The 58,802-nt window shown below is 40.3% G+C and overlaps 1 protein-coding gene across 2 annotated transcripts; it reads right to left on the reverse strand.

Annotated features, from left to right (window-relative positions):
• Window positions 1–5,614: 5,614 nt before the first annotated feature.
• IL31RA (interleukin 31 receptor A) lies at window positions 5,615–51,446 on the reverse strand. Of its 2 annotated transcripts, XM_075138357.1 has the most exons (17): window positions 51,373–51,446; window positions 50,902–50,937; window positions 33,165–33,246; window positions 30,819–31,115; window positions 29,339–29,459; window positions 27,070–27,251; window positions 25,519–25,670; window positions 22,362–22,527; window positions 21,674–21,756; window positions 20,909–21,125; window positions 19,266–19,448; window positions 16,812–16,913; window positions 15,274–15,420; window positions 12,568–12,708; window positions 11,128–11,221; window positions 9,487–9,565; window positions 5,615–8,693 (listed from the first exon to the last, which is right to left on the reverse strand). In XM_075138357.1, exons 3-17 carry the CDS (start codon window positions 33,214–33,216, stop codon window positions 8,097–8,099), a joined length of 2,613 nt encoding a protein of 870 aa, XP_074994458.1. In that variant the 5' UTR covers window positions 33,217–33,246; window positions 50,902–50,937; window positions 51,373–51,446; the 3' UTR covers window positions 5,615–8,096. The 2 variants fall into 2 exon arrangements, with proteins under 2 accessions (XP_074994458.1, XP_074994457.1); XM_075138356.1 differs by lacking the exons at window positions 29,339–29,459; window positions 30,819–31,115; window positions 33,165–33,246; window positions 50,902–50,937; window positions 51,373–51,446 and adding an exon at window positions 28,403–29,338.
• Between the last annotated feature and the right edge of the window lie 7,356 nt (window positions 51,447–58,802).

A 58,802-nucleotide genomic window follows, 5' to 3' on the forward strand; every position in this document is an offset into this window, starting at 1 on the left:
CACCTTGGCCTTCCTGACCCCATCCCTAGACAACCAGGCAGCATCCCTATAGTCTTGCCAGGACACCTGTCCCTGCTTCCACTGCCTGTGCATTTCCTTCTTGCCCTTTAGTTTTACCAGAAGGTCTCGACTCATTCATGCCAGTCTCTTGCTTTCCTTTCCTGATTTCTTACACCTGGGGCTCGAGAGCTCTTGCGCTCTGTGGAAAGGGTCCTTAAAGATCTGCCAGCTCTGTTCTGCTCCCTTGTCCTTGAGGGCAGTGTCCCCAGGGGTCCTATTGACTAACTCCTTGAACAGCTGGAATTTCCTTTCCTAAAATTCAGGATCCTGGCTTTACTCTTCACCTGATCCATATCCCTCAGGACTGCGAACTCCACCAGTGCATGATCACTGCAGGCCAGGCTGCCTCCGATCTTGACATCACCGATTAGCTCACTTGTGTTGGTGACCAACAGGTCCAGTAACGCATCCCCTCTGCTAGGGCTGTCTATTACGAGGATAATGAGAAGTTATCCTCGATGCACTCCAGGAGTCTCCTGGATTGCCTACAGCTCACCGTGCTACTTTTCCAGCAGAAGTCGGAGTGGTTGAAGTCTCCCAGCAGGACGAGAGCCTGCGAGCACAATGCCTCCTGTAGCTGGAGTAAGAAAGCTTTGTCAATAGGCTCGCCTTGATCCGGTGGCCTGTAGTAGACACCAACCACAAGGTTCCCTTTGTGGCCTCGGTCTCTAATTCTTACCCATAAGCTTTCAACCTGCTCGTGGCTATTCTTCAGAGACAGCTCTTCACACTCTATCCATTTCTTGAAGTAGAGGGCAACCCCGCCACCCCTCCTTCCTCGCCTGTCCCTTCTGAACAGACTGTAGCCATCCATAGCTGCGCTCCAGTCATGGAGTTTGTCCCACCAAGTTTCAGTAATGGCAACTAGGTCATAGCTTTCTAGCAGCATGGTGGCTTCCAATTCCTCCTGTTTGTTGCCCATGCTGCGTGCATTGGTGTAGAGGCACTTCAGCTGGGCTGTCGGCCGTGTCACCTTCTTAGAGGAACACCCCTTAATTCCTTTGAGGTATTTCACTCGTGTTTCCCTGTTGGCTGCTATTACCTCAGGAGCCCCTGGCTCATCTCCATAAGACTTCAAGTGTGCTCCAGTGTACCCAGCACATCTCAGAGCAACAGGCAGAGGGCCCTCGCTAGCACCCCATCCCTCTAACCATGACACAGTGTGTCATGGGCAAGCCTGATATTATCCCCCTCCCCTTCAAGTCTAGTTTAAAGCTTTATGGTATATAAGCTCTATGTGTTTAATTTCCGAGTAACCTTTAGCAGAGTATCTTACCTGAATATTTCAGAATAGCTGCTAGTAAAACATAAAGCTATTGAATAAATATTCACAAATTACCTCTTATAATCCTAAGGAGCATGGCATTTACTATTAAAAACACTGTTTTGTGTGACCACTGAGATTTAGAATTGCATTGCTTATTACATAAACAACTTCCCAAACATTGTGCTGTTGAATCTTCAATGTTTTGTATTTTGACATCTAGGTGAGCAAAGTTGAAACATTACAGCTAAGTTCCTGAAACCCCTGTTATAACAAAGCCCTCTGACTCAAAATGATCAAGGGAGATTTCAAAGTTAAAATATGAGATTTCTTTGAAATAGAGCTTCAGAGTCGATTCATTATCCTTTCTTGTGATATTTCTAATCTCTGACAACATAAGGCAAAAGGATTTGGTACCATTCAACTGCAAAAACTACTGGCTGAAACCTCACTTTCATGACCACATATTACATTGCGTGCACCACAGTTTGTCTGAGTCTGCAGACAGCATGATCTCCACCATTTGTTCCATCCAGATTTTCAGTGTCATTTTGAAATGTAAGTAACATAGCCTAACATCACTGCCCTAAGATCTTCGTGTCAGCAGAGATCTGCTCGATTTATCCATGACAGTTGCCTTGCCTAGCACAGCTGCAATCGCTAGGCATTTAAAGTTATTATCTTACTATCGATCATAGTAATTATCTGTACCACGGGAGCACTGAAGATATACCTACACTGTCACTGTAGTTCTGGACTTGAGCCTGCCTGTGTCTCAAGCTTCTCGATCATCCACACTGCTTAAGTGCTGGTTTGCACTGAACTGCGAATGGAAGGAGCCAGCCACCTCCTCACATGGGAAATTCAGACGTGAAGGCAATGCATACACTGAAACAAAATGCAGAGTAACAAATACATTAAAAACACAGATTAGGATTTCTGGTCAAGGGCCAGGATCTTGCGGGCTCTTATGTTAGAGTCCATGCATAACATAAAACAGAAGAACCCAGCAACAAGTGGCTTGCAATCTCATTTATGCTGATGAATGAGACTAAGCAGCAATAGAAATTACATAAAAAACTTCCTTCGCTGCAGGTACTGCTGCACAAACATTAGATTAATTATGATACCTCACTGGGCTCAGGCACACGCATACACAAACATACTTAGATGTACACAAACACTTCAACAGGCAGTTTCTCAGAGGAAGCAATGTAGTTGCATACATCTGCTGAGGCTACACCAACTTGCAGCAGCAACAGGGCTACCTCTTCTTCAAAGTCTACAGCCAAAGATACTCTGCTTGCACAAACTCCAAAGGAAGCAAACAGTGAATGTAAAATTTGAACTTTCCTTACCTGTGAATGTCCAACATACTGGAACAGCATACAGAAACAGCACAATACGCTTTCCATTGCGTATGTAATTTTGTTGTTCTCATTTCACTTGTGTTTCCCTGTTGGCTCCTATTACCTCAGGAGCCCAAGGTAACTTAAGCAACAGGGATGCTTAAGTTTTCTCACACAGGCCAATTTGTTGAAGACAGGCATATACGCATAATGCGTGGTAACTCTGAACACATCTTCATATAAAGTCTAACAGTCATTAGGGAGACAACAAGGGGGGGGCGGAAATCAAAATGCCCATACAAGTAATTTAAGACTAAGCTGGCAAGAAGCTCAGAACAAGCAAGACAGGAGTGTGTCGAGAAGGTTAAAAAGCATTAAGATAATTCTAAAGTTATTTTTGTGTTTAGGAGTGGTATGCATGCGTGTACCTACAAAAAGTCTATAACAGGATCTCAGAACTCATTAAGTTCTCAGCTCCTGTCTGCCCTGGGAAATAATTAACATCAACAGAGTGGACTATATCTAGAATGCACCTTATAGAATCATAGAATCATTTAGATTAGACCCTTAAGATCATTGAGTCCAACCATAAACCTAACACTGCCAAGTTCACCAGTAAACCATGTCCTTAAGCGCAACATCTACACGTCTTTTAAATACTTCCAGGGATGGTGACTCAACCACTTCCCTGGGCAGCCTGTTCCAAGGCTTGACAACCCTTTCAGCGAAGAACGTTATCCTAATACCCAATCTAAACCTCCCCTGGTTAACTTGAGGCCATTTCCTCTCATCCTATCCCTTGTTTCTTGGGAGAAGAGACCAACACCCACCTCACTACGACCTCCTTTCAGGTAGTTGTAGAGCGCGATGAGGTCTCCCCTCAGCCTCTTTTCTCCAGACTAAACAACCCCAGTTCCCTCAGCCGCTCCTCATAAGACTTGTGCTCCAGGCCCTTCACCAGCTTCGTTGCCCTTCTCTGGACGCGCTCCAGCACCTCCATGTCCTTCTTGGAGTGAGGGGCCCAAAACTGAACACAGGATTCGAGGTGCGGCCTCATCAGTGCCGAGTACAGGGGCACGATCACCTCCCTGCTCCTGCTGGCCACACTATTTCTGATACAGGCCAGGATGCCATTGGCCTTCTTGGCCACCTGGGCACACTGCCGGCTCATGTTCAGCCGGCTGTCAACCAGCACCCCCAGGTCCTTTTCCTCTGGGCAGCTTTCCAGCCACTCTTCCCCAAGCCTGTAGCGTTGCCTGGGGTTGTTGTGGCCCAAGTGCAGGACCCGGCACTTGGCCTTGTTGAACCTCATACAGTTGGCCTCAGCCCATCGATCCAGCCTGTCCAGGTCCTTCTGCAGAGCCTTCCTACCCTCCAGCAGATCAGCACTCCCACCCAACTTGGTGTCGTCTGCAAACTTACTGAGGGAGCACTCGATCCCCTCATCCAGATCATTGATGAAGATATTAAACAGAAATGGCCCCAATACCAAGCCCTGGAGAACACCACTTGTGACCGGCTGCCAACTCTTTGGGCCCGGCCGTCCAGCCAGTCTTTCACCCAGCGAAGAGCACGCCCGTCCAAGCCATGAGCAGCCAGTTTCTCCAGGAGAATGCTGTGGGAGACAGTGTCAAAGGCTTTACTGAAGTCCAGGTAGACCACATCCACAGCCTTTCCCTCATCCTCTAAGCGGGTCACCTGGTCATAGAAGGAGATCAGGTTGGTCAAGCATCCTAAACCCATGGTAACTGGGCCTGATCACCTGGTTGTCCTGTACGTGCTGCAGGATGGCACTCAAAACAAACCGCTCCATAACCTTCCCTGGCACCGAGGTCAGGCTGACCGGCCTGTAGTTCCCCAGATCCTCCTTCTGGCCCTTCTTGTACATGGGCGTCACATTTGCTAACCTCCTGTCAACTGGGACCTGCCCGGTTAGCCAGGACTGCTGATAAAGGACTGAAAGTGGCTTGGTGAGCACTTCCCCCAGCTCCCTCAGTGGGATCCCATCCGGCCCCATAGACTTGTGTGTGTCCAAGTGGCGTGGCAGGTCGGTAACCATTTCCCCTTGGATTATGGGGGCTTTGTTCTGCTCCCTGTTCCTGTCTTCCAGCTCAAGGGGCTGGGTACCCCAAGAACAACTGGTCTTCCTATTGAAGACTGAGGCAAAGAAGGCATTAAGTACCTCAGCCTTTTCCTCATCCTTTGCCACTATGTTTCCCCGCACATCCAATAAAGGATGGGGATTCTCCTTAGCCCTCCTTTTGTTGTTAATGTATTTATAGAAACTTTTTTTTATTGTCTTTTACTGCAGTAGCTCATTTCTAACTGAGCTTTGGCCCTTCTAATTTTCTCCCTGCATAACCTCACGACATCCTTGTAGTCCTCTTGAGTTGCCTGCCCCTTTTTCCAAAGGTCACAAACTCTCCCTTTTTTCCAGAATTCCAGCCAAAGCTCTCTGTTCAGCCAGGCTGGTCTTCTTCCCTGGGCATAAGGGAAGAAGGCATTTCTGACCTTAAGGTCAGAAAGAAATTATTTGTATGATGCACAGAAGAATGACAACTCTGAAGATGCATCACTATCTTCTTGAAATTATGCCACAAGCTGATCTCTATTAACCTTGCAAAAACCCACACACCTGAGAGATTAATTTTCTGCATTTTAAGGAGGGGTAGAAACGGGCATTTTTCAGATCAGTGATGGTGAAATGAAATGAAATCTAGGAAAAGCACTCTCTAGGAATAATGAAACCAGGTGTTCTGTAAAAAAATGTACCAAAAATGTTAAAGTATTGTAGTGTCCTACCATTGCCACTTGACATTATAAAAGTGGAATAACTGCCCAAATACCCAATCTGGATCCCTCTCAAAATAGGATCACATTTCTAAATGAATATGAAAATCTAAAATGTCTAAATGGTGTATTTAGTATAAATTGGAAAAACTTTTCCATGTGCTCTCAGTTTTATTTTTTTCATGGTTCACAACATTAGTTTGAAAGACAAATTGTAAAATGTCAGAAACAGTAAAACTCTGAATGCAAAACAAACCAAGTCCAAGACGCTGGCATTCCAAAGCACGGACGAAAGGCAGCCTTGATTTCTGAGATGTACTGAGCCCACTTACTGCATTACTCTTGTTCAGAGAAAATAATGGGCAAGGAAATCAGAAGTGAGGAGAGAAAAGCAGAATAGCAAGAGAGAAGGAAAAGCAGGTTGTTACTTACACTCCAGAAGCTAAGAGATGTCATAGGGTGATCCTATCTAAACCACCCAGCAAGAACCTCCGCCTTCTAATGATCCTTTAAAGATTGCATTATTTTTATTTTTTACCTGACTCAATCATGCAACTCAGAGTATGCAGCTTTCATATGGCTGCTAAACAATTCCTAGACAGGCCCCAAAATATCTCTGTATGTGTTCATTTTTAAATCTTGTGATAATAAAACAAAATACTGAGATTTAAGGGGAAAAAAACTGCTCTGACTGAGTCAGTGACTTCTGAGCCCTAGGAAACGGCAGTGTAGCTGTGGGTGAGAAGTCCGGAAGCAAGTGAAGCAGCAGGAGCATTGACCCAACCAAAGCTGTGTCCCATGCTCATTTCAGAGCATAACTTACCTAAGTAAGCAAGGGCTTTTAAGAACAAACATACACACGTTTTGGCTTATAGCACCGTGGTTGGGAAAGTGATCCAACAAACTTGGGGGGGTGGAAATCAGTGTTGCTGTACAAGGAACATTTGCAGAAATTGTTTTCTTATCCTTTCTTGGAAACTAAACAAACATTGCTATAAGTAAAAGCAGCTTCCAAACTATAGATGAAAATACAAACTTTACCCTGACTTCCCCAATACAACGCAATGCAAACCGTCTTCCCCAACACAATGCAAGTAATAGCCAATACATCCAGGGTAAGGCTCAGCCTCCTCATTCATGCTGGACAATATATCTTCCATTCTCCCACTCCTCGTCCTGCGGAGAAAGGAAAGGCTTTCTATTCCTATTCACATTTGTCTCTCCTTTTTCTATCCCCATGACTCCTGTATCTTTTTCACCCCTAAAGAAGTCTGTAGTTACGCGCAAACAAGACTGATGATGTCAAGCCTTTAAATACTGTGAAAATGGTTTAAAGTCTTAAAATAACTATATGCTACACATATCATACTGAACACCCCCTTTTAACACATTTTACTTAGAGTTGATGCCCCATCTCTTTTTTTTTAAACTGTCATTTAACAGAGTAAATACTTCAGTACGAATTTTACAGCAATAGCCTCTTCCCTGCCGAAAAAAAATTAGTGTGATGGAGTTTCCTGCTTAACTGCTGCTGTATAAAATGGAAACTACAAGTCATTTTATGACTTATCAAAATCATAAAACAAATTACAAAAGTTATAGCCTTCATGCAGAAATCTCTAATCCTAAATCAGTTACCAGAAGATATCTGAGGATATTTTATAGACTTAGTGTTTTTTCAATACTTCCCAGAAAAGTAATTTCCTAAATATAAACTCAGTGCTTATTCCAACACAAGATGCTGTATTTAGTTGAATTTTTTTTTTGTTCAAAGTATCAAAACCTCAACTGGGAAACACAGTTTTAAACTGGGAGAAATTAGAGGCAAAGGAACAAGACAAGAAGATAGCCTGCAGTAAACAGACTTTTAAAAAGCAGCAAACAACCAAGAGACAAAGGCAGCACAAAATGCAGAGTATGATTAAAAACACAAGAGAAAGGGAAGGAAGCAACAAAGCTAGCATAACCCCACCTTTTCCAAAATACAGGTAAGTCAATAGCATATACATAAGAAATACCCTCTCATTAAAGACAGAGAAAACTACGAGCCAAACCACTGATTCAAGAGTCAAGACGCAAAAAGACAATTACTGAAATCTACCAAGTATTTGCGAAACAGGAGGAACACTATACATAAAACCAGATATAAAACAATCAAGGGAAATAAGAACAGGAAAGTAGTCCTACTCCATGTAACTTAGGAAGGATTCGGCAGATCCTGGCTCTGTTCAAGTCAGTCCATGATCCCCCAGCAGAGCTCAGCCATGGGAACTGGTTGCCCGGGGGGAAATCAGTGAGATGCTTGCACTGCTGGATGCTCTCGCAGTTTGTTTTAGCAGACTGATACAAGAAAACTAAGAGGAAATAAGAAAAGCTACTTCCTTTGCCTCACTACTGACACATCTATCTGGTAAAAAAACAGAAACAGACAAAAAAAACCCCATCCCACATTGAAAGTGAACCCTGACGGGTACAAACACCGTGCAAAAAATTACTTCACAGCTGTTCAAAGGAAGGGGGTGTTTTCATCCAAATTAACTGAGATCAGCCAGGTTAGAACATACGAATACATATGAGCAGCAGTGCCAAGATGTATCTCACAAGGGGACTTCACAAAGGAAAGGTCTCTCTAGCTAATGAGATGTGGCCAGCGCAAACACGTCCAGTGTTATATAGGATTGTCCTGCAACATTTTGTTGAAAAGGAGGTAAGACAGTTGACTGGCTTTTGGGTTCATTCTTACTGTGTTCTGGCAAGTTCTCAGAAATGAGAAATTCCCTTGTTTTAACAGAATTTTTAAGGTATGGATTGAACAGTGCTTCCTCACTGAAATCTTCCAGCTTTAAAACTTCATTACCATTTTCTTCATTTTTAATTGAAGACCGTTGGGATTTACATAAATCATCTTCTAGCATTTCTATGGGTTGGATTTCCTTCGCTGGTTTCAGAACTGAAGGGATTTGACTTCTGACCTCTTGATCAGTAATTATATAAGGCATGGATGGTGAAAAACATTTAGCAACCTCATTTTCTTCATTATACAGTATCTTTTTATCTCCATTAATCATGCCTTTTGTATTAATATCAGTACATTCAGAAACATGGTTTTCACAATTCATTAGGAGTGATCCTTCCTGGATTTCTTCAGGAAAACAATGTTCCAAAACGCTTATGTCTTCAAAGTTTATGGTTTTAGCCTCAGATGTCACTCCCTTCAAAAACGAATTATTCTGTCAGTACAAAGAGAGAAGTTGAAAAGTTATAAAGGGATAGATAATAGTAGTAGGGATATAATAATAGTCTGTTTGACTCTTTAATTTTAAAAGTGCATTAATAAAGAGTTCATCTGCATTTCAGCTGGGACGCAGTTATATGAGTACTAAAAATGACAATGTTATTCTGTCATTTGGTAAACACTTTCATATTAGGTTTTCTGTGCTTAATAAAATATGGAGTTTCAATGAAGGCTCGGAATCAGGCTCAGACTGTTTCCATCTTTTCCACTCTAACCAGCCATTTTTCAGACAAAAGTTTAAATCCCATTCTCCACAGATTACACTTTCTATGTAAACCTCATCAACTCCATTCAAATAAACATCAAAACTTTAATAAGGAACAAATATCCAACAATAAAAAAGACGGAAATGTTAGTACAATAATACACCAAATCTTATTATATGTTGCATTACATTTTTTGTGGAGAAGGGAGGAGATATCCAGATATGGGAATCTGACTCAGTAGATTCAGTAACTTGAGGAAATTTAATTGACTTTATTTAATAAACCATGTCCACCAATCACTTCATAACTTCAAAACATTATTTCTCATTATCATGTAAAAATTAAATTAATATATTTTATAAAAATGCATATATGCTATTAGTTTGAAATACAATGAAGAGCATTTTATAGCACTTAAATAGAAGAATGAAATTCAACAGGTTTTTTTATTTAGTCATAAAATGACTGTCAGAGAAGGACTTCTCTCCATTTGATCCCTTCTTGAATACATAAAATTTTTACCGTAGATGCATCAAGAGGCCATTCCACTGCAATGCTCTCCGCAGGATTGGGTATATCAGGCCAGCAAACCTTTTTAAACCTATCAATGAGAAAGGAATTTTAGTCAAATGATGAAAGAAATAGATTATTAAAAATAAAATGAACAAATCTCCAGAAAGCCCAAATACTGCTGAAGTATCAAACTTTCACAAACGGAGTCTTTCCTATATTAACACAATCTTTTTTGTTAAAATTGTTTTCCCTCACATTAATGTCAACATGTAAAAATCTCGGATTACAGAGACATTGCAGAAAAATTACTAATGCACAAAAGTAATTTTTTTTATTTTATAGTAGATCAAATAATAGCATGCCAAAATAAGGCTGTATACAGAACCTGTTGTGATCCATGTTTCAGGGTGGTTCTTCAGTGAAAAGCCACCTGCGGTAAGCTTTGCTCTAGGAAAGTGTCCCTAGCACTGCACCATACTAGAGCTACGCTCAGATCTTACGTTAACAGCAGATAAATGATGCTAACTGACACTGTAGCTTATAACTGTCCAATGGAGCAGTAAACAGGAAACAGAATGAATCACTCATTGATACTGAGTATATATGTAAGTGAATGAAAACCGGGCCATACCTTGACTTTTCACATTGCAGTTTGATCTACACAAGAATATAAACACTTGACTACATCTCAAAGTATTCTCCAGAATCAAAACATAGTTTCTTACTATTGTAAAAATTCAGAACACAGAACACAGATGAAGATGTAAAGAGTTGGAAATTATACTTACTATTTCAGCTATACTTACTACCTGATGCTTCGCATGACAACAATCTTGGTTCTATCACCTTAGAACACCCCAAAATAGTTAAGATTTTTAACCTTCTTATTAAGCTTCAGCCAAACAACCTAGTCACTTTTCATGCTAAAGAAAAGCACATTTTATAACTTAAAAAATCCTCATAGTCATGTTTGGGATGTTACAGCATCCCCATGCTCTGAGGAAGCAATTTAAAATCTGGCAGGGGACATCTGTGACCGCAGATAAAAGGATTATGAATCGTGTATAGATATGGATCCACACTCATGGATCAAGCATCCAAATGCTTTCACATGATGTAATTTCTAGTTTCTTCATGACCTCTTTACAGCGCAAGGGAAGCGTCACAAACTAACAAAAGTAATATTAATGTAGCTAAGAAAAGCAAAAAAGGTTATGTGAAATGTGTTCTAGTGGTGTACTAGCAGATATATTAAGAGTGCCTGGGAAACTTTATTTTTGGCGTTATTAACTTTTCAGTAACTGACTTAAAGTATGCTCCCCTCACTTGATTGACCATGGAACTGCAAATGGTATGTAGCGTTTTCCATAAACTGATATAGGTGATATGTAGATCTGTTTCTCCTATTTCTTTTGTTCTGATTTACTGCACTTTCTAAAATTAATATTTATTTTTGGACTATAGCACATTAACTGCAGTTGCAAGATAACCTGTATGCTTAGTTATTTGTCACTCCAATTGCTTATTTTCTTAATTTGACATTGGTTTGGAACCCAACAAGAGCATTTATAAGATATAAAAAACTTTGCCTTTTACAAGTCAAAATTAACTGATTGCATTCAGTTTTAGAAGGTAGAAAAATGTACTCACGCGTGCTTTTTCAAAGTGCATGTTATCCAAAGGCCTAACAGAAACAACATGCTTAATCCAACGGGTAGAGCAATGAAAATAACATCTTCTTTATCTTTAGAGGGGGAAAAAAAACCCACAGGTGTTTATCATTTCTTTATGTATTCCCTTAAGACAGCTGATTTTCAACATCCAATTAGCACAATTCTAAAGAGCTCTGTCAAAACTAGCCAAAATTACTCAGAATACTGTATGGTACTCATTGTACGACATGTCAAAACATGACTGTTTGAATCCAACAAGTCACAGTTACTGAGCCAGAAAAGCAGCTCATGATGAGACTTCTCAGGATATCTCAGGAACTGATGTATTGCATTTTAAAATTTCCGTTATTTAGTAGAATCACACACAATAATTCAGATTGGAGGGGACATCTGTAAGTCACTTTGTCCAACTTTGAAATTAGAATCAGGTTGCTTAGGGTCATACCAAGCCAACCTTTGAAAGTCACCTAGGATGAAGAATCTACCACCTCTCTGGGCACCTGTTATTTTAGAGTCACCTAAAACTGCCATATAGGGCCACTTCTGCCTATTACTACAAAATAAATAGTAAATTCAATGCAGGAGATAGGTTTTCAATACACAAAAAATACATTTACTCTGACTGAAACAGTGCACAGATTTCTGAGCTAGCTTCCAAGTACCAGAGGTAGGTACTAACAGCAATAGAGACCAGACCTCAGCATAGTCTAACTTACCTTGCATTTCAGTAGCAAACTAGCGGATGAATTTACAGGCAAAAAAATAAGCTAGCTTCGAGTCCCATGACAAGTTTAAGGATAGCTCATGCACTTTTTTATATTTCAGTTTGGCCACCACTATGACAATTTATGTATGTATTGAAAACATCCTTCCAGAAGTAGAAATGAGGAATTGCTGAACTGTCTGCAGCCATCATACCAACCTCCTTGGTAAAATACGGCTAAAACAAATAGTAAGAAATAGGAGACGATATTCCCCCCCACACTGGCCACAACCTGTGCACTCATTTTTTAGTTAAGCTTATATAGCAGGAGAGATGCAATGCAATGCACAGCTATTCTAAACCTAGTATCTCAGATGGAAACGTGTCTGCTTTTTAATAAACTGTTAGGCACCCCATCCCATAATTGACAGCATACAAACTGTTGGTCCCACTAACACCCATAGTATTCCACAGCTTTATTGACACCAAAATAAAGATTTTGGGATTTGACTTCTAATCTTGAGCTTTTAGTCTGTGAGATGATCAGTGAAATTGAGTTAAATTCAGCTAGTGTTGGTAATTCTTTCTTGTTTTGTTTAACACTAATTTAAAAAATAAAAAGAAATTAACAAATGCCTAAACAATAATGTCTTGTATTTTTTACTCCCAAACCTGTTTTTAAGATAGTAATAACTAACCTGGAATATTACTTACTGAATTTCAAAGTCTTGAAGGTTTTTGGCTCTCCGCTGGTGCCACCAGCTTCATTGCTTGCCATGATATAGACAGTATATTGCGTATTAGCCTGTAAGGACTTCAGTCTGTATTGCAGAACATCAGAGTTCACCGTTTCATCTTTTTCGGAGAAAATTTATATCAATAAACACACAAAATAGTGTTATATCAGGGAACTGCACACTTATTTAGCATCTTTTACAATGATAGATCACGAAGTATTTTAAAGACAACTTGAAATACAAAGCGACCTTATCAGTCCTTTGAGAGAGAAAACGTAAATTACCAAAGAATGTTTATCAATGCTACTTAAAAATTTAGAGAAAAAAAATAAACCATTATGCATTTACTTTTAAAAATAAATACACATTTTTTGCTAATATTAAAGATAGGCAAATTATGATCTCCTGTAGTTTATTTTATCATTGAAAACAGTGCTTTGAGAACTTTATTTCCTGGAACCTAGGCTCAGAAATTAAGAACTTAAAATAGTTTCTGCAGCTTGTGAAATTTAACTATATTTCTAGTACATGCAGTTAGACACCAATCATCCAAAAGGATGCAATCTATCAGCACTGGGATATCACCCCAATAAAGTTAGAGGAAAGCCAAAATCAACAGGAATTTTTTTCCAAGTTTCAAAATGCTTTTCTGAATAGAACTCAATGTTTCCAATAGCTTCTCCATTACTGGAATTAGTATGATGTGCTTCACTTTCAAATTTTTTTAAGCAGGGCATATATCATAACATTCTACATTTACAAACAGTATTAAAAGCATGTTCATATTATGAAATTAAAGTGACTAAAACATTTTCTGGTGCATAAAGTCAAAGCCAAGTCATGTCATCATTCAGTTCAGTCAAGAAACACTCAAGGAAATAGATATGCTGCAATATGCCCTGAAATTAAACAAACTGAATTTCTCTTAAGTCAAAGAGGGGAAAGTGAAGTTCTAGAGTTAAAAGGCCACCAGTGAAGTCACCTTGGCACAAACGCCATGTTCTATTCTTATAAAAAAGATGTGACATCAGAGAAGTCTCAAAAAACATCAGTACAGTAGGGTTTTGCCATTTAAATTTAACTCCATTGAGTTGCTATTTAAAACTAATTTCCCAAAGAAACTAATCTGAACCCCTGGAATCGGCACAGTCTGCTTTATGTTAGAAGTACTATGGAGACATACGGCTCCATAACATGAGGCTGCATGTCTTGAGGATCACCCCACACAAAGCAGTCAGCATTAACTTGCTCAGAAACCAACATGGCAGGAAAAATTGCATGTAGAGGACTGAATCTGACAGAAATAATCAGCTTCCTCTTTCTAATTTAAAAATTACCAAGAATACTCTTGCCCCGGCTCTGAACTGGATATCCAGAAGCAACTGAAGACATCACAAGATTTCTAAGTTTGAGATCTTTTTAAAAAAAGATTATGTTAGGTGTCTGCTAACAGTGATGTCTAAAACAAACGAGGAAAAAGAGCCATTTCTGAAGCATTGAATGATCCAACAGCATTCTTCATAGTCTATACAAGAAGAACAAATTTAGGTCACCGAACCATTTCTCATAAAAGATTCTGCTGAGATTTAGGCTAGAGAAGTTCTGAATAGATAGGATTATACTGACACCTTGTATGGATACTACTCCTGAGGTAGGAAATTAAGAATATGCTCAAAAAGTTATGCTATCAGCCTCCAGAGCAGAAAAGCAATACCAAGCACAGAAAATCAAGCACATTTAAAGAAATTAATCTAAAAAATATGTCCAAAGAAACTACTTCTTGACAGCTTATTTTAGCTTCTTCGCTATTATTTACTATTTTTATTATAAAACTGACTGTAAAAACATTTTTACCAGAACATTTCCACCATACTGTTCCAGAAGCTCAGTGATTGGGAAAGGCATCGTTCCAAGGACATGCACGGAACTTAAAATTCACCGAACCCTCACAAGGTTCAAATTCATGAATCTGCACAGGATCTATGACTCTCCAGTATATTTTAGCTCCACTTTAGCTCCTCTACTTCTGTCATGACTTCTTCCATGGGCTTCAGAGATGTGTCACAATGGAAGAGAGATTTGAAGATGGAGGGAGACTACTACATACGTAAAAGGGGAAAACAGCAAGTATCTGACTAATAATACTCTCTAATTTGGCATAATCCTGCAAATTTGATTTTTTTTACTGTTAATGGAGAACAATCTGCAAAAAGCCTCTTATATATGAGTTTCTATCCTGGCCTGGAAAGGGAAGAGGAATGACAATGCTGCCATACACTGACTAAATTTATCACCTGGACATCCATCAGATTTGCATCTGAGAAGCAGAAAAGATGATGTGGTCAACAGTCATGGCTGTACTACCATAGGTAGTACAATACTAATAGTAAAAAAGATTAATTGAGAGCAAGCAGTGCTGTATAAAGTAAGTTCAGAACAAAGAAACTAAGCAAGAATGCACATGTAGTATTAAAGCAGGTACTATTCACTAGAATACCCCACCATTTCAATTAAACCTAAAAAATTTGTTAATTTTTATGTAAGCCACATTTTAGTACCAGTATTTTCAGACATATTTATAACATACAATAACAAAGTGTGCTAATAACGATGAAAATAACTATCTTCAGACAGCAGGTTGTCATAACCCTGTTGAAAGCATTGATGTTTAATGTATACTTACTCAATTCTTTTCCATCTTCAGGTTTATAAAATATTGTATAGTTACTGATAAATCCATTTCTTTTATCCTTTGAAATCTCATTCCATTTTATTGTAACTTCATTTTTCCCCGGAATGTCTGTATCAGCCACAGGTCCTTCTGATGGCTCTACACAAAAGCATTATAAATTAGAAAAAAAGTAGTAAAATAGTGTAAGTACTGCAATGTTCTCCATCTGTGTTACTTCACACCTACCAGTTACATTAGGGGCAACAAATATACAAGTAAATATGTCATCTTACTGCTCTGATATAGCCCCTAACTTTCCTCACCCTCTTTAACGTGTGATTTCTTCTGATAATACTTCCCCTCATCTGTTCTGGCGTTTGCGTAGTTCTCAGTGTTACTGCATCCAAATACCTCAAGATCATTAAAAGGTTCTATCCCCACAAAGTCAGAGAGAGATCAAGAGGTAAAACATCCTTACGCACTCATGGGGGCACTCAGGTGAAGGTCGCTGTGTATGCAGGACATCTCTGGCTGACCTGAGATTCATCTGGGGTCTCCAGCACCCCCAGTCTTTGCCCATTACATTAGAAAAATCTTTCTACTTTTACAATACAACCTCATGTGTATTGATCATAACTTTGAAGCAAGAGTTCTCTGTGCTTCAATTTTAAAACAAGTATCTTCCTTCCCATTCTCTGACAACCTTTAGTACAGCCCCCTATAAACAGGAAAGCACTTGAAACAAAGTTCTAATTGTGCTAGTAAGTATTACTCAAACATACAATACTCCATTACCTCCTCCTAGTAATTAATGCTGTTTAGTAGTGCATTGTACTACTAAAGTGTGCGTGCACACTTACATAAACCTATATACACACACACAAATGGACATTTTCACCCGAAATCTTAAAATCACCAGTAAACTACATTCTTACAGCTGGCTGTATAAATCACTGAATTCACATTAAACTTCTATAAATAAAGAAACCTTCCTCCCCTCCCTGACCAAAACACTATTTCATCCACAGTTTCTATCCAATCACAAATGTCATGGCTTCTTACCATTTTTTTATGTGCAGGACTGCAAATATTTTGTTACATTATAAAATTTAGCAAAAAGCTTTTCAAACCATCCATTTTATTCTCTGAGTAGAATTTCCTCATATATTACGACTGATAAATGCAGTCAAGCATTAAAATCAAGTCTAATTACATCTACATGAGCTGTAACGTTTAAGAGAGAGCCAGTTTAAAGAACCGTTTCATGTTTGTGGCTATCCTCTTTCCAAGTGCTTTATATACAGTACGTAAACTTTACAACAAACGAGTGGATTCAAGCAGCAGTGTACCTGTATCACAAGATACAAATTTTCTTCACTGAACAATTCAGTAGCTGATCTATGAACAGAAATCAGGAAGCCCAAATCCTGGGTTTTTTCAGCATCCACATCTCTCCTTCAGTAATGCCAGTACCAAATTGCTCAGAGATAATACCCTCAGAGACAGACTACAACACACCTTTCACAACATTATTAGTTTAAAATACGTACTTTTTTCTTGAACATAAGTTTGTATGGAATATGGAGCTGCTACTTTATTTCCATAGAGAGGATACACTGAGATGTTATAGCATATAAATGGTTTAAAGTTTTCTGTAAGGGAAAAAAAGGAATATTTACATACAATTCTCTATGTGAGATTAATACAATGGAAGTAGAATAAATCACAGTGCAGTTCTAAATATACTGTTACAGACCTCTATTTTCTTCAAATCTTTAGCAAATGCAATATATATTTATTGGCTCAAATGCTCATTACTGCCCTCAACGCAATGAATTTTATTTAGTAGTATTCATAACAGCACTTGGTTTCTGACTCATTTTTCACTAGAAATACTTTGAATGGGTAATTATACCTCAGCCTTATACAGCTTCTCTACACAAAGCCACTTATTCATCTCGTAACAATTTAAGGTTTTGGAGGAAGTTTTTATTTTCAAATAACCAGTATAAAACGATACTTCCAGGAATATTTTTAATTTCACATATCTTTAGGTTTACTGCTCTGCAGAAGAGAGTTTTGTCTTATGCATCAAACAGCTTAAAAGGCACAATGGAGCCCCATCTTAACTCTACGTTGATGTTCCAGTTATGCCAACTGCAGATCTGCTTCTAACCAGCTTGACCTAAAGTACAACTGCACAAGTGAAATCTCTGCAGTAGAATTTTTTATGTTTCAAGACATAGTTCAAGCTTCTGGAAATGAAGTTTTGAACTCTGAACAATCCAGCAGCCACGTAATCAACAGGGTGTGCCCCCTACTTACAAGCAACTCTCATCAACTCTGAGGAGACACATCTGTGGCTTTATACCCCATGGGATGAAACCAGTGTAAAGGCTTACCTAGAGCACTCCTCCTCAAGCTCTGCAGCTTGTTCAGCAAGAATAATGGCTATCGACAGATCCCTTGCATTATATCAGCTCTCTGCTGCTTTTTCAGTCCCTTACATCTATTGCAACCCAGCAAAAGTTATGATGGCCCACATGTCATCCTTAAAACAATTCCACTAAAGAGTGCCAGAATCAGGCCTGAATAACAGTAAGTCTGAATTTGCCTTGACATTTCTAATGTGATTTGTGCTTAGGGTAAACAAAGATCTCCTAATAATGCTGAGGAGGAAAGTTGTTTTTCTATATATTGAGAACAGCGATAAATAGTGTTTATTGCTCACAGTAATTTGCTGAAATAGTGCAATTTTCAGCATAAGACTCAAGACTCACTCATCTCAGTTCAATGTGTAATAAACTGCTCTTGAATTTTACTTCAAGCAGATTTTTGTTTGATTTGTTTTACTGTAGCACAGAAACAGTATTTAAATCACTGTTGTCTGAGCCAGTAAGACAAATTTCATGGGCAAGCTAGCTATATTCATCGTTAACGAAGCAAGTGTTCCTTTTCACTTCAGAAAATGCAGGGTACTTGTCTTCTGAAAACTTTGGAAATTCTTTTTCCTTAATGTAGAGTTCAGAAAGATCCTTATATGAACAAGAACCGCTTTCAAATTTGATAAATTTAATTTCACTAATGGAGAACCAAAGAACCAATAATCCAAAATTCACTTATCACATATATTACATATATTATATTAAACATTTTCACCATTATTCCTGTGTTTGTAGAAAAAAATCCAAATGTATAAAGAAAAGCAGATGCATTTCATTAGCTAAAGGTAACATGCATGGGGTATTCACATCGACATCAACATTCACAGTTTTGCCTTTGCACGTATCTCTTGAACTCCGCACATTGTTTAGTTTTTCATTGAAACTACATAAATATAGCGAAAACATTACTACTTAGAGAGATTATCTGTTAAAAAAAAGTCATCCTCCCAAACAAAAATGTGAGCAGATCCTCACCTATTTGTCAGTGCATTATAAGGCCACTGAAACCCCTTAGAAACACCTTAGGTCATAATGCAAATGTGATTATGTGATACTTAACATGCCAGATTGACCAATCGCTCCACTTGCTTATTTTAAAGTAGAATTCTCCCTCAAAGCCTCTTTCAGGTTTCTTGCTTTCTCTCTAACACACATGAAGGCACATGATCTTTTCTCATCTTCAAATTCATTTTTTTGGTCCTAGATTTCTCTGCTAAAATAGTGTACCTCTGTCATACGCCTCCCTGCTGGAAGATTCATGGCGTAAGATCAAGCCACAGAAGTGCTTAAACGTTAAATTTCTAGCCTATAGTCTTATATGGGAGCAAACACCATCTTGCATGTTGCGTGAAAATTTGAGAGAGTTAAAACTGCTGTTAAATTATATGCAAAGATTTCAATAAAGCATGTAATAATACTATTATTTTTTAAAATGGTCCGAGAAAAGCTGGACGAGTTCATCCTTGTTTGTTATTTCTGATCTACCCATAAATAAATATACATAAATACATATATATATCTCTGTACATTGTTACAGGTGTAACTGATACATGAACATACTTTTGTTAGTTCTCCAGTTTGTAGAATTTGATACATGTTGCCATGATCTAGCAAAAGGATCTGTCTCCAATTCCTCATACCACTCAACTACATACTCGGTTACTTCTGGTTCAGAGGCTATCCATTCCACAACCACGTCTTCATGTGTTGTAAAGGTCTTCACTGTTTCAATAATCTGAGAAGCTGAAAATTTAACAGAAAATGTCCGCAATTCTACTTTCATAAAAACTGCAGCAAGAAAATAACTCAATTATAGCAGGCTGGGACTGCTTCTTTAGAAGAGTATGGGACTTAGTCAAGGTTAAAAAAAAAGTTTAAAAAGTTACTTTATACCTTTAAAAAGTCACATGCACGTACTCAAAATACTTTAAAATGAAGCATATAAGAATTGGTACAATGAAAAGGGGCGGGGGGGATTGAGGAGGTTTACACATACCAAATCAAAGACCAGTCTCTCTTTTAGGATCTGAATTTTACAGTTCGTAAAATTTTACAAACCAATTTACTACCAATTTTACAGGTAGTGCAAATAAGCAAGTTTTGATTGAGATGACAAAGGCAATAGGAAAACAGTAAATCAAGTCAGCAAGGTCATGAATGATAGTGAAGCAAAGTGAACCATCAACCTGCAGAACAGAGGTGATGGACGTCTGAGTGAAAACACAAGCTGGCAAAGCAGAGGAGAAAAAAGACCTGGTGAAGCAAAGGGAAGACAGATGTATGTTGGGAAAAACAGCATATCACAGCATGGAAAAATCAGAAAAATATTTATTGTGGGATACAGAAGTGGATAGAGAGGTAGTCAGCAACCTCCAGGACAAGATGACACCACGTCTACATATCCAGTTTTCTAATTAGACTGACGTTTGGTTGAGAAATTCCAGGGGGACACTTGCACTTCTTTCAGGAACAACTGATGTAAGAGAAGTGATTCAAGTGTGTCAAATGCAACCTCTCTTCTGCATCATGGAGCCAGCAGGATGTTGCTGGCTCACAAAGATATCAGAATTAAACCTAAGGGCCAAAGAACGCAACTGTTGTGCTAGAGCAGAGCAGCTTCCTGACACTGGCTGCGGGTGGGATGGGGAATGCCTATGAAATGAGAAAAAACACAATGTTTCTCTCTCTGCTTCCACTGACGCATCTTAGGGACTTCATTAAACACATCTTTGAATGATGTTTTTAAATGCACTGCAATAATGCCCTGTGGTAAACAATTTTATGACCTACTAGAGCGATGAGACAGAATTGGGTGGGACTCTACAAATTTATTTGGGAGGTCCAAGTTAAAAAAAAAAAAAAAAATCCTCAAGAAAGTAACAAAATAGAAATTCTAATAAGACATCAGAAAGCGCTGATATTTTAACAACTATATCTCAAAACAAAAACCCCAACAATAATAATCTGTAACAAAAACATTATATGTGATAGCAAAATGTGACAACCAGATAATATTCTTCTAGTAAAAAGTAATGGACTACTTTGTAGCCCAGCTTTGTACATAATACAGTTCTATATATATAGATCTATGACAAAAGTCCTTTGCACAATTTTGCTTCCACTATAACAGAACTTAAAGAGATGTCAGGAAGATCATTTTTTTGTTAATGAGAAAAATGTATCACGATATTGAGAAATCTTACTTTTTTCATCAGTGGATGGAATCCTCAAAATAGCTTCAGGAGAATTTCCAGCAGAGTTATAGGCAGTAATAGATATTATATACGCCTCTTCATTTAAAAATAAAATAATTTTCTTATCAGTAGAGATGTTTGTGATTTTAAGTGCAGCATTGTTTTCTGGAAAATACTGTATTTTGTAGCCTAGAATTCTCCCAGAAGGTGGAAAGCTGTTTAATGGCTATTAAAAAATATGCAGTAGTAAGTAGTTCACAGTGTTATTCGTATAACCAAAAGTACATACTGTATTAAAGAGTCTAGATTAAATTACAAAATGATTATACTGTATTTAGAAAAGCAAGGTACTTTCTTCAGTCCCATCTTCAGGACAGTCAGCTGCAACAACTTCATTGAAGGAAAGGTTCAAAAGTCAAATACTGAGATTTGAAATGCAAAGAGCCTCTGGTCACTCTACTAGAAGATTAAGGTTAATTTAAACACAGCTTTGGTAAGCCGTATTATTTAAGAGCAGTTTTAAGAACTTTCAGTCAGATTTTCCAGTGATCTGAACACAATTAAACCCTTCCTTTCTGCAGAGATTACAAAACCCTATTCATCTACCGTTCAGTAAACAAAAGCCTTTTCAATCCTGCTTTAGTTCACTGAGTTTTTTTCTGATGACAGCAAAAACCCCTGGCAGTTATCTGTCTTAAAACACTAAAATACTTCAAAAGCAACATCAGCTGCAGGATACCAATATGATTATCAATTCACAAAAAGAGTATATACCTTCCACATAAGATGTACAGATCTACTTCCAGCTGATTGTGAAGACTCAACTACCCTCCACAAATCCACTTTTTCTGAAGGAGCTATTTAAAGACATAAAAATATCTTGAAATTTGTTGTTATATTAAAAAGATGGTGTAATATGGTAAAAACAATCAAAAGGTTTCAAAAATACAGTCTGAAAGCAATTTATTAAAAAGTTTTCTCTTGTGTAATTTTTCCCTAATTAGTACAGCTTCTCTCTTTTCATAAGTTTCCTTCCACTTTCTTTTATTTGTTCAGTTCTAGAGGAGATTTTCTAGTCTTGTTTTATAACTGCTAATTTAATTTCTCTACTTATAATTCATTTTATTGGACATACTTGCTACACTACGTTTCTGTTACTATCCTTCTTACCAATGTTCAGTCTCCATGTATACTCTTAATTTTTCCTCTCTTCACTGTCTATCTATCACCCATTTTCTTCCTTAGCCCTATGTTTTCTGCATCACCTTTCAAATCTCCTCCACTCCTTGCTCGTCGTTCAGTTTTCCCTCTTCTATATTTAAACAAAATACACATGTTCTGTTTAAACAACAGAATTCTAAATTCAATAGATTGATAATATGCTGAAAATACAGTTTTCCATTATTAAATCCTAATGCCCCAAAGTATAACCAAAGAAAAACTTACTAAATAGTTAGCCTACCTTTCTCTTCTGTGCTTACTGTTTTCCCTCTACTCCATTCACTCCAGAATATTGAGACAACACTGATACACCGAATGGCAACTGAATATTCTGTGGAGTCCCACAGACCTGTGAGATTACATGATCCTGTTTTCTCTGCAGAATTTAGTGGGACAGTGACAAATTCCTGAAAGCAGATACATGAACAAAAATTATTTGCTACAAAATTGCATGCAGATATATGACTTAGTTTTTAAAAAAACACAAAGGATGCAGTTTTCATGTTTCCCACCTCACTCCTCTGAAACTCAAAATTACTTGTTTCATATTTCATTTTTCTGTATAGCATCTTCATTCTTCCTGTAGAACTCCAGGGTTTGAAAAGCGTGAGCCAAAACTAGGTCTGTACCGACCAACCTATATCTTGAACTGTGTGCAGTTCACACGCAATTCTAGAGCAGCTGTGCTGGCACAGGAGGTGCTGGATGACTGCAGTTCCCACTGGTGGGAAGCAACTGGGTACTGCTAAAGCCAGTATCACCATAACGTCCTGGATACAGCTCCACCTCACAGCAGAAGCATCCCTGGAGAATCAGTGATCACCTGCAGCTTGTAAGCCAGCTGGGTACTTGTTTCATTCCTTGTTTTTCTTTTCTGAGTTATAGGGTCTTCTAGCTCTTAGCCATATAACAGTGTGGCTGTAGGCCATCCCAAAGATTATCAGCATATGATTAAAATGAAAAGACCAATAAAAACACAGAAAATTCTGGTACCAAAAGAAAAAAAGAAGATGGAGCCTTAAAGTGTTGAAGGAAGATGACAGCATGAGAAATAACTGATACGCAATCATCTTCTTGGAAAAGTAACGACAAAGTAAGTAATTTCCTCGTCTTAAAAGGAGCCTCACATCTCACCGATGGAAGTCAAAAGCTAGATTGTTGTTCCAAAACAAAAGATGAAAGAAGATATGAAAACTAGGAATTGGAGTTGATGCATCAACTCAACTGGACTGACAACGGGAAGCAGAAGAAAACAACAGGAATTACAGGAACACTTAAGTGTTTGTGTACAGAAGGATTGAAATAATCACTACACCAACATTAATGTCTTCTCTTCCAAATTGCAAAAATTAATCAATAATTAACAACTCTCCTCCTCTCAAATTTCAGATAACCGAATCAGAAAGACACTAAAATAAATGTTCAAGCCAGCTAAATTCTAACAAGGTCAGCAAAGGTAAGTTTTAGAATAAGGAGATCCCCTCTTGGGAGCCAAATTGAAGTAGAAATGTCACGTAGATTTACAACAACTGGGCCACAAGTCTGTGAAGAAATTCTTGTCTTCCACTAGTTGAACCTTCCAATGAAAAGTGAATCAAACTATAACAATAAAAAATGCAGACACCCACTCCTTTGAACACCATAATGGAAAGTGCACTGCCTAATAAACTGAAAATTTTAGTCCATTCTGATCTCAAGAAATTCATTGTCAAAAATAGAAAACTGCTTCTATGAGAATGAATTCAAGCCACTACAAACCACTGCTAGGTGACAGACTCTTGAGCCAGCCAGCAATAAAAAGGGCTTCAAAACTATTATCAGCCTCCTGCAGAACCTGACATAGAATTGCAATCACCCCAGACTTGCCAAAAGGCTGTTACCAATATTTAATTATAATTAGAAACTTAGTATATACAAGTAGAAAAATAGCTCATCTGTTTTTCACTCAGTAAAAACAGTTCACAGCAAACTATTTGGATTGTTTTGGTAGGAAGGCTTAAAAGGTCAAGAAAATATCTGTCATTTGCTCAAACAATTTTTTTTTTGCATATATGTGCTGACGGACAGAAAAACAGCTCCTATATCTAACTGGTGGTTTGAGGCTGTCTTTGTTGGCCATTGCTATTGGATTGGCCACAGACAAAACTACGAATCATGCCTGTCTAAGATCCTACAGAACTAAACTCACTGAATTTTTGTCTTTACTGATCATGGCTACTATTTTTTGTCTAGAATGTCTGTGGGAAAATGCAGGTAAGTTCTGAGGAAGAAAATGGATGTAAACTGTATTTGATAGTGAAAAAGTAGACAGATGATTTCTTACGCAGGTGCTGAGAAATAGATACAATACACAATAATGCTGTAACTTCGCAAAAATGTGAATATTTTCAACATTTGGGAAGGATTTCATATGTCTTTAAGCATCATAAGGACACCAGTGTCTTGACTCCAAAGGGATAAACATCTTGAACGGGTCTTTTAAATAAATATTAGTTCAGTTTCTAATATCCTGGGTGGACCTGAGCCATCCTGTCCATCAGATCATCCCAAATATTATATTCTGAATCCAACAACTAATGTGTCATATCTACAGTAAAGATGCTTGCCATGAGAATGTGAGGAGGATGCTAATTAGAAACATCTTTAGCAACAGGAACTTTTTTAAAGCTCTGAGGACTACTATTAGTCACCCTGATGAATTATTCTCTCCCAGAATTACACATTTAAAGTATAAAATAGTAAGGTCAAGGCAGAGATCTCAGCTTAATGAACTTAAAAAAACAAGGCAAGCAACCTGGCCCATTCTTAAATTTGGAAGAGGAAACAGTCAGACTGCAAACGCTTCCATACTGAGGATCATTGGAATAGGCCATCTGAAAGAAGCAAATGACTAAATACTGTTTTTTCTATAACAGTTCCATTTAAGTGTCAGAAAGACAAACTCAGAAAAATAACTTCCTTTATTTTCCATCTTCCAAGATTTATACTAATTCACTTGAAAATGAATGTATCATTAGTTCATCTTAATCTGATTCAACTATTGTGTTTGGGAGTAAATGCTGTTTTCATCACCAGAACGTGACAGGAGAATAAAATATTTTGACTGACTGTGTGTGTAATCCTTTAGCCTAAGGTCATCCCTTAGCCTTCCACAGAAATATATTCCCAAGTATGGTATGTGCCAAAACAGACATTGGCCAAAATGAAGAGAACAATTAATTCTAGACAACAGAACAATGATTTTAAGATAACGCATATCTAATTATGCTCCACTAAAACAACAAGGTGTTAATCATTATTTCCAACTACATGTTGCCTTTTTTCTATTTAGCCTTCTATAATATTAAGAAATTAGTCACAAAGAAGCTAACATTCAGAAGAAAATTTACGTAGCTTACCGAAGAGTTTGAATACAAGTTTCTGTATTGAACCTCGCAAATTAAATCTTGTGAAGGGATAATCTTCTCAGGCATTTTCCAGGTTACTGTAAGCAACTGCCTTATACCAGTGATTTTTTTAACTGAGAGTATTTCAGGAGGTTCAAATTTCTCTAGAATGGAGAAACAAGAAGATTAACAGGGGAAAATGCTTCTATAAAAGTTCAGGATTTCTCCATCTATATGTGTTCCAAGAAGTTTAATTATTATCCTAATAATGTACCTTCTATCAGAGTATTCACATGATGGTCTATTTTAAGGACATAACTCTACATATGGGAAGTTATCTATAACAAAGATTGCACATATAACTGATTTAATGCTGACAAACATGCTCTCAAACAGATGTGCAGATGTCTTTCATCTGTATCAGCACTGCAGAATACTACTCAGGACAACAGCAGGGAAAAGAAACAAAGCAGAGCTGGGATGCCAAAGTCAAGTCCAAACTGCAGATCAGGGAAGAATTCAGTTGGAAAGGATTTGAAGGGGAGAGAAGTGTGAAGGAGACGATGGGAAAAGAATAGATTAGCACTGAGAAAAGAGATGGCTGGTACAGAGGATGTAGAAAGTAATGAGGAGCCACAGCAGGTCTGAACACAGGGAGTAAAGCAGCGTATGGCTGGAGCTGACGGAGTGCTGCAGCAAAAATACTGTTAAAAGGGTTGTTGATTAACTACACCAAAATGAAGAGAGAAGAGGTAGACAAAATATTATTATTGCTCCCGGGAATCACAGAACAGGTGTTTTTTTAACATTTCTAACTAGAAAGTAGAACAGCAGAGTAAATGATGGGCGGACCTGGAGAAATAATATCACTATTCATTTACAGCAGATATTGCACTGACATCTAGTACCACTCAAAAATACAAAAGTACAGCCCAAGTACCACTTAGTTTGACAAAAAGTTTTAGTATATGGCCTTTACTTGCTAATAATTGAAAACTTAGTAATTGATAATGGATACGTCAGACATTAGCTTAAAAAATATTGTTGTAGTTAGACGTTTCATAGTCTGAATACAGCACACTATCATTTTTCACCACCTCTCGGTAAGACCAAGAAATTGCTGAAAATTGCTGCTGTACCACCAACCAGTTTAAAGAATTTTACACAGAACGACCATCAATTAAAGCATAATAAGAGACTTGCTTCAACTAAATTGGAAGCATCCAAATTTTGATTAAAAAAAAATGGGGAAAGATGAAACATTTTATTAAACCCTAAATCTAATTTCAGAGACTTCATAATTTTAGCTAACAATTAAAATTAGATAGCACTTCAAAACTGAAACCACTTTAAAATCAAATGAAACCCAAATAATTGTTTCAAAACTATTATATTGAAAAATTATTTTTTTATTATTTCCTTCTATGAAAACCAACTTTGATTACACGATTTGTTTCAGAGTTCTCTAACCCGTATGCTATAGGGAGAGAAAAAGAATTGGGGAGAGTGCAGTCAGCTCAACATACACTGCTTTATCTTTATTTAACTCTTTTTTTTAATTACCTATTTTTTCCATAGCTATAGGAACACAATCTGATAAGACTTCACCCAAAACATTTTCAGCTTTCACCTGAAAACAAAAGGAACTACTATATGGAGTATCTGGATAATAAAATGAACATGACTCTGTTTTGCTTTGGCAGGAGCCCATTGTATTTGGAAGAGTCACCCTTCCTTCTGTCATCCTGAAAAACAAAAGAGAAAAATCAAAGGAGTTATAAATTAGAGGATTTTCTTAGAATAAGTCAAAATGACTGTTGGGTTACTATTTGATTATTATTTATATGTTTTTGAGGATGCAGGACATTTTTACCAGTGAACACCTCCTTAGATGATGTTTGTGCAAATGAATACTCTTTCCTAATTGCACTGCTCCTGCAAATGCATATAAATAGCCTGCACAGACTCAATTCTTTTTAATTGCAATTAGTAAGATAACTTTCCAGGAGCAGTAACGAAGAGTAAAAATGCCTTAATAGGGGATCCACATGCTATTATTATTTTTGATTAAAATCTCAGAGAGAAGTGAAATCACGTAATTCCACACGAGACCTCCTTTAAAAAGATAGATAGATATAGCTAGTTTGATAACAAACCTTTATTCATCTTTTAAATACAGAAAAAAGAAAAGCCAAATTGTACCACTGCCAAGCTATTACAAGGCAAGAGAAATTTAACAGATTTTCTTGAAAGAACACACTGATAATATGCTGTCTTTACAGCACATACTTTCATAGTAAGTAGTATGGGATGTAAAACGAACAAAATTTGTTTCATTTTACTGACCCACAGAGAAACTTCAACAAATAAAAACTCATATATGAGGCCTGTGTTAAATATTTCATATTATGCAATAAGCAAGCAGATCTTCCGTGTAACTCAAAAAATGAACATTTTTAAGCTAGCGTAAGCCTGCACTGCTGTGAAAGGAAGCAGTCCCACCTTCCCTAACATGCATAGCTGTTTGTTTCCATCCACAGCTCTCTGCCATTTGTACCAGTGCTTTTGTAGCCATATGGTAAACTCAGCTGGGGAGTTATCTGGATTAAAATTCATGGTTAGATTTTGCTGGAAATAGTTCTGTGATCCAATTCACTGTGCGGTTAAAGAAGAATTTGTGCTGGTACAGGAAGGAACAATACTGAAACCTATTTTCAATAGCTGTTCTAGTTTATGGTTTCACAAACTCAGTTAAGTTATAAAATGTAGAAGCACTAGAAGGAATAAGAAAGTTCCACCTCATGAAGGTGGAAGGCGAAAATGGGAGATAAAACTAAAGATGTTTTTCTGCCCTACCATTTAAATAAAAAAGATACCATACACTAGCATAACTTACAATAAGAAAATGTCTCCTTTGGAGTCTGAATTCCTTCCAGTTCTCAAGAATAATTTTAGACATTTTAGAAAACTCTTCATGAAACCATATTACCTAGAGTCTTGATAAGGCAGAAAAGCAGCACTATTATGAAGAACAGATTGACAAGTATATTTGGGACAAAATCTGTGACCTTCAAAATTGTATCTGAGATCTGTCTTGGAACAACACTGATTTTACCATTTTCACAGTAACTCATGAAAAAGTAAACTCCTAAACAATGTTTAAAATTTAACGGAATTTGAAAGAATCAAATATTTATGCTTCTATAATGGGGTCACAAAAACACTAAAAAGCATGACACTACATAATTTGTAAATACAAATCCCCAGATGGGAGCAATTCAAAAAGGACAACTAACTGGATTCTTTCACTGAAACCTTATGACTCCAAAGGTCCCTAGGTTAAACCCTACTGGTATCAAGCAGAATAACAGGGGCTTTAATAGGTTTAACTGGGAATTGTTTAAAGTAGAGGAGGAAGCAATCTTTTTTACCCATCCAAAACGAGGATAGATAGTTACACAGAAAGTTGCTGGGTAACACTCCCACAAAGTGCCTCCATTCTCCATTTTTACCTAGGCTCACTCAGTTTTTGATCCAATTAGTAATGTTACTTCAAGGAAACAAAAGAATATCGATTCTGATGTAAACATCTGTCTACTGAATATTGAGTTGAGAATGCTCATTTCCTTTATACAGCGTACTAAAAAGGTATCAGATTGTAACTTTTTTCAACTATTACCAACCCCAAAACAATTGAATTTACTGAGGAAATGCCATGACTCTGAACTCCATGATGTGTCCACGTTTTCTGTAAACAGAAGTCAGGATATGAGGGGAAGGGAGCTGGTGATCTCACCCCAGCAACCCAGTTCTCAATACATCCTGTACTTACAGTTTTCGGTAAAGAGTATACTTTGTCATAAGATTTGTTTCTCTTCCTGAAGTCCACGTGCAGGTAAGTTTAGTATCAAAGCAATAAATGCAGGAAATATTTCCTGGTGTGTCCGGTGGAACTATAATGACAAAGGTTAAAAAAAAAAAATGTCCAGTAAAAATAAGTAATTTTAATGTACAACTGATTTTGTTGGTCAAAAAGCAGATTATGGCAAACTTCACTAAGTGTCTTGCATAGCACTTCATTTTATAATTTCTTACTGCCCTCAAAACTCTTCACAAAACCAAAATCAAAACCACTCTTTCTTCCCCTGGGGAGACAGGGAGGTTTTATCCAACTACTTCTTAGAAGTACTCAACTAAGTGGGCCTGAAGGTATTTTTACAGTAACTCATTACCTATCTTATATCAAACCACTACATACATTGTCCTGAACCTCTAAGTATACCCCCTGCAACATGCCTGTAGCTCAAGGCCAGTCCACAGAGTAAGAGGAAAACAAAGAAACAGCACAAAAGATCAGGAAAAGGCACTCTCTGAAAGATAAAAACTCCTCTTGGTTCCTTCCCAGAATGTCTAACCCCTAATCTGAGGAGCGTGCATGACCTCAGAATGCAGAAGATAACTTCCTGGGAAACATATCTAGTGAAGAGATCACTAATTCTGGACTCTCTTTATCTTATAAGCAAGATAGCGCAAACAATCCTCTGCAATCTCTATAGTCTGGAGTCATCCATAAAAACGTAACACTCTCAAAGACTTTTTTGTTAAAGGCAGACTTCTTCACTCGATAGAAGAAACTGGAGTTGAAAGGAAGAGAACAGTGCCCAGTGAAATAAACTGGTTGAAAAAGCTTTCTCTCCAAAATAGTACTTTTCTGTCCCACCTAATATAACACTCAAAAGATCTTTGTTTTACTGACAAGCTTATGGCACACTAAACTTTGCAGACAGGCAATACCTTCTACTGATTTTTATTCCACAGATGTATTTTTCTCCGTTTATTGCTTCTTTACTACAATGGGACCCCCAGGCATACGTTAGTATAATCTGGACTTAATCTGTTCAATAAATTAGAGAATTTGTATACATATTTATCCTGTAACCTTCTCCATAAGAGATTGTAATTATAATTTCTTTGGAACAGAGGATTAGAGAGGAAATCCTCCCTGGAGAAAGCTAAAGTTGGCTAGGCTAGACAAAAGACATAACCTCAGAGACAGACTGAGTACCCTCTGAATTTAACAGAAAACCTCCACTCACTTCAGCTGGCCAAGAGTCAGTGTCAGAGAGGTTATGAACCAGTGTCAGTAAGGAATGCCTGCAATTTCATGTGTTATTTCAGAAAAAAAGGACATGCTTGAATACAGCTGTCTTACAACGCCACAGCTAAAAAAAAAAATAGTTGCTTTAAAAGTCAAATTTTTACAGTAAGTTTTTATAACATGTTAAAATTAATTTCTTTGCACTTCTACTTACAGCCAGATTTAACTTCAGTGTGAACCAGAAGTTGTTCCTTGCCCAAGTACTTAGTGAAACACTTCACATGAGCTTTGCTGTAAGTGAAATTATGGATGGTTATACTAGATACAGTCTCGTTCACAATGTTATAGTTTTCCTGAGCAATCAATTCATGATTCAATTTCCAGATGATGTGGCTTGCATTTCTGTGAGGTGTGTAGCGTTTTCCGAGAATACAAAATAGTTTCAGGGTGGACCCCCTTTCAATTTCAGGAGATGAAGGAAAAATGTCAGCATCTCTGATAGAGTTTTCATCTAAAAACAAAATCAAAGATATCACATAACCTAATTTCTTTTAAAATACCAGCTGGAAAAATGATAACTTATTTTGTTGTCTACAGATCATTTAATTAGATTTTTTCCATATGGAGTTCAAATAAAATGCTCAAATCAGATATTGCTGTTCGGAAATTCAATTCACATTAATTACTATATTACCATAGGTATTATACAAGAATGATGTTTCTATACCTTCCCAGAAATAATGGAGAAATTTCAACTCAAGTGTTTTTTAATAGCTGAAAATGAGGAAAAGAGACTCTTGTCTTTTAAATCTGTTTTTAAAAAACATTCCTATATGTAAAAGGTATGCATACCATTTAGTTATCATCATTACTAATTACTGTATCAGAAAATACATCAAACTGCTAAGTTTAAAATTTACAACTAAGCTGCAATATATTTCAATATCTCATTAGTACTTTTATTCCTCATAGAATTATATTCCCAGATACAGTGCAGGAATGGTATACAAAATGCATGTAAAAGGAAAACATAGAAGCAGGCTGAAGGAATGAATTCCGCAACAAAGTTACCAAACAGTGCAAGAATCACCCCTTAAGAGTCCTGCAAGGAGTTAACTGTTTATTTTTTGCAGCTACTTATTTCTTGAAGCCAAATTTCATAAATAAATCTGTTAAATAAAACAAAAAAAACCCAACTTTTACAGGTAGAATTTCTTTGCTAGAATGTAGGAATGAAAGTGAATCAAATATTAAACTTTCTTCTCTCTTTTCTCGTAATTCTCTCCTTTTTGGGTGTATTAACTGTAAATTGCTTTCTATGTTTCTTTTTGTGCCCTTTTTGTTTCAAAGGAATTTGTTTATGTTTCAAAGTCATACTAATGGCTATTTTACACTCTACTGCACAAATTCTACTGTCTATCAGTTGTAAGCAATTACCTGCACTGTTTCATATATTGTTCAAGCTTCTACAAACATATGCACTCTTCTTCCATGTAATCCCCAAGTAATTCAAGACACAAATACCATTATATAATAAATTACTGTTGTGTGTTAAGTTGTATGCAATAAATTGTAGGTGAACTTTCAATTATTGTCACAAAGTCCTTATTTCAATCTGTCCTTGTGATTTCCTATTCTAACCTATACTATTCAACTTAATCAATTTAAAGTGGCACTGTTGACACAAGAAGCATTTTAAATCCTCAGCCACTCATTCACTGCTGTTATCCCCTTTGCATGCCAGAAGAAGCGCCTGCACAGTGAACGAAAAGGAAACTGATACAGACGAAAAATAAAAGCCTGGCAAAAAATAACATCATTCTCCATCCAGATCAGATGCTTCACAACTAGCCACACAAACACACACCCCAGCAGAAGGAGAGGGACATGACAGGCGGAGGGAGTGCGGAACTACTGGCTCTTCCAACTTCAGGAGTTACCTGTGCCGGCTTAAACTGACTGTGGAACTACCACATTAAAAAAGGGGGAAAAAAAAAAAATCAATAGTCACACATTGTTAGTGACTTTTAAAATTAGGAATGAGAACATTAGTAGTCATTGCATGAATCTCTGAATAGGTAATATTTGACTTAAAACAGCCCCAAACCAGCAGACATTAACTGCACTTTAAGTGTTCATGTGTTACATAAACATTAATTTGTTCCATCAGCAGATCTCCAAAGTTACCAGTCTTTACAACCCAACAAGAATTGAACTATAACATGACTTCCAGATGCAGGTTCCCCTTCTATATCCTGTGCAACAGGGAAACAGTTAACAAAGTAAGTTTTAAAATACTTCTTTTTTAATACTTTAAATACAAAAGAAGACAAATCCAAGCTATCACAATCACAATTAACATTCCACAAGAGGACATCAAGAGTGCCATAAATTAATTTTTCTCTCTATGCTGTACACTACTTAGTCAATCACCTAATAACTTCTATTTTTAAAATACATTTTTTTCATTTTCAGAACTCTTCGAAATTTCATTTAGAGAAGGTCACCTTTTGGAAAACTTTCTTATGGCAAGACAGGTGCTAATAATCAAGAAACATACCTGCTATAGAACTGCAGAGCAGGACGAACATCCAAATCAAACAGTTGAACATTTCCCTTTCAGTAACTATAGGCAGGAAATGCTGTCATAAAATAAAAAAAAAATATATACTTCAAGTAAAAATACTTTGTAAGCATTTGTATAAGAGTTAATAATGCTATTCAGCATTTCTCGCTTGCGTTCACGTTAGGTATTGCTTTGTCTGTTACTTTCCTGCACTATGGGAGAAATTTGACGCAGTTTTCCTAAGGTACGTGTACACATTTCCTATAAAGAAGAGAGAGGTAAGTGCACCTGAAATCCTTTGAGGGCAATCCAACCCACCTAAGTGATTCACCTTCCAAGGACCGTGTAAAGAATTGGTAAGAAATATATCTACATCCACTTGAAATCCAGCCTGACTAGCCATCTTCTGAGCAGATTCATTTAGCAGAGTGAATTCTTTTGAAAAGGAAGGCTGTTGCAGGAGAAGGAATGATCTGCATCTCTTGTGTATCACCACCTAACAAAGCAATTGTTCAGGAAGCGGGCAACAGTCCAGGTCATCATCCACCCAAGAGAGGGTGAATTCACATTGTTTTTATCCCAGCTAAGTGCCCCTGGCACCAGACTTGAGGATACTCTGTAAAGGCAAGGGAAGGCACCACTCTCTCGCTTGCTCTTTGAAGCTGAACTGTTGTGCAGCCAAAAAAACCCAAAACTCTGAGGTAAGAAGGAGGAAAGCAAAGAAGTAGAATTATTTCTTCTAAAGGTACAGCTGAATCTAGGGTTCCAGGGGGAAAATGACAGAAATCAAACACTCCGCTTGCCTCAAGTACTGCTGTCATCACTCACAGAATCAGAGAGTGGTTGAGATTGGAAGGGACCTCTGCAGGTCATCTGGTCCAACCACTCTGCCCAAGCATGGCCACCCAGAGCCAGTTGCCAGGAGCATGTCCAGGCGGCTTTTGAAGATCTCCAAGGACGGAAAGTCCACAACCTCTCTGGTCAACCTGCTCCAGCGCTCAGTCACCCTCACAGTGAAATAGTGTTTCCTGATGTTCAGAGGGAACCTCCTGTGTTTCAGTTTGTGCCCACTGCCTCTTGTTCTGTCACTGGGCACCACTGGAAACAGCCTGGTTCTGTCCTCTTTGCACTTTCCCTTCAGATGTTGATGAGATCCCCTCTGAGCCTTCTTTTCTCCAGGTTGAATAGTCCCAGCTCTCTCAGCCTTTTGCCATACGACAGATGCTCCAGTCCCTTAATCATCATTGTGGCTGTTCATTGGACTCTCTCCAGCATGCCCGTGTCTCTCTTGTACTGGGGAGTCCAGAATTGGACACAGTACTCCAAGTGTGGCCTCACCAGTGCCGAGCAGAGGGGAAGGACCACCTCCCTTGACCTGCTGGTTACACTCCTCCTAACGCAGCCCAGGATACCTCTAGCTTTCTTTGCCACAAGGGCACATTGCTGGCTCATGTTCTTCCTGGTTTCCACCAGGACCCCCAGGGACTTTTCTGCAAAGCTGCCCTCCAGCTGGTCAGCCCCCTGTCTATACTGGTGTCTGGGGTTGTTCCTCCCCAGGTGCAGGATTTGGCACTTCTCCTTGTTGAACTTTATGGGGTTCCTGGCAGCCCATATCTCCAGCTTGCCGAGGTCCCTCTGGATGGCAGCACAACCCTCTGGCGTATCACCCACTCCTCCCAGTTTTGTGTCATCAGCAAACTTGCTGAGGGTATGCTCTGCCCCATCATCCAGATCATTAATGAAGTTGATAAACAGGACTGGATCCAGTACAGATCCCTGGGGTACACCACTAGTCACTGGTCTCCAACTAGACTTTGTGCCACTGATTACTACCCTCTGGGCCCATTTGTTCAGCCAGTTTTCAATCCACCTCACTGTCTGCTCATCCAGCCCACGCTTCATCAGCTTGTCTGTAACAACCCCTGTCTGTAAAGCAGCCCAACTCCAACATGAAGGGCAAAATATGTTGCAACCCAGACTACTCCTTTGGCTAGTGTCCTGGTTTCGGCTGGGATAGAGTTAATTTTCTTCCTAGTAGCTGTGCTGTGTTTTGGATTTAGCATGAGAAGAATGTTGATAACACACTGATGTTTTAGTTGTTGCTAAGTCGTGCTTACACTAGTCAAGTTCAGGTTCCCATGCTCTGCCAGTTCCACAAGAAGCTGGGAGGGAGCATAGCCAGGACAGCTGACCCAAACTGGCTAATGGGGTATTCCATACCATATGACCATACCATGCTCAGTATATAAACTGGGGGGACTTGGCCGCGGGCCAGCGATCGCTGCTCAGGAACTGGCTGGGCATCAGTCGGTGGGTGGTGAGCAATTGCATCATGCATCACTTGCCTTGTATATTGTATTATATTATATTATTATTATTACTACTACTACTATTACTACTATTTTATTTTATTTAATTTCAATTATTAAACTGTCTTTATCTCAACCCACAAGTTTTCTCACTTTTACTCTCCCGATTCTCTCCCCCATCCCACCAGAGGGCGGGGGGAGTGAGCGAGTGGCTGTGTGGTGTTTAGTTGCTGGCTAGGGTTAAACCATGACAGCTAGTAAGTAGGAGATGTGCCTGTAGAAAATAGAAGTTTCAGATCCCCTTCAGCAGATGAGGGCCTAGGGCCCAATATTCCTACTTACTGGACAAGTAGCTCTAGCTACTACATTCATACGCAAAAGGTGGGCATTACTATTGCTGCAGTTAGTTAGGATCCCTGTTTCACATTAGGTTTTCAGATTTATCTGAGCAGCTGCTGGAATTTCAGCTCTCCATGCAAACCTGTATCTCAGGAGGGGTCCTGGTGGGAGGCAAGTGCTATCTCCCTAGAGCAGGTACACCAGCAGCTTTCAGAGCAAACAAGGCATCTCCTCCTCCCACAGGTTCGGACAATGCTAGGAAGCAGATGTGCAGCAGGTCACTGCTTGGGATGGAGATCTATAGGTGGGATATAGGCAGAAAGGTCCTGCCCTACGTTATGGTCCCCTCCACAAAAACTTCTTGGTTTCGCTACAAAATAAAGTTTTACAGTAATCTAAAAGAGAAAACTATAGTTAAAAAATGCTTTGTGCTCAGTTAATGCCAGAACTCATCTTAAATATTCTTTTCAGTCTGTCTCAGGAAGTATTTGATACTTTGAGGCTATGACAGTGGAAAACAGGAGAAAAAAATGAAAAAGATACATGGGATAATGTCCCGGTTTCAGCTGGGATAGGGTTAAATTTCTTCCTAGTGCTGTGTTTTGGATTTAGTATGAGGAGAATGTTGATAACACACTGATGTTTTCAGTTGTTGCTAAGTGCCCTCCTAGTCCAAGGACAGCTCCCGTGCCTACTGACTGAGCTAGGTACACAAGGTGGGAGGGAACATAATCAGGACAGCCAGCCCGGCTGGCCAACGGGGTATTCCATACCATGTGACGTCATGCTCAGTATATGAATGGTAGGTGTGATCCAGGAAGTACCGATCGCTACTTGGTTATCGGTCAGCGCGGGTGGTGAGCAATTGCATTGTGCATCACTCATTTTGTACATTCCATCATTATTTATTATCATTATTTTCCCTTTTCTGTTCTATTAAACTGTCTTTATCTCAACCCACGAGTTTTTCTCACTCTTACCCTTCCGATTCTCTCCCCCTCCCACTGGGGGGGCGGGGGGAGTGAGTGAGCGGCTGCGTGGCATTTGGCTGCCTGCCAGGTTAAACCACGACAGTCCTTTTTGGCGCCCAACGTGGGGCTCGAAGGGTTGAGATAACGATAGATCTGACCAAAGTGTGTTAAGGAAAAATTGTTATAAGCATTCGTTATATTGATTGGTCACAATGTTGATGTATTGGCTGTCAAAGTTGTGGGGCTGGCTCTCAATGTTGGGTCATGTAATACCTTGCTTGCAGTATGTGTTCCCTTTTGTGCTGTTTATCATCAGTCGGAACTGGGCCAAGATTATCATTTTGCTGCTGTTTTATGAGGTGATAAAATCATTGGTCATAAGTCTAATCTGGTATCTGTACTCGGTACTGATTGGGAACCACCTCTTAGAAATTATTAGTAATTGCACTTTTTTCTCCTCAGAGAATGAATTTAAGGGGGAGACAGGATGGGACACTTTCTCCCACTTGTTCATCTTCCCTTCCATATTGTCAGAAACTCCTTTTTCTTCTATCCTCTTCACAAAGATGTCCACAATATTCCCTGAGAATTTTGAATATCCTTGGGATGTTCAAACAAGCATGTTCATATTGCTATGTCTCCTGAATGTGGTTCAGGCCTTGTTTAGGGTTAAACAACTATTCAGGAATACTGTCCAGAGATCAACCCTCAGGAACAAGAAAAGAGGGAGGGCAAACGGCGTTGCCTCGTCAGGGCGGGCGGAGCGGCGAGTCTCAGAGGCGGTGGGCAGCGGGAGATCAACCCCGGCAGCAGACACGGTAGCTACTCAAAACCCCACGACAACCCCTGTGGCTACTCAAACCCCGGCAACAGTCACCGTAGCTTCTCCAACCCCTGCGACAAGCACTGCAGCCACTCAAGCTCCAGCAACAGGCACTACAGTTACTCCAGCCCCCGCGACAGGCACTGCAGCTACCCAAACCCCAGCAACAGGCACTACAGCTGAACCAGAGGACCAACCCTTGCTGGTATCCGTTGCCCCTGTACAGAAGAGGAAATCTTGGAAGCAGAGGTCAGGTCGTTTAGAAAGGGATGATGAAAGAGCAGGGCCATCACAAGGAGAGGAGGAGGAAGAGGAAGAACTCATAAACGAGACGGAAACCACCCGATCCCTATCCCTGAGTGAGCTGCGAGATATGCGGAAAGATTTCAGCCGTCATCCAGGCGAGCACATTGTTACCTGGCTGCTCCGATGCTGGGGGCCAGTAGCCTGGAATTAGAGGGGAAGGAGGCCAAACAGCTGGGATCCCTTGCTAGGGAAGGAGGCATTGACGAAGCAATTGGAAAAGGGACACAGGTCCTCAGCCTCTGGAGGCGACTGCTGTCAGGCGTGAAGGAAAGGTATCCCTTCAAGGAAGATGTTATATATCGCCTAGGCAAATGGACCACTATGGAGAGAGGTATCCAGTACCTGAGAGAACTAGGCGTGCTGGAGGTGGTTTATAGTGACCTGGACGACAACCAAACACCCAAAGATCCAGATGACGTCCAGTGCACGCAACCCACATGGCGGAAGTTGGTACGGAGCGCACCAGCATCGTATGCCAGTTCATTGGCAGTACTGTCCTGGGCAGAGGAAGAAGCACCAACGGTGGATGTCTTAGTTAGCAGACTTCGGGATTTTGAGGAAACTGTCTCCTCCTCCCTTGTCTCGGCTGTGGAGAAACTATCCTGGGAGGTCCAGCAACTCAAAGAGGATATGTCCTATTCTCCACCTGTACGGACCAGTATCTCAGCCATTAGGAGTCAGCGTTTTTCTCCTCAAGAGAGAGGATATCGAAAATACACACCACGGGGCACCCTGTGGTTTTACCTGCGTGAGGTATCCAGGGAGAGGATATGAGGCAGTGGGATGGAAAACCTACCTTGATCCTAGAGGCATGGGTACGTGAGTTGCAAGGAAAAACAATCACACAAGGGGGTTCTCCCAGGAAAAATGCTGCTCCAGTTGTCAGGAAAACCCTGTCTCACAACGGTCCAGTTTCCAGTGAACAGTTCCCCAGACAGAGTAGAAGGGCTGATCTTACTTTGGATTGTAATGAAGAAATTCTTGACTCACGTTTGCAAGAAGTGAGAAGCGGATACTATGACCAGGACTAGAGGGGCCCTGCCTCCAGCCAGGTGGAGGAAAGGGACAACCGGGTTTACTGGACTGTGTGGATTCGATGGCCTGGCACATCAGACCCACAGGAGTATAAGGCTCTCGTAGACACCGGTGCACAGTGTACCCTGATGCCATCAGGCTATAAAGGGGCAGAACCCATTTGTATTTCTGGAGTGACAGGGGGATCCCAAGAGTTAACTGCATTGGAGGCCGAAGTGAGCCTAACCGGGAACGAGTGGCAGAAGCACCCCATTGTGACTGGCCCAGAGGCTCCGTGCATCCTTGGCATAGACTACCTCAGGAGAGGGTATTTCAAGGACCCAAAAGGGTACCGGTGGGCTTTTGGTATAGCTGCCCTGGAGACGGAGGAAATTAAACAGCTGTCCACCTTGCCTGGTCTCTTGGAGGACCCTTCTGTTGTGGGGTTGCTGACGGTTGAAGAACAACAGGTACCAATTGCTACCACAACAGTGCACCAGTGGCAATACCGCACCAACCGAGACTCCCTGATCCCCATCCATGAGCTGATTCGTCGACTGGAGAGCCAAGGAGTGATCAGCAAGACTCGCTCACCCTTCAACAGTCCCATATGGCCAGTGCGAAAGTCCAATGGAGAGTGGAGACTAACAGCAGACTACCGTGGCCTGAACGAGTCATGCTGCCACTGAGTGCTGCTGTGGTGGACATGCTAGAACTTCAATACGAACTGGAGTCAAAGGCAGCCAAGTGGTACGCCACCATTGATATCGCTAATGCGTTCTTCTCAATCCCTTTGGCAGCAGACTGCAGGCCACAGTTTGCTTTCACTTGGAGGGGCGTCCAGTACACCTGGAACCGACTGCCCCAGGGGTGGAAACACAGCCCTACCATTTGCCATGGACTGATCCACACCGCACTGGAACAGGGTGAGGCTCCAGAACACCTGCAATACATTGATGACATCATTGTATGGGGCAACACAGCAGAAGAAGTTTTTGAGAAAGGGGAGAGAAGAATTCAAATCCTTCTGAAGGCCGGTTTTGCTATAAAACAAAGTAAGGTCAAGGGACCTGCACAGGAGATCCAGTTTTTAGGAATAAAATGGCAAGATGGACGTCGTCAGATCCCAACGGATGTGATCAACAAAATAACAGCCATGTCCCCACCAACTAGCAAAAGGGAAACACAAGCTTTCTTAGGCGTTGTGGGTTTTTGGAGAATGCATATTCCAGATTACAGTCAGATCGTAAGCCCCCTCTATCAAGTGACTTGGAAGAAGAACGACTTCAAATGGGGCCCTGAGCAACACAAGCCTTTGAACAAATTAAACAGGAGATAGTTCAGGCAGCAGCCCTTGGGCCAGTCCGGGCAGGACAAGATGCAGCCGGGGAGAATGGCCCTACCTGGAGCCTCTGGCAGAAAGCACCAGGGGAGACTCGAGGTCAACCCTTAGGGTTCTGGAGTCGGGGATACAGAGGATCCGAGGCCCGCTACACTCCAACTGAGAAGGAGATATTGGCAGCATATGAAGGGGTTCGAGCTGCTTCGGAAGTGGTTGGTACTGAAGCACAGCTCCTCCTGGCACCCCGACTGCCGGTGCTGGGCTGGATGTTCAAGGGGAGGGTCCCCTCTACACATCAGGCAACCGATGCTACGTGGGCCCGAATAGGAAACCCCAGTCGCCCAGGAATCTTGGAGGTGATCACGAACTGGCCAGAAGGCAAAGATTTTGGCATATCCCCAGAGGAGAAGGTGACACGTGCTGAAGAAGCCCCACTGTATAATAAACTACCAGAAAACGAGAAGCAATATGCCCTGTTCACTGATGGGTCCTGTCGCCTTGTGGGAAAACATCGGAGATGGAAAGCTGCGGTATGGAGTCCTATATGCCAAGTTGCAGAAACTGCTGAAGGAGAAGGTGAATCGAGCCAGTTTGCAGAGGTGAAAGCCATGCAGCTGGCCTTGGACATTGCTGAACGAGAAAAATGGCCAGTACTTTATCTCTATACTGACTCATGGATGGTGGCAAATGCCCTGTGTGGTGGTTGCAGCAGTGGAAGCAGAACAACTGGCAGCGCAGAGGTAAACCCATCTGGGCTGCCGCATTGTGGCAAGATATTGCTGCCCGAGTAGAGAACCTGACTGTAAAAGTACGTCATGTAGATGCTCACGTGCCCAAGAGCCGGGTCACTGAAGAACATCAAAACAACCAGCAGGTGGACCCGGCTGCTAAGATTGAAGTGGCTCAGGTGGATCTGGACTGGCAACATAAGGGTGAATTATTTATAGCTCGGTGGGCCCATGACGCGTCAGGCCATCAAGGAAGAGATGCAACATATAGATGGGTTCGTGATCGAGGGGTGGACTTAACCATGGACGCTACTGCACAGGTTATCCATGAATGTGAAACATGCGCTGCAATCAAACAAGCCAAGCGAGTAAGGCCTCTTTGGTATGGAGAACGATGGTTGAAATATAAATATGGGGAGGCCTGGCAGATTGATTATATCACACTCCCACAAACCCAACACGGCAAGCGCTATGTGCTCACCATGGTGGAAGCAACCACCGGATGGCTGGAAACACACCCTGTGCCCCATGCCACTGCCCGGAACACCATCCTGGGCCTTGAAAAGCAAGTCCTATGGTGACATGGCACCCCAGAAAGAATTGAGTCAGACAACGGGACTCATTTCCGAAACACTCTCATAGACACCTGGGCCAAAGAGCATGGCATTGAGTGGGTCTATCACATCCCCTACCATGCACCAGTCTCCGGGAAAATCGAACGATACAATGGACTGCTGAAGACTACGCTGAGAGCAATGGGTGGTGGGACATTCAAGCATTGGGACACACATTTAGCAAAAGCCACCTAGTTAGTCAACAGTAGGGGGTCTGTTAATCGAGCTGGCCCTGCCCAATCAAGACTCTTACGTACTGTAGATGGAGATAAAGTCCCTGTCGTGCACATAAGGAATATGCTGGGGAAGACAGTCTGGGTTACTCCTGCCTCTGGCAAGGGAAAACCCATCCATGGGATTGCTTTTGCTCAAGGACCTGGGTGCACTTGGTGGGTGATGCGAAAGGATGGGCACGTCCAGTGTGTACCTCAAGGGGATTTGATTTTGGGTGAAAATAGCCAATGAACTGAATTTTATGATGTCAATTGTTATATGATATTGTATATCATTATTTCTATGGTTGCTATCAATGGTATAGCAGTGAGAATCATCCAGATTAACAAAGAATGAACTAACTCTGATGAAACTGAGCAAAGTGCAACGATGATAGAACTGAACGAGTGCAGCAGTACCGAAATGAGAACTGGCTTCAGGATGCAACAGCCCAACAACACACACCATTTTTCTGGCCCTGAAAGACTGTTATGACAGATGGAGCCCAAAGTCGTGGACTAAATGAACTCAATGGACATTTGTATATATTTATGTATGTATATGTATTATATGTATATATGTATGTATATGTATTATATATGTATATATATAAAAAAGATAGTGGTGATTAACTGAAATGTATCGAAAAATGTGAGACCTAAGCATAACGTAAATGGTATGGAATAAGGGGTGGATACTGTCCCGGTTTCGGCTGGGATAGGGTTAAATTTCTTCCTAGTGCTGTGTTTTGGATTCAGTATGAGGAGAATGTTGATAACACACTGATGTTTTCAGTTGTTGCTAAGTGCCCTCCTAGTCCAAGGACAGCTCCCGTGCCTACTGACTGAGCTAGGTACACAAGGTGGGAGGGAACATAATCAGGACAGCCAGCCCGGCTGGCTAACGGGGTATTCCATACCATGTGATGTCATGCTCAGTATATGAAGGGTAGGCGTGATCCAGGAAGTACCGATCGCTACTTGCTTATCAGTCAGCGCGGGTGGTGAGCAATTGCATTGTGCATCACTCATTTTGTACATTCCATCATTATTTATTATCATTATTTTCCCTTTTCTGTTCTATTAAACTGTCTTTATCTCAGCCCACGAGTTTTTCTCACTCTTACGCTTCCGATTCTCTCCCCGTCCCACTGGGGGGGGCGGGGGGAGTGAGTGAGCAGCTGCGTGGTATTTGGCTGCCTGCCAGGTTAAACCACGACAGATAAAAAGAGAAATGAGGGACAGTGACACACTCCTAAAATACAGCTGTAGCAAGATGCATACCAACAAAAAACAAAGCAATTACAAAAAAAGAATCTATTACTACTTTAATTATCTGGGGTGTAAGTTCTTGTTCTCAAACCAGTAAAGACGACACTATTGGTGGCAATAAAAACAAAGAACCTTAAGCAATTGTTCCAAGTATTCTGTACCAGTAGGTGCAGAATTAAAAATAGATGCAGATTTAAAACATTTAGATAGTTATTTCTAAATTTGAGAATTAATATAGTCTATAGCAATGTTGATGAGATACTAGAAGTTCCACTCTGTTAGAGCTAAGAATATATTTCGTAAGCACTAAAGTGTATATTTATTCTTATTATATTTTTTAAAGTTTAAGAAAGATACCCAAGTAAAAAAATCACTCCCAAAGTCATGGCTACAAGAAAACTACCTTCCATTCAAAAATAAAGAAAAATTATAATGATGACTCTAAAAAAAGCTTTGCCAACTTCATGGGAACACACACCAATGACTGCTATACAGCTCTGGTAAACACTGATGTAGTCAGTACTTCATTAGCTAGACTAGTGGTTGCAGAAAACCAATATGCTTCAGAGATGATTATCATCATCAACAAAACCAAGCAAAATAACCAAGAGAACTATAAGATGATGTGCCTAATCAAAACTATCTGACAGAGGAGGAATGGTAAGCCAAAGACAAACCAATAATGAGTTACAGATGTTACCCTGGCATTTTTTTTAAAGCTTTAAAAAGTAAATAATTTTATTAGTCAAATAAAATGTTTTTGCAACAGCTCTATGAATATGGCTTTACTCTTGGAGGATACACTCATTCACAAGAATACCAAATCCTCTGTATGGCATGTGAAGATAAGCATACACACAACTGTTTACAGGAAAGAGCTTACGGCACTTAACATAAATAATAAAGTTCTATTCTTTCTTTTCTGTAGCTAGCAACATGTAATAAAAGCTGAGTGCATATTCTGTATTGTAAACACTTCATGAAATAAAACCGATACTTCAAAACACAGGCTTTCCACTTGTCTGCATCAACCATGGAATATAAGGTTTACATATTATGGCCGTGACTAATTAAAGAATTTTCCCTAGTGATTGACTTCTTCCTTAGATTCACCAAACATAACTACACAGTAACAAAAAACAGTAAAAGTTGCTGTACGATTAGATAACAGTATGTCAAGAAACAACTGCTTCCAGATCATATAGGCAGCAGCATCATTTCAAACATATGCAACTATAAAAGAATCAAGCAAAAAGAAAGAAAAGCAGTGTCACCACAAAGCAGCTGTCAATACTGAAATTGATTACACTGCTCTAAGTAAAAACTGCTAATAGGTTTTCCTACCTCGTGGACTACTCGGAAAAAAAAAAAAAGTCAGCTAATACCAAGAACAAAACGAAGATCAGGGTTCTCCCCAAGTAGGATATGCAAAGTCCCTTCCAGCCTAGGAAAGAATCAATCTATGAAATGTTTTTAATAAAATTCACAGTCCATTTCAATAGCAGATCCGGTGCAAAAAAAGCAACCATGAGTTGACATGGACACTTTATGACTTCATCTGGTAGCAGCTACCCTTCTTCTGGAAATGAAATTATTTTATAGAACTTTGCTGAGAGTTTGTGAGAAAAATGAAAAGAGAGTATGAGCCAGAACCACAGCCTTGGTTAAAGCATAGAACACTTCAAAGGGTGCAAAAACTCTAGCAGGGAGATGAAGAACAGTCTGCTATATAAAAAAGAAAAAAAAAAAAGGAAAACAGGAAAAAGCCTATTAAGTTTATCAAATACTTCCCACTGTCTTTCTTTGCTTACAACTTGGCAAAGCTCTAACAGTTTCTGCTGCTATTCTACATATGCTGGTTCACTGTTTTTGAGGGGATATGAGACAGAAGAGGCTGCATTTCAGCCAAAGTAGTTCAGCTATTTCCAAGAATAAGGAAAACTTTTTTTTTATTGTATTCCTTTGACTAGCTCCAGCAATCCCACACTTTTTTAGCAAGGAACTGGAACTCAAAAGCATTGGGAAATCATGAAAACATTTCTGAATTATGCTTGTGCCAAAAATACCACATACCACCACATATTCCACCACAACGTATCCCACCACAGCGGAGCACAGCACTAAAAGATCAGGCATGGCAAATCTGGCCGCGACGGCAAGTTACAAGCCTTTGAAAAATTCTAGTTCCACATGCTCACCAGAAAGCTTAAACAGCCAAAGATCCCATCCACACTCAGTAAGCGCTCTTTGTTCTGTACCCATACCTACCTTTTCCCCCTCTTCTAGTGCACCTCTAGTGCTCATCACACAGTAAGTCACTTCCACTTGATAAAATAGCAGAAAACTAAGCAAAAAATGTATTTGTGCTACGTTAGCAAATGTAAGCAACTTGCTACACGATTTGACAGGCATCTGAGTTGGTGAAATAGAGGAGAGGACTGGGGGGAGAGACCTCTGTGACATTTCTTCCTAGCTCTGAGATGTTAATTTGGTTCAGTCCTGATGCTATGTTGCTTCTCCTTCCGCTTTCTCCAACACCAATTAGCAGTCGGTTATTTGACATGCCAGCTGCTAGTTAATACAATGTCAGAGACCAGGGTAGTGACTCAGAAGGTTACAACCATGCTCATGTCTTACGTCGTTGTCACTATACTGATTTGTGACTAAATAGCTCTTTGGCTGTTTACTTAAGAGATCGCGCATGTAGAAATGATGGAAGAACATTCCTGAATGAAAGTCACATCATAAATTCAGAAGTGCTTCACTTAAAGACACCTATAAAAGCTAAATTCTGATGACTAAGCAAATAGCATGAACAGAACTGTCTTCTTCAACTATTTAAAAAACTGATTCACCAAAGCCAGACTTCTTGGAGGAAGGGGCAATCTCAACAAAGGTCTCATAAAATAAATAGAAAATTGTGTAACACAGTTGAGGAAACAAGGCTTTCTCAATATCAAAACCTCTGGTCTTACATTTTCATTTTGAAATTTAAGTGGTTTTCAAGACCTATGGTTTAAAAATTTAAAGAAGTCAGAGGAAAAAATTATCCAAAGTAACTTTTCCCCATACTCTATTTAGGACTATTTCTTAATCACCCTTCTCCCCCATTTTGGGACAGGAAAGCTTTTTCCATTCAGATCCAATTCTAAGATTGTTTTTAACTACACAAACACATACTTCTGCATGCAGTTATACCATGAATAAAGAACATGGTACATCTATAAATGGAAAGGCAGTATGCCTTTAGCCTATATAAAACATAAGCCCAGTCATCTTCAAGAATTTCTAACATCTTTGCTGGAACCTGATAGGGCATCATTTCCTACTAAGTCCGACACTCTTCTAACAACTATGAAAGAGGAAAGAAGCTGAATAACCATTGCTGTATTTTATTTAGTCTTTAGTAGCAATTGCTACAGCTTTGCCATGCCAGCTACCATATGGAAGGACAGACCTTGCCCTATACGAGACCAGCCAATGCTGAATGCCAGGAGCCCACGCTCGGCCACACTGGGCCACCTGACTGCAACGTTATGCACAGATGCAACTGGAAAAGCCATAACCACCGGTTTTTTAGAACTCCAAGATTCAAATCCATCCACATTTACAGAAATCCTAGAAGGAAAGAGGACATTTCAGGCAAACGATCCAAATATGAACTTCAGTCTCCTTCCTAGATGACAGGGTGTAGAAGCATCAGTTTCCAGGATTGGTCAGGATTCCATCAAGGGCGAGTACCAGTGAACATCAGAAGAAGAAAAACGGAGGTTTCTGTACATAGGTCAGAGAGGAGAATGACATGCAAACATACGGGAGGAAGAAGTAAATGCGAGGGACAGCTAATGGCTTTTCCCAACTCTCTAATCCCTACAAATCATGCACTGACAAGCTCATCCATGGGAAAAATGACAGACACTGTAGTGAAAGATCCTGAGCACACTGGTTTCATAACCCACAGTCCTTAACTGAGCTAAAAATAGTCAGCTGAACTTCAGACCAGGATGAATAAGATTTAAAATTTTAACATTTAAATAGAACTTGATTTAAACAGGACTTCGGTGCGTTTTCTTTTGAAAAATAAACCTATTTAAATTTGAAATTATGACAGCCTACCTTAAAACATAATGCTATCATAATTAGGATCACTTAAATTAAATAAATTCAAATAATACATATTTATTGAGAAAACAGAAACCACTAAGCTTACAGACACATCTGAAGGAGCAGCGTGGAGCAGAGCCCCTTGAAATGCTGTGCTAACTTTTGACCACAGAAACTTGTTCTAAAAATGCCATAGTGGGCAAAAAAAAAAATAGAAACAAAGGCTGTATTCATCAAGTTGAATGACTTGTTAATTTAAAAGCTGCAAATCCACTGGAAACTGAAAAAGCAGGAAAGCCGTTTTCCTCTTTCCTCTTTCCTCTTTCCTCTAAAAAAGAAAAATAAGCAAAAAAGGATAAGGTACTTTTGTTCTAAAATCCTGAAGGACATCGTGACCAGGAAAGGTCAATTCAGTTAATAACTGCTGATAACAGTTATTTTGTTTAGTATACCCTACAGTCACAGATACAAAATGTGTTTTGATAAACCCTTTCTTTTGTTATAGAACAATATTTAACAGCATATTGAATATTAATACATTTTAATATAAAATGCAGTACCTTGTATTTAAATTCCAATTTTTACCTAAATACAGCTTGATACTAATACAGAAAAATAATCAATCCATCTCTAGTAAATAGAATAAAATTCATTATTCTCTGAACAAGCATAACAGATAAGCCTCTAGATATACCCTAAGGTATAAAATGCTCAGCTAGATAAAAAAGCTGCAAAACAAGTATTTGGTTGCTAATTAAAATATTATACCTCATAATAAAAAGTTAATTTTTAAGGAAAAAGCTTAAAGCTACAAACACAAAACAAGATTTAATTTCTTTATTTTTACATATTGGTCACTTTTTAAATTTTAACTACATGATTTGATAATGCTTACTAAAAGAAAGGCCAGGCCACCAGTATCACTAGAATTGAATGCTGGTGATACTACCAGAGAGAACTGCAGCTTTTATACTGGCACTGTCATTCCTTGTTCTTTTTTCACTGAGAAAGAACGAACAGTCAAGCTAAGGCTTAAACAGGCTTCATGTACAGGTCTGGTCTTGGAGCTTTCTTCTTAGGCTGTGTTTGAGGGACTACAAAGTCTATTTTGCCTACAAGAGTCTACTTTGAGAGAATAGTTTGTGTCAGACGTTTTCAGTTAGCATTATTAGATAGGATGGTTGCCTTTGTGCCCCACGCTTGAGCAGAGTCACTCAAACAAAGGTGGAAAACAAGATGCCTCTTGTTACCTGCTTGCCACGGTAAGCAACTTCGTGAGAAAAACAGATGGTCAGGGCAGGAGGATCCATGCACTGAGCTTTAAAGAAACGTAGAATTCTCATTGAGAGAGGGTGGCCAGATCCAAATCTCTTACAGTTGCCGGATTTGGGTGGTTTTAACCTGAGGTTTGTACAGAATACACACCTGTCAGAAAATCAGAAGGAAGATTTTCTGTACTACTTCAGAGCATTAGTTCATCTTGTTCAGCCTTGCCTCTTAAACTACGACCAATTCCAGATGTTGCAGAGTAAAACACACATCCACTTAAATAATGTTAGCAAACTGTGTTTCACAAGAAAGCAAATCAAAACTTCCCCCAACTGTTCAGGGAACCTGCTACAGTCCCAAAACGCAGGATATAATTATAAACCCTGTCCTACTATAGTGCTGCAAGTGTTACAAGAACGCAGAGGGCAATGCAAGTAATCCTGTGCTCCCACAGGCACAAGAAGGAAAGAGATCAAAATGAGCGCAAAACCTCACTTTCATACTTTATCACTCGGAGAAGATGACCGTGACCCCGCAGCTTACCTCTTCACATAACACACCTTTCTGAAAAAGAGATTTAATCATATATTCTGGAAAACATTATAAACTCAGACTCAGCTAATAGTGAGTTTTGCGCTTATTCTTGCATCACTTATTCTTGCTTTTCGGAGTCAGTTTGGAATATAAACAATAGCTACACACCATTTCATCTCGCATCTTTTTCACAGTGATTAAGAAGCTTGCTTACACTCCCATTACCAAATATCCTTCTCCATATTCATCTCAACCTTATATAAATGTAAAGAGCATACATTAAGTCCTCTTTAAAAGGTTTGTTTTCGATTTCCTTTGGTTATTTTTTTATATTCTCTTTTGAAGGTTCGCCAGTATTTCACACCCTTCCTGAATTGTGGACACAATATCTGAATAGTCAGAGCTAGATTTACAGAAGTGAGCTACAGTCTCCATTGCACTAACGCAGTACATGTATAACATGACAGGGAAGCCTCTGCACAGCTAACCTTCACCTTTCACTGCTGGGTGCTAAACACCTCATGTACCTTGTTATAGGAACATAAAATCATACCAGACACTTACCTGCTATTCCTATTACTGTACACCTAAGCAGAACGTTAGCCCTTTTTTTCCCCAAAAGAAGACAGTCATCTAAAACGGTCTTTACGTTACTACTTTCCAAGAGTTTTTTGTAGTGTTGAGCATCCTCTTTATTCTTAAATATATTTATCTTGGTGTTGACCTGCATAAGACAATTCCCATATCACCCTGCTAATTCAGATCATTTCATAAAGGTTATATACCCTGGTTTTCTTTTGTTTACTACCTACACTGTAAACTATACTAACAATATTTTTATACCTTAGTCAAAACTGCTAGCTGAAACATGGCACAGGAGTGTGAAACCAGGCTCCATGGGACCTGCTAGAAACAGCTACATTTTGAGATCTCCCAGTACAGCATTTTTTAATTGAAAACGTTCCCTACAAGCACCAAATAATGCAAAAATTGCCAGACTTACATGATTATAGAAGAATCAAGACCTTTAACATTCAATACTGCAACCTCTATGATATAAACCTAAAACTTTTTTCCCCCCATTTTTATCCCTTTTGAGACCTGTTTTGTTACCGATTAGCCGCTGACAGAACAATCTGAACTCACCACTCCATTCTTTTGCCCAGTACACGAAGCTTTCTTCAAGCATGAAAACACTCCCTTACCCAGTGTCTTAATTCACAGATAGAGGCGAGAAGTTGGATTTCAACTATTTTAGACAATCCTTTTCAAAAGACAGCAGTCACACAGTCCATTATAGATGAGTTCAGTGCAGCTTCCCCAATGTAAGTGTGAGTGCACGTAGGTGATGTGTATGATGACAGATGTGTACACATACATACTACAAAATTATTTTTTCCCAGGTGGCAGAAACTGTGCAAGCATAGAAGACGCATGGGGCCAGTGTATTTAAATCTGATACACCACTTTGAGAAAATCTGAATGAATACAAACAATTTAAGCAGCCAGCAGTTAGGAAAGAGCTTTTACTGCCTTTGATGCAGACATTTTGAGAACTAACTCTTGCCATTGCACACACAAAGAAAACTACTGTCAAGCATCTGTATTATATTCTTCGCAAAAAAGAGCCATCAGCTAAATAGGAAGTTTCAATTCTTACTGTCTCATGGACTTGAAAGAAACTGAAAGGAATTGCTTGGCCTGGAGAGACATAGAAGCGTGCACTGCCTCAAGTCTGCGATGAGCATCTGGAGAGATGTGAATGCAAGGACGCATCATTGCTGGTAAAGATCCACTCGAGTAATACTCCGGGGAAGAACTTCACATTTTTCCACGCTCCATATTAACAAAAATGAGCAGAGGGACTTCTGCTAAGGAACAGCTTTTCACTTACCGCAGCTGCAGAACGGGCGTTTCGCTCAACAGGCGACTGCGAAGGGATGTAACAAAATAGGAAGTTACCAGGCTCTGCACAAGTAACGCTTTTTCCTGTAACTCTGAAGGACAGGAACCACCGCCCCCGGCACCAGGACTGACGGGGAGCGGTCGGACTGCCCCCGACTCCGGCTGCCTCCGCACCGGCGCGCCCCCTCACCCTCACCGGCGCCGAGCCCCGCCGCCGGCGGCAAACAGTGCCCGGGGGACAGAAATGCCGCCGCGGGGTCTGCCGAGGGCGGATGCCCTGCCTTCCCCGGCTGCGGGAGCCCCCCGAAAAGGGCCGGCGGGGCGGGGGCAGCACAGCCCCAACAGTCCCGCTGAGCCACCGCCTCGGGGACCCGCGCGGGACCGACGGGCGAAGCCTCCAACGCGCCCACCCTCCCCCTCCCCCCCCGCCCCGACTCCGCCGCGCCGCCGTACCCCTTACCGCTGCCTGCCGCCGTGCCCGAGGCCGCGGGGGCTGAAGCACGGCCGCGCGGGGGGCTGGGGCAAGGCCGCCGGGCCGCCTCCCGCCCGCCCCTCGCACACTCCGCCCGCCGCGGCGACCCCACCTGCCGGGCGGGGCTCCAGCCGGCGGCCGCAGGACGCAGAGGCGCGGGGCGCAGGCGGGTGCTGACAGCCAGCCGGCGACGGGGGTGACGCGGGTGCTGACCCAACCTTGCTGTCCCCAGCAAAGCGACAGCCTGCAACTCCCACACTGTAGATTTTAGGGTGCATCGGCACAATCTCACAGTACTTTCAAAGGGCATTAAGTAGTCGTCTACTTAATGATGTACACAGCAAAATTTTGATGCAGATGAGTCCATTTAACAATGTCTTTAAATTGCATAAACATGCACAGTGAAACAAGCGAATTAGGTAACAGCTGTCACCAAGGAACGCTCACAGTACCAATGTACCTCAGGCATTACTTAGGGCATCAGCACTGTGAGAGAAACAACTGAAGTTATGATCCCTTTTAAAGCTCACAAATCGCCCTGGTTTTAGCTGGGATAGAGTAAATTTTCTTCCTAGTAGCTGGAATAGTGCTGTGTTTTGGATTTAGCATGAGAAGAATGTTGATAACACACTGATGTTTTAGTTGTTGCTAAGCAGTGCTTACACCAAGTCAAGGACTTTTTCAGCTTCCCAAGCTCCGCCGGGTACACAAGAAGCTGGGAGGGCGCACAGCCATGACAGCTAACCCAAACTGGCCAAGGCGGTATTCCATACCATATAACATCACGCTCAGTATATAAAGCTGGGGGAAGAAGAATGAATGGGGGGGACATTTGGAATGATGGCATTTGTCTTCCCAACCATTTACCATCACACCGTAACCATTACGTGTGATGGAGCCCTGATCTCCTGGAGACTGCGAAACACCTGCCTGCTGATGGGAATGTGAATGAATTCCTTGTTTTGCTTTGCTTGCATGCCAGCTTTTGCTTTACCTATTAAACTGTCTTTATCTCAACCCACGAGTTTTCTCACTTTTACCCTTCCGATTCTCTCCCCCATCCCACTGAGGGGGAGTGAGCGAGGGGCTGTGTGGTGTCTAGTTGCCGGCTGGGGTTAAGCCACGACACAAATTTATTCCAGTTAATGACTTAGAAGAAAGATGCAGCCATCAGCAATGTAAAAAGGAATAAAAGGAATGAGAATTAGAATGAATATTGCAATTAAGAGGGATACTGTGAAGTTAGCAAATGGAAATCCAAAGTCTCCAGTAATATGCCTCTTACTAAGCACTGACAGTCCTTTCTAAGTGGATACTCTCAAAGAGCAAATACGGCATTTTAATATCTTAATCAATACAGATGTCATCCAGAGGTCTTGGCCCCAATTCAGGAAGAGATCCTGAATAGGATAAATGTGTTTATCCTACACTAGTGTCACAGGCAAGACAAGCCGTAGCAGATCGGGATACAGAGGTTTATTTTAAAAGTGGTATCTGAGCTGTCACCCTAATCGATTATCTGACCCACTCACTTAGGCCCACCATCCCTTCCCATAAAGGAGACGGCTGCTGGTCTGGGAAGGTGGTGCTGGCTCCCTGCTCCACAGCTGCTCACCATTACCAGCCCCAAGCATTACCAGCCATGGTCCCCAAGCCCCCCTCAGTGTTTGTCTCTGTGTATCTCTCCCATCTCCAGGATCTCACCCCACTTCCAAGATCTTTCTCCCTGCAGGATGTTCACCTTCGTTCCGGTTGCCAAGCCCCTGGCTTTTCCATGTGATGCCTACATGCAAAAGCACAAAGCAGGATCAGCCTACTCACTGGCTCATGCCTATTCATTAATAGGAGGATTCAGAAAATGCTCCTTTTGTTTAGTTCAGGTGTTACAAGAAGTCACAAGCAGCCCACACAGCTGTAGCTAGCTGCAGGCTGTACTCACGAGTTCAGAAGTTCAGTTTCAGACCCTCACCCTGCACATGCACCCACAATTGCATGTGGTAATTACCTGTCAGCATTGACAATTTAAGCTTTTGGGTTTTTTTTTGCCTATCACAACTACCCAATCCCACGTCTCCCTGCTGATCCCAGTCTGTAAATGAGCAGTCTGGCTGAGAGCAAAATCCTCCAAGCACAACCCCTATGACTCAGGCCAAGCTGTTGGCACGCTGACACCCACCTCACTGACTCGTTCGTACTGCCGTCACTTGTCCAGCTCGTGTTTTTGCATGCCTCTTTTCCTCACAGCAGCCACTTGCTCACACAAGCTCAGCATCCACTCCAACTTTCAGAGCACTCGTTAGCCTTCACCCTCTTCGGCTAATCATCAGATTCAGCCAGGTAGCCTGTTGATTCCTTTTTTATTTTTTGAATGATGTTGCCATCTCCCCATCATGCATGACCTCAGTATAAGGCTGCACTGTGAACTGCTTTCATGTTTCTAAATTCCTGCTGCTATTTAGAGGTATTGTAATACGTCAGCATGTAGACCAAGTATTTTGAAAACTTCCATTTATTCTACTACTAGGTAACACATAAAACAGAAAAGTGATTCAACAGAAACAGACTCAAACTGTAACCTAACCTCTCCTTGACGTATCAGATTTCTTTTTCTTTACTGAGCGTGAAAGAAAGGGCAGGACTAGACCCTTATCCTTTTTAAATTATTTGGACCTGTATTCTGGACTTTTACTAATGGTTGCCTGTGCTGACAGATTAATACATTGGTTTTATTGACTTACTGAAAGATGGCTGCTCAATCTTTCAAAGCGATGAAAAGTTGCACCAGACCTAACAAAATAGTTGAGCAAGTGCTTAACTTTTGAAAACCCTGAGTCATCCTTCTGACTGCCTCAGGACTACTTACATGCTTAAATTAAGGCTCCCATAGTCTTAAATGTTTTGGTGTGGACTGGGCTGTAGCACTTAGGAGATTCCAGGATGCAGAGGGCACTTAACGAAAGCGGCAATAACTGTTCCAGCTACCACCATTTGTAATGATTTAATAGTAAAGGGAAAAACATCTTACAAAAAAAAGGTGATGTGATTTACCAAAAGTGATCTGCCATAGGAGACAGGAAACCTTTAGAGTATAATAGAAATCATGCCAAAAATGTGTTTTCATATCCATACTTACAGACGCTTTTATCCAGTTTGCACACGAATGCTCTAAAAGGACAAACTCTTCTGTCCTGAGGGTGGGAGGAAAGTGAAGCTGCTATTCCTGAAACACAGGGGAAGAAAGTGCCTTCGAAAGAACGACTCTCTGTTTCCACTCCTCTCTACCAGTGTTCTTTTGGCTGGTGATTCGGGGATGACTACTCCAGGGACTGGTTAAACCCAGATGCTACCCCTTCTTGAAGGGAGGCATTTGTGCTGTCCCTGTTGGCAGGATGAGACAGGACACTCCAAAACTACTGCTAAAAATCTGACCCTCATCGCACATTAATTTGTTACCTTACAGTAGCTCACTTTTGAAAAGCATTTATCTTCTGTATTATGTATGACCACACCTGATAAAGTTACTAATCACTGTATAATTACAGTGAGTCTGTATAAATTAACACTTTGGCACAGAACAGAGAATTGTGTAGCTAGGTGGAAAAATGAGGTGCATTTTCACTAGCCAGTCTGCAAGTGACCTTGCAGCATTTAATCGTGCAGTCTTGATGAAAGCAAGTTTGATGGAAAACATTTTACTTCAAGAAGTGACAAAGTTGGTTTTAACCACAAAATAGTTGAAGACCCAGTGATATCTTAAGAAAAGTGGACACACACACAAACCAACTACTAAAACGTGAGAAGGTAACATCTTCTAAAAATCGACACACAGAGGAAACCCTCAAGCATTTGGAACTGGAATTTCAAGAAGCACTTAAAAACTCTGCCACATTTTGAGCTGCATGTATATCTTCTTTTGATCCATCCAATTGGGATGCAAAACTTGTAAAATCAAAAATACCTGAGTGCTAGAGTTGCACAAGAAAAGAACCAAAATATTTCAAAATTTCAGGGACAACTTGGTCAGATTCTCATTTACGGAAGGAAAAAAAAAAGGTAAGACACTTCTAATTACATCTCACTTGTTCAGCCATTTCTGATAATCTTAAATAATTTGAGAGTTATGTACTGAAAGCAGTTCCAGGCTAAACATCCTTGCCAGCCCAATCATCAGTGAACTGAGGGCAGAAATGAGTGAACCAGGGAGATCCATATGAATGGCAAAATAATAATGACCAGGAGAAGCAAACTGGCCATGTCCACGTTAACCATTTCACCAGCATCCTGAAAAGCTGTTGCTCATTGCTGTTGGCCAGGAAGACATCAAGATGCACATGGCAGTGACATATGTTGAGAAGGTAGCATTGCCTGAGCTGCTCTGATAAATTTGCTACTTGCCTCACAAACGTCTAGCCAAAGCAAGATCAAACCTAACTCTCCTCTTAACTCTACCCTTTCCACCTATTCCCACTCTGCCTACAGCTTTCCACACCACACAGGTTCCCTATAATCCTTATAGCAATACTTCTTTCTTTCCCTATCCTGCTACAAAGGCTTCAGTCAGATCTTGATAAGCCATTCTCTTGAAAACCAAGCACTTTCCCCGCACTTGACGCAAAGTATTGACTAATTCAAATACCAAAGCCGTAACTTTATTTTCCTATAAACTTGTAATTGTAACGTAATTGCAAAAGGAAGCAGAAAAACATTACATCTTTGGTTTCTAAATCAAAGACTCTTATACTGAGTCTTTTTTGTTTATGTTCTCAAGTCAATTTTAATGCTAATGTTAATATAGCCTGCAAAAGACCACCTGATTGAGACTTTAATTTATTTTTACAGAAGTTCAAAGGTAGCCATGCCGCATTTTTTGTAGAAAGGTTTTGTAGCTAAAAAAAGGGTTAACATAAAAGCAATCTGTAACTTCGTATTTCATTTTTATTTAACTATTTTCATTACTTGTATAGAAACATAGTTCTTAAATGTTATCTATCTTACATTTTTAACTATTGAAAGGAGAGCAGCACATCTTTGAAAAAACGCTTTCCCGATATACACAACAGCAAATAAAATTAATAGTTTGTATTCACATTTGCAAATTCTAACTGCTTCAGAAATCTACAGCTTCCTTGCACAGTAACATTAAAATTGCTACAACTTCAGATCTGGCAGGTTAATGTCATAGCAGATGAGTAGCATGGTTTTAAAGTTACATTGCAAACTGAGCTACATTCTGACTGCTTTACAAGATCACCAAATACACATCGTTGTGTAGCTATACATAAAATGGAAACTGTCATTGTAAGAATAATTTTTTTTCCTGTTACCAGCAGGATAAAACTTTCTTCTGCTTATGAAGATGCATTGTTACCAGTTTTTAAAAGGTACAATTCCACAGCAATGCAAGCCAATAAAAGCTGGCACTGCCCCAGTCCCTCCTTTACCTCATTGACATTCCTTACCTGTCTCTTATGCCAGTACCTGTGCTCACTAGACCCCGTATAAGCTAACTTGGTCCTACATCACTTGTTAGGTTAATTTTTTTCCTGCGCCAATGACCTGAACCACCTAATTTCCCTATACGTAAAGAGGAGCGGCTGGGTACTGACTTTCATTGACTTAAGCCATCGCAGAACCACACACAAATAAAAACCATGAGTGTCCTTCTGATCTAGCTACTGATTTAGCTTGTGTGTGGGCAAAATCCAGTGAAAATAGTCAGTTTCTGTTATCAATTTCTGAGTATACACAACTTTTTCAGTAAATGATTTGTCATCAGAAATCTACTAGCATCAACCTCCATGCAAGGCTGCATTTAAGGGGTGAAAAATTAACTATGTCCTTCTGAACTTTCATTTTAGGATAACATAGAAATTCCACAACAGCAGCACCCTCAAAACCATACTCTTAAATACCTGATTTATGACTACAGCCTTAGTTTCAATCCAATACTTCGGCCAAGCATATGACTACCTTATCACTGAATAAGCAACAAGAACATGCAACAACTGTACCACTTTAATTTGACATAGTTTTAGAGGCAGACCTACAACTGTCCAAACCTAACACAGAAGGGGTAAGAAATGTGCTGATTGCTATGCTGTGCAGTGACCAACTGCCCACATTTAATATACACAGAAAGGTTTTAACGGCCAAGTATATTTATTTGTGAATCATCTTAATCTCTGTTCTAGAGAGGATTTATTCCTCAAGAAAAGAACCAGGTGTTTTCCTAAGAAGGCCACAAAGCCGTTACCCATTTCCCAATAGAGAACTGCGCAATACTTCCTCCCCATCACATCTTCCTTCACAGTATTGCAACACCATGACATCCGCTCTAATGCAGTCTATTAAAATGTGGCAAAGAAAGGATGCTTTATCCCCCAAGTGCTGCCTTTGGAGGTTTACTACAGAAATTTTTCAAATGTTTTCATCCTATGGCAATTCAAGCTTCCCAAACCTTTTACTACAATTACAAAGGCAGAGAAACATGATTAAACCCATTTGTACAAACAGACTGAGGGAATTACTGAAAATCCCACATGGCTTTAATAGCAGCACTACAAGATGCCATTTCCTCTAATTTTCCCTCCCAAGACCACAGCGAGCAGACTCCCAATGACGACCACAACCAGCATGACTTACTCCGCAACGCGGGGGAGAGTCGCAGTAGTTTGTAGTAACAGCCTCCTGCACTGAAAGCTAGTTTCTCACAAAGGTACATTTTAACAAAGACCAAAAAAAAAAGAAAAAAAGGGTACGTAGCTGAGAACGGCTTGACATACAGATACTCCTCTCTTCCCACATACACCATGTTCGGCTTTGGAAGGACTCGCACTGTTTCTGGAGCCAGCATCTTTCAAAGGCAACACGCCCAACAGCACTGCACTTTTCCATATTAAAGGGTACGACGCGCAACACCACACAGGTGATACATATGAAACTTCCAAGAGCCAAAATAGGCTCTTCAAAGGCAAATTGTGCTATTTGTCAGATTTGCAAACTCTTGAGTCTCTGCTAGGCAAAGCTCCTTGCTGAGCTGGCCCTCAAAAAAACAGCAGAGCCCTTACTTCTCAGCTCCCTCACCTTAAAACAACGCGGTTCCTGCCCCACCATATGCCTTCCCCGGCTGGGAGTACTCTGCAGTGGCAAGGTTCGGGTATCGGGGGGTGGCAGGGGCGAGGAGAGCCATGGGCCGCCCAGTGCCAGACACAGCCAGTTCCAGCCGGCCCCAGCAGGCCCAGGGCAGGGCGGAGCTGAGCCCCCCAGCCAAGCTGGTGGTGCCTCAGGGAAAAGGTGTTTAAGAAAGGGCAGAAACGCCAGACAGGCATAGGAAGAGACATCTTGTTGAAGATATCCCTGCTCACTGCAGGGGGGGTGGACTAGCCAACCTTTAGAGGTCCCTTCCAACCCAAACCATT

The sequence above is a fragment of the Calonectris borealis genome, chromosome Z, assembly GCF_964195595.1.
Source record: "Calonectris borealis chromosome Z, bCalBor7.hap1.2, whole genome shotgun sequence".
In the NCBI taxonomy this organism is placed as follows: domain Eukaryota; kingdom Metazoa; phylum Chordata; class Aves; order Procellariiformes; family Procellariidae; genus Calonectris; species Calonectris borealis.

Excerpts from the sequence above, each read along its gene's own strand:
- IL31RA (XM_075138357.1), bottom strand. The coding sequence starts at position 33,216 with ATGTTCAACTGTTTGATTTGGATGTTCGTCCTGCTCTGCAGTTCTATA. Across the intron at positions 29,460-30,818 it reads CACTGAAGTTAAATCTGGCT|TTCCACCGGACACACCAGGA; the intron begins GTAAGTAGAAGT and ends TTGTCATTATAG. Across the intron at positions 8,694-9,486 it reads GGCCTCTTGATGCATCTACG|AATAATTCGTTTTTGAAGGG; the intron begins GTAAAAATTTTA and ends TTGTACTGACAG.